General features: G+C 40.1%; 5 protein-coding genes across 12 annotated transcripts; 3 read left to right on the top strand and 2 right to left on the bottom strand.

Moving 5' to 3' along the window:
- The first annotated feature begins 1,842 nt into the window (after positions 1 to 1,842).
- LOC109985689 (uncharacterized) lies at positions 1,843 to 6,458 on the top strand. 2 transcript variants are annotated; one of them, XM_029277770.2, is made up of 3 exons: positions 1,843 to 1,975; positions 3,782 to 4,180; positions 5,545 to 6,458. In XM_029277770.2, exons 2-3 carry the CDS (start codon positions 3,882 to 3,884, stop codon positions 6,011 to 6,013), a joined length of 768 nt encoding a protein of 255 aa, XP_029133603.1. In that variant the 5' UTR covers positions 1,843 to 1,975; positions 3,782 to 3,881; the 3' UTR covers positions 6,014 to 6,458. The 2 variants fall into 2 exon arrangements, with proteins under 2 accessions (XP_029133603.1, XP_020491740.1); XM_020636084.3 differs by having other exon boundaries at positions 1,843 to 1,979.
- A 15,366-nt stretch (positions 6,459 to 21,824) lies between these two features.
- Positions 21,825 to 24,794, bottom strand: htr1ab (5-hydroxytryptamine (serotonin) receptor 1A b). Its single transcript, XM_020636089.2, has one exon. It carries the CDS (start codon positions 23,503 to 23,505, stop codon positions 22,258 to 22,260), a length of 1,248 nt encoding a protein of 415 aa, XP_020491745.1. The 5' UTR covers positions 23,506 to 24,794; the 3' UTR covers positions 21,825 to 22,257.
- A 659-nt stretch (positions 24,795 to 25,453) lies between these two features.
- On the top strand, positions 25,454 to 34,759 carry rnf180b (ring finger protein 180b). Of its 6 annotated transcripts, none has more exons than XM_065965980.1 (9): positions 25,454 to 25,559; positions 25,951 to 26,099; positions 27,076 to 27,162; positions 28,010 to 28,105; positions 28,931 to 29,677; positions 30,323 to 30,451; positions 30,640 to 30,859; positions 31,033 to 31,158; positions 32,087 to 34,759. In XM_065965980.1, the coding sequence occupies exons 3-9, from the start codon at positions 27,106 to 27,108 to the stop codon at positions 32,281 to 32,283; spliced, it is 1,572 nt and encodes a 523-aa protein (XP_065822052.1). In that variant the 5' UTR covers positions 25,454 to 25,559; positions 25,951 to 26,099; positions 27,076 to 27,105; the 3' UTR covers positions 32,284 to 34,759. The 6 variants fall into 6 exon arrangements, with proteins under 6 accessions (XP_065822052.1, XP_065822049.1, XP_065822050.1 ...); XM_065965977.1 differs by having other exon boundaries at positions 28,007 to 28,105; XM_065965978.1 differs by having other exon boundaries at positions 25,951 to 26,922.
- An 828-nt stretch (positions 34,760 to 35,587) lies between these two features.
- Positions 35,588 to 56,737, top strand: c6.2 (complement component 6, duplicate 2). Of its 2 annotated transcripts, XM_020636029.3 has the most exons (22): positions 35,588 to 36,219; positions 36,445 to 36,617; positions 37,872 to 38,002; positions 40,759 to 40,897; positions 41,352 to 41,365; positions 45,485 to 45,593; positions 46,676 to 46,832; positions 47,310 to 47,454; positions 47,663 to 47,804; positions 48,302 to 48,440; positions 48,800 to 48,994; positions 49,322 to 49,565; positions 49,938 to 50,060; positions 50,161 to 50,327; positions 50,427 to 50,652; positions 51,806 to 51,974; positions 52,279 to 52,390; positions 53,597 to 53,729; positions 53,864 to 54,058; positions 54,940 to 55,027; positions 55,487 to 55,731; positions 56,086 to 56,737. In XM_020636029.3, exons 1-22 carry the CDS (start codon positions 36,088 to 36,090, stop codon positions 56,265 to 56,267), a joined length of 3,360 nt encoding a protein of 1,119 aa, XP_020491685.2. In that variant the 5' UTR covers positions 35,588 to 36,087; the 3' UTR covers positions 56,268 to 56,737. The 2 variants fall into 2 exon arrangements, with proteins under 2 accessions (XP_020491685.2, XP_020491684.2); XM_020636028.3 differs by lacking the exons at positions 35,588 to 36,219; positions 36,445 to 36,617; positions 37,872 to 38,002; positions 40,759 to 40,897; positions 41,352 to 41,365 and adding an exon at positions 44,869 to 45,032 and having other exon boundaries at positions 45,415 to 45,593.
- On the bottom strand, positions 56,735 to 67,562 carry c7b (complement component 7b). The gene is made up of 18 exons (XM_020636031.3): positions 67,043 to 67,562; positions 65,312 to 65,373; positions 65,017 to 65,092; positions 63,684 to 63,825; positions 63,333 to 63,477; positions 63,101 to 63,239; positions 62,588 to 62,716; positions 62,192 to 62,435; positions 61,471 to 61,584; positions 61,209 to 61,375; positions 60,406 to 60,634; positions 59,639 to 59,810; positions 59,285 to 59,372; positions 58,977 to 59,109; positions 58,333 to 58,524; positions 57,916 to 58,012; positions 57,636 to 57,811; positions 56,735 to 57,179 (listed from the first exon to the last, which is right to left on the bottom strand). The coding sequence occupies exons 1-18, from the start codon at positions 67,046 to 67,048 to the stop codon at positions 57,001 to 57,003; spliced, it is 2,490 nt and encodes an 829-aa protein (XP_020491687.2). The 5' UTR covers positions 67,049 to 67,562; the 3' UTR covers positions 56,735 to 57,000.
- Positions 67,563 to 70,211: the final 2,649 nt, after the last annotated feature.

Genomic DNA, 70,211 nt, shown 5'->3' with positions numbered 1-70,211 from the left:
ATCTTCTTCATCATCGTCATCACTCTCATCACCATCATTTCTGTCATCCTCATCTTCATTATCTTCTTCCCTCTCATCATCATGATCACTCGCTTTGATTCTTTCATCATCTATCACACACCGTTGTTTTGTGGCTGTTTTGTTTCTCTGCTACTCAATTTCCCGCTCAGCTCTAGGTCTCAATCCTAGCTACCTTGCCTTAATCCTGCCTAGCAGATCCCACAGGAGGCCCTTGAGGCTACCTTAGCCCAACCTGGAGATTACTAAGGTGCATTAAATGCATCCTCACAGAAATGGTTAATAAATATAATCATCTTTTCTTTCCTACTTGCTCATAATTTCATGCTTGTAATTCAGAAGAGTGTTCATGCTGATAATGGAAATTCTTATGCAGCAGCTATTTGTTGAAAATGAATACATTCTTAAAGCTTTGGTGAGGAGTTTTTAACTAGTTATGAAATAGACTGAACTTAAAAAAGATGCCTCTGTATGAGCAACGAAATAAAACCAGACCAAAAGGAAGAAGAATGATTGTTTCTATCTTTCTAGTTATTTGAAATGCATGAATCTGCTGCCACGGGGCAGATGTCAGACGAGGAGATTAACAGAATGATGCCAAACATTTTACATAAAGGGTGAGATTTTCTGTCAGAGAATCACTTCTTACACATGAACATGGAAAAAAACACAGATTTAAGATGTGCACTTTGTCCACATGAGGCGCCACAAGAGACGGTATCTATAGTTACCACTTGGAGCTTTAATGCAAACATCAATGTAAAGATACATTCATTTTTATGTTCATTTAAAAGTGTTTACTCTGTACTTGTGATGCTCTTCAAGAAACTAAATATGCCTAATTTATCAAACATTAAAAGACAGAACAAAATAATATTAAAAGTGATTAAAGAGACCAGAATGAAGACTCTTGTCCCTGATATTGTCTTTGTGGTTTTAAGAGTTCAGCCCGAGTCATTTTCCAGCAGGTTGTCTGGGTGGATCACTTCCCTCCAGAACTATAATTGTCCCCCTGATAACAGATCTTTTAATATTACTCTCTTCTTCAATATCAGACGATTGTGACGGTGCCAGGCAGGGATATTGAGTGTAGTGCTAAGAGTTCCTCCCTCTGGCCTGGCATCAAAACTTATTAGACAGATAAATGAGAGCTGGACTTGCGTCGGAGTCTGGCCTCTTTCTCTGCTCGTGTGTCATTTATTCGTCCACTGAATCAGCTCAATCAGATATCAGGAAGCCTTTCACAGCAGCCACCATCTCTCTGCATCTGTTGACCCACACCAGCACCGCCAGGGCTAATGTGGGCTGCTTTGGTGGTGAAAAAGCTCAGTCTTTTTCACTTTGAAACTGCTTTTTGTTCAATTCTTTTTCCAAATAAAGCCTGGATCTAAAGGTCAGACTGTGTAGTCCTGTTTGGTGTTTTGTTCCCTTATTTATCAGAGCAGAAAAGCCTTTTAACACAAGATTTACGTTTGGGCCTAAAGTTTATGTTTTTTCCTCGACACCCCCGCTATGACATATAAAGGGTTTAATTATTAACTTTTTTGCCCTACATGGATTGATGACATGCAGACTTCTTTGTCCAAAGGCTAAAATAATGATTACTGTTCCTGTTTTCTTTTTCAGTTAGTTACTGTGTGATCACTTTGTTTGAGACGCACATTCAACTCAAAATGAAGTCCTTAAAAAGACATCCTTGACCAGTTTCCTGTAACCATAGTGATGGAAAGTGCTCCCCAATCATATCTCTGTACCGAGTGTTGAGGAAGTGCACGGTTTCCTGCTGGTTTCACTGGTTTCCTCCCATTGGTTTGCGCTCAGGAATCTGCGTCTGATCCTGGAAAGTCACAAAGTTCTCAACCAGCCCTTCGGTTCACTTCATCATTTTTCCTCGCATTACTTTCTTAATTTGATTAAATAATTAATGAACCATCTCAAAGCCATCGAATTAAAATGAGTAGGTAAGTTGAAATTTCTTTTCTTAAAGGTTCACAGCACATTAAGCCAGTTGTTCTTGTTGTTCAGTTCTTGGCTTCTTTTGTAACTGGGTTCAGTGATTTTACTTGTTTTTTAAAAAGGCAAAGGCGTTGTCTTTTAAAATAAAGGTTAAAAATGAATCATTTAATGGTTTTTATTAAATGCATGGTCATTTGTAAAATTGTAATAATCTGTGAGTAAAGTGGTGAGCTTTAATTACAAGTGCTTAATAAGATAAGTTATTGCACGTTTTCATACACAGAATTGGATCCAGAAGCACTTAATGAATAAAATGAATTAGACCAAAATGAATTAGTTTGTATACCAAAAGAAACAAGCGGCACCTTTAAGCTTAGGGAGTTCAGATTTTAGACTTCTTTTATTAATAATACTTAATAATAATTGGACTTTGTGGCATTAAATAGTTCCTGAAAACCTGCTAAAAGAAATCAGTCATGTCACTTCTCTCGTTATTTGCTCTGTTCTTCATGTTACCACAGTGATGTCACTGCGTATGACTCAGCTTGAAGTCACTTCTTCCATGCTGTAGCACTCTGAGCTTTAACATTAATATGTGTGTTCACACCAATCATGAAGCGAGTGAGATCAAATCAGAGACTAAAAAATATTCACATTTGTGTGAGATGATATTGAATTTTTTTGTTCTTCCAAAAGTCACCTGAGGCGGGTCATGAAGGCCAATCATCTCTGAGAGTCTTCTGACGACCTGATACTGAATCTGAAATGATCAATGGAGATAAAGTTAGAACAAGCATTTTAAAAAAGTTCTTGGGTTTGGACAGACCTTTAAAAGCAAGAGTATTACTTTCTTTTAATTCTGCTTCAGGAGTCCTTACACTTTCATTAAATTAAAATTACAGCCAAACTTTGTCTATTTTTGCTTGACACAGATGTACTACACCAAATAGTTTGTTTTGGCTCTAATGCATCACTCATAGTTGGTAGTTTGAGAAATCCTGGTGCACAGTCCAGCTGAGCCTGACTAAACTAACAGTAACTTCAAGCAGTAGAATAATTCAATCCGGATATCATTCTTAGAGTATGTGGTGAAATAAATCTCTGTGAGCCTCTGGCTGTCGTTGTAGACTCAGTTTTGGTTTTCAGAAATATCTTACAGAATCTTTTTACTGACTTGAATAACCAGTTCAAGTTATAAAAAAGGAATCTTTGTGCTCAAGCAAGCTGTTAAGATTGTGCTTTTCTTTTGGTATGACCACACCTTTACCCAAAAACCGAAACAGGAGAGAGAACGTGAAACAATAATAATTTGGGTTCCTATGACAAGACAGCGCCAAAGGGTCCTTCTGTTGGTATGGGGTCTTACGTATTTAACCTGCTTTACTGAGAGTTTAACAAATACATCTCTCTAGATACTAGACAAGGGCTGATTCTTTCCATGACATGACTATCATTTACTGTAGCCTTTTTCAGACTGCTACAGCAAAAGCCCTGTAACTTAGCCCAGCTGTCATCAGGTCTTTGTACATCATTATGATTCCAGGATGGCGTAATATTGGTCTCCTAGTCAGAGGGGGAGCTCCACATAGACACACAGTCGGATACACACACACAGAGTGCTGTATCCTGAGGGGTTCAGGAAGTAACTAATGTCTTGTAATTACTTTTTTACAAGCAGAAATCAAAATGAGAAACATTTATAATGTGGTAAATGACAAGATCCAGTCCATGCAGAGTTTGCTTTTTTATGTTTTGTGAAACTCAGAACTTTTTACAATTCAGTGATTGATAACTTTTAATGTTTCAGACGCCCGCTCGGGAAAACTGCTCTCGCTTGTCAGAGTGTGTCAAATATGGTGAAGTAACTTAGATCAAGCCTCCTCCCCTCCGGATCAAACGTGGCAGCAATGCGGGTTGTTTATCAGGTCACCAGCAGCACCTCTCTACAGATCCCTCCTCAGCCTCAGACTCCTGTGTTCAGACACCCAACCCTGCCGGACACCATCCAGCCTGCCGTGGCCCAGGCCATCATCAATCCCAAACGGGGTATGGAGGGACCCCTCCAGACTCCACAGACCCCCAGGGCCTGCAGCTCAGGTGGGAAATCGTGCTGGAGCCTGGATGTGAGGGTGGTGGTGCTTCTGGTGGCTGTGGCTGGAGTCGTGATCCTGCTGCTGCTCTACAGACTCCTACAGCTCAGACACAGGTGTGTACAAGTTACAAACCAACTTAATCCACATCCAAGTTTAACAAATCCATTCTTTTCTGCCTTTCTCACCTCTTTCACTGTTTATCTTAACTGCTTGTTAGATAGAAATTGTGATTGATTCTGCCACATTAAAAAGGACATTACAGAATAAACAGAAAGAAGCTTGGTCTGTTATTTTCACTGGCTAAGTTAAAGGAACATTCTAAGGGATATATCTCCAGCTATGATAGTTTACCAGCTAAGTACGAAGTATTTTGCAAAGATTTGTAGACTAATTTTCTCATGCAGCTTTCTTGTGTGACTTTGCCTCAATTCCGTGTGAACTTTGGGCAAAGCCAGTCTAACTGTCTCCAGTCTTTATGCTAAGCTAGGCTAACCATGTCCTAACTCTGCACTTGAAGTTGAATTAATTTATAGTTTTTGTTTGTTGTGTTTTACATGTTGTTTATATTTCTGGGGTCCTAACATCTTATTGATACACAAGGCTTTTGAATATCTTTAGCCAGCAGCTGTGAGACAGGCTGTTGTAGCGGCAAGAAAACCTTTCGAGGCAAATATGCCCAACCAAAGGTTACTCCTTTATTGCCATTGACAAGCTTCTATTATGTAAAAAATGTCAGACAAAACAACAAGAATTGTTTCAGAGCTGCTGTGTTGAGTTACGTCTAATGTAAACAGATGTGATGGCGCTCACTTTTAAGCCACAAGTCTCTGTTGACAAAGTAGTAGTGATACAGTAATGTTACCTTGCAGTATACAAATTTGTTGATATGACCATATTACTAGCATGAGCATTGCTCCTAAAAATGGTAGCTGCTTGTATCAATCCTTATCATAATGTTGTTAAGCACTTAAAAGCTCCTGTGAGGAATTTTTGGTTTGTGTTATTTACAGTGTGACTTCTGTAGAGAGAGCTGTACGTCTCATCTCTTTGCTTATCCCGTCCTGTACATGCTTCAGAAGTACAAAACACTCATCCTGATGTCTTTTTACAGTCAAAGATATAACTTACTGTTCATCTTTTTAATGGAAAATCTAAACAAAGGCAGTTTCAGCAGTGCGCTTTTTAGCTTCATCCGAAACCTATGACACCCATGATGAAGGTTTCCAACATTTAAAATAAAAATACAAAAACACTCAGTCTTCTTCCTGATGCTCTTGTTTGCTTTTAAAGGTTATATAGAGGCATCCGTATCGATTTCAGTCTGTTTAACAACCAGTCAATAACCCCTCACAGGAGCTTTAAAATCACAGTCCGAGACAGTAAGCGGCAAAAACAAGCACTTGTTGTTGTGAAACTCCTGAAGATTTTGCACCCATAATTCATTTTTCAGGTTTATTGACGGTGTTGTTTTCTGCAGGTTGAGGATGGCCCGGGCAATTCACGCTCTGGAGTACCACAGCTTCTTCCACAGCGCCACCTACACCCTCAAACACCCTGAGCCGTGTCTGGACCTACCAGCCAAGAACGGTTTGCTTCCTGAAACTATTCCACCCGTCCACACTGTAAGCCAGGTGATACCCACTGCTACCGTTACACCACTTCCACCTCCACCAATGTCTTCTCCACCCCCACTGCCACTCCCCCCACCTCCTGCCCTGCCTCCACCCCCACTCCACGCTCCACCTTCTCTCCCTCCAGCAGCTGCGGTTCTGCCCTTTCCTTTCCCCCTGCCTATGATCCACGCCACCCCACCCAGCCCCCACCTGTCGTGGGGCGCCTGCTCAGATGTGGATGTGTACTCTCGGATTGGAGCTTACAGGCCGTCGAGGCTCTCCAGCATCTCCAACCAATCAAAAGTCATCCTGTTTGAACACTCGTCTCTCTGACCTCTGACCTCAGACACAGAACAGGACCAGACACTTTAATATTTGAGAAGACTCTACATATTTCGCTATCCTGGGGTGATAAAGTGTCTGCAGTATTTCTTACCAAAGATGGGACCAAATCAAAATAATGCATATAGATTTACATACATCAGTTTTGCTTTTTCAAATTTGTGATAATTTCTACAAACTTCTTGTAACGAGTGCAAGTGAGCTACTGTTGGAACAATGCACCAACCACGAGGTGCAAACGATGGAAAAAAACAACCTCAAGTTGGACTTAAAGGTGAGAATGCTAAAGTTTGAGTTGATCTTAAATGAAAATGACTATCTTATGTCAGTATAATTAGGAGTGGGAGTTTCAGTGAAGAGTGTTATAAAGATAACAAGGTGTGCCCTCGTGATGTTGGTTTTCTTGCATTAGACGATTAAAGGAAACAAAATGACAGATTTGTATACTGTATATTTTTGATGCATAACACCCAAATAGAAAGAACTTTGTTGAGTTTAAAACACTGACATAAAGACAAAAGTTTAATTGTGTTATTTAATCTGGATATTTTATTTTCCTCACATACAATGTCTTGTTTTTTACAGTGTAGCCATTGTAGCAAAGCCCATTGTTCCTTCAGAGGAGGCATTTCCTGAGCTGGTTTTCCTCGGCAGTCCCTCCCTGTTTCACACCATTCCCTTCACTCAATGTGTTTCCTCTGACTCTCACTCTGTATTCGACTTGCCTTGCATTTTCTTCACTTATCTTAAAGTCTGAATTGAAATTGTAGAATTTCAAATGTTTCCATTTGTCTCTTGACAATATTTAAAAACACATTGCAGCAACAGCAAATATATAATAGGTGCAACTTCTGAATTATTTAATCCTTCATAACAGAACATTTAGGGATTAGTACTGATTGATCGTTCTCTTAAATAACCTTGTTGCCTGCGAATAAGCCAGTTCCTCTAAGTGGATCTTCACATAGGACTGGGATAGACAAACTATTGTCATGATAAAGAGGCATTTTCCTGCCTTGCTTACAACACTCACACTCCCCGCTCAGAAGGATTTGTAAGATGTCTATTTTTAATCCACAATATGTCTGATGACAGCGTGCAAATTGCTCTTGCACTGTCAGTCCCTTGTGTATTGCCTTTGGAAAAGACAGAAAAATTCCTTTTTGTGCTTCCCTCACTTTAGTTTCTCGACTCGTACATGATTTGCTTCTCTAAACAGCCAATCCAGCATAATATATTATAACCCGTTGGCAGGTGTCTAAGTAGATAATAAATAACAAAGACCACAAAGATAGTTTTTCATTATTACATTTGTGAAAAGTTTTTACAGTTTTTAATCTGAATATTTTTAACCTCCCATAAACGTAACAAATCCCTGTTACATTTGCAGGAAAATATGTATCCCATTTGTAGTAGGTAACTGCTATTATTGTATGTTTGCTGGATAATAACTTGGAAAAAAAGTGTTAAAACCTATCTGTAAAAATCTGGTCCATACCTTTTAAAGGTCACATATTCTCCTCCTTTTCAACCAGTTTAAATAAGTCTCAGAGCTCCTCAAAATATGTCTGTGAAGTTTCTTGTTTTGAATCCACTCTGATCCTGCCTATAAACCTCTCTATTTCAGCCCTGCTCAGAACAGGCTGTTTCTGTGTCTGTACCTTTATCACGCCCCTCTCTGGAAGGGCTTGGGTGGATTGGGTTTTCTTGCTCCATGCCCTATTTTTTATTTTTTTTATGGTAAGAAGGCAGACTCAGAGTGCAGAACAAACACCTAGCTGTGGGAGTGTCACCCACCTGGGGGAGGGGTTACTGCCCTTTGTGATGTCATGAAGGGAAAATCTCCAAACCTCCTGTTTGAGCACACATTTTCTGAAAAGTGGAGCAGGCAGAAGACGGAGAGGATGGACTTTTCTCATAATTGGGGGGTTTGTAGACAGACTCGGGACACATATTAGTGTTAGAGAAAGATGGTGAAGTGGATTTTGCATAATATGTGACCTTTAATACCAACCTAAATTCAACCTGGATATGCAAAAAACATGTCTGGGTTGGAAGCATAAACAATGATTCTCATCAACCTTGGCCAATGCCAGCTCTCATGAAGATGTTTTATTCCTATTTTATTAAGTTTTCCCCCAAAAGCCTTTCATGTATATTTCAACAATAGTTTTTAAATGCAGGACAACATGCTTTCTTGCTGTGGTAAAAAACATGCCGCTCCAGACTTCCAGATCTTTTTTCTGTCATGGTAATGACGCTGCTATCTCCATACTAAAAGCCTGTTAATTCAATCTGCACATACTGAAGCATGATCTCTTAATAGGTTGTAAGCTGAGCAGGAAAAACATTAGTATCTGCGTACTGCTGCAGCCGTTAAAGAGAGAGAGTGATGTGCATGGATGGATGCCAATGTCAGCAGTAATAGAGGATAACACAAACTACAGTTGTACCACACATTGCCTGCAGGTGGAAACAATGTTCAAATAATAGGAGCCATCACTTATTTGTCCAACACCAGCGTGTGTTAAATGTGTAAATTGTTGGATGCAAATGTGTTGTGTTGGCTGAGCTGTTTCTCAGTACTTCCCATTAACTGTGCTGTGTGTCCCTGTTTCTGAAATTAATATAAACTGTTAATTTCACAACAGACTTGACTGCTGGTTGTTGCTCTGCCGGATCATAAATCTGACCCTCAGTCCCTCTGAGTGACTTTCCGTCCCAGAGGTCCTTGACTCAGAGAGCACTTTGTTGGTAATTACAACCATCCTCCTCTCAGTTTCTAATCTGTGCAGCAGTCTGACTGAGAGGAAATGGTTATTGCTTGCATTGACCTCCGTGTTGTCACCTCTTAATGATTCCAATTATTTTACTTGTGACGGAATCTGTGGAATAAGGAAACTGATTATTTTTTAGTGAGAAATTTTAACACTTTCAAACTTTGGTTGGAGACAAAACTACTTAAGTACAATCCCTTAAAATCCAGAAGGAAATAGCAGCTATTTTAAATGTTTATTTTTTGGGCTTTTATGCCTTTTTTAGAGATAGGACAGTATGGCTGATGTAAGACAAGTCTGGGAGTGGAGATCTTACGTGAAGATTAATAAGAGAGATGGAAAGAAGAGTACTTATATAAAATGTATGTGAAAAATAGAAGTTGTTATGATCTTCTTCAAAATATTGAACCCAAGTTTGAAAACATGTAGACTGAAAAACATATAGGGATACCACACACACTGAAATGTTTAAACCCAGAGCTTTACTTGTATCATTTCCCCCCAAAATTGCACAAAAATAAAGAGCCAACCACCCGAACATCTCCTCCTCAAACTACCTTAGGAATAAACTAACCTAAGAGAAAACAAAAAGACAGAAAACAGGACTACCAGTGATCTACAGCCCAAAGTAAACCTGCATGGGGACATAAAGAAATCCCTAGATTGGGGAAAAAGAGAACAGAGATGGAGAAACAAAGCTCCTCACCACATGCTGCCCAGAGAGTGTGTCCCCCCCGTCTCCTCTACCTGCTCCTCTAAATCCCCCTCCTCATGGCACTCAGGGGTGCAGCAGGCAGAGAGGGAGAGAGACTAACAGATACTCACATATGAACACGCACACACAGTTCTATTAATGTTCTCATATCACAGCTCATAATTGTCTGTTGCAGATCATATAATACAATACATGTTATATATAACATAACAGATAACTGTGTTATTGAACCAAAGTTAAAATATCAAATTGGACTGAAGTTTGAAAATAAAACAAAACTTCAGATTGAGTCCGTGGAGGTCATGACAGCAGGATTCAGAGGAAGATGGAAAATGTCAAGAGCTGATCCGTCCTTAATAACTGAATGAGGACTTCTGGATATTGCTCTGCCAGGTGACACACACAACACAAACACAAACACACACATCACTGTTTTCAAATGCTGATTTGACTTTAAATGTTTAAATGATTTGACTTTAGAATTTTTAAATGTTGTGCTTTGATGGGATTTAACCTTTTAAATTTTCTGTTCGGGAATGTCTAAAACAAAAACAAAAAAAATCCACTGAGGCAGAAACTGCATGTTTGACATGCACACATTCGTCCCTCCTCAGCAATTAAACCAACAAATGCTCCTGGTGATATTGTAATTATTACAAGTAAGTACACAATAATGTTCATAATTAGGCAATTTAGAGCAGCATTCGAATTTTGAAGACCCACTAGAGCCCCCTAGAGGCTGAAATATTCAAAAACTCTTAATTGGTGATAGCGTGAGTCTGCTCTTTCATGAAAAAGTGCAACAGAGACACATTCAAACAGGATAACAATGTCCAACTTCTTTAGCTAAAATTAGTGCTCCCATGCTTGATCATTTAAATTGATGAAAAAATTGATGAATGACAAATCTGGGTTATTCCTCCCATTAATTTAATCTTGAATGTACAGAAACACACCTTGCTAAAATGAGCAACCTGACAGCAGCTTGCAGACTTACTTTTATAAGATTGGCAGTTTGGGACAAATAACGCTCCATGGTCCAGCCTGCATGTCTCTCATTCTCTCTGGACACACAAACAGAAGTGGAACTGATGGTCGCTCGTTAGAATTTAAAGTCCTTTATAAATAATTTTTTCAAAAGACCAAAAACTGATTAATGAAATCTGGAGAAAATCACATTCTTCTAATCTGAATAACTTTGCATATTTTAAGTCATTTTCATTTGCAGCTATCTGATTCCCACTTAATAAGATGACTTAATGAAGTTTTTGTCTTTTCTTCTTGATCTAAAATTAGCAAGACAAGAGGAGGAACACCTGCAGAAAATAAATAAAGAGAGCTATGTGTGAGCCTCTGTTTGATGGTTCACTTTAAATGACTGACTGTGAAACCAAATAAAGTAACGACACGCACACCTGCTGCTGGTTCAGGAGGGCGAGGTGGAGCCAAAAATAGAAAAGGCATTATTATTTAAAAAAAAAGAAGGAAAGAAAGGAGGAGGAACACATGCAGAAAATAAATAAAGAGAGCAATGAGTGGTATAAGGCATTATTATAATAAAAAAGGAAAGTGGAGGAGAGCAGAGTGTGAATGAATACTAACAGAGAAAACATCAGTCCAAAAAAAAGATATAATAATATATTCTTGTGCCATATGCAGTGTTTACATAACAAACTGTTTAAGATAGTGATTAAAAGTGCATGAAAGTTCATATTTGAACTTTTGACAGAACCAGACTAGCCTTTCCCCCTGCTTTGAGTCTGTATGCTAAGCTAGGTTAACCATAACCTTCACTCTATACTTCAACGCAAAGCAAAAAAAAGGAATAATCATTTTTTATTTCGACCACAGAGCAAAATTATAGAGGATAAATGAACAATCGCAAAATGTTTGAAAGTTCTAGTAGTTTATTTGTTCAGGTGGGGGTGTGCGAAGACTAGACCACCAGTGCCCTGAGTTTCCTGTTTTCATTTGTAGTTCTTTCCAATAAAGATGGCATATTTCTCCCCTTTAAGCTCCTCTGTGTGGTATTTTAATTTTCTGTGTAGCAGAGACTTATGGACTAGTTATCAACCAAGCTTTTACTGTCAGCATTATTTGAAAGATGCTCAGTGACAGAGACTCTGCAAGTAAAATGTTTGCTTTTATTTTCATATATTGCCTCATCGTTTTGACCTTAACCTTGGAACAGAATATGCACGGTTCCTCCTCGTGATGTTCATGAAATCAACATAAACACTGTTTGAAATGGGGTTTCCCTTTTTTAGAAGGATCATCTGCAGCCTCTTCTCAGCTGTTTTCTTCAACAACAGAAGTCCCATAAGAAAATCTAAAGAAGACGATGAGGGTTCAGTCTCTCTTTGGGCCCTGTGATGCTTTGAAAGGCCACATCACAATTCCTCTGACAGCAGAGCCCCCCGTGGCACCGCTGCAGGGGAAGCATGACTGAACTGTTCAAGAGCGTATGAATGAAATTGAATCCACACTCTTCACATCCTCCGGTGTGCAGACTGATTTACAGACAAGAGCACTCAGGAGCCGCCTCTGAGGAGGAACAGACGACGAACCATACACAAAGTGTTTTAGTATCAGGGGAACATTTTTAAGCGACTATGGGAGTTTTATTCCTGGCGAGAAAAACATTTAACATTTGAGTTAGCAGGTCAAGCTTTCTCTGAAGCTGTGGATCTATTTTGTTTTCAGGGAGGATTTTCTTTTGTGAAAAAAAAAATAAAAATCTGAGTAAGAAATCAAGAAGAAGGGAATACAGCATCATTCAGGATTTGGTCTTTGAGGAGATTTGGATGAATACATCAATATAGATAATGTTTCTTTATTAGTATGTTCCACGCTGCAGATAAATGTTGTTTGCATGGAAAATTGAAAACATTTTCAAGACCAACAATGATCGTTTTATCTTGATTGCTCTGATATATTTCGGGGTTAACTTGTCAGAGTCGTGAGGAGTCTCTTTCTTCAGTTGTGATACGTTATAGTTTACTCTGAAAAGCGCTGAGACCACTTGCCCCGGAGCGACTGGTGTGCTATAACTTAATATATCATAAGTTGGCTTTCGCATGGTAGCTTGGTTCAGGTTTTTAAATTCACATATTCTTTCCAGTAGTCTGTGAAAAAACAGTCTGATTGAATATCGACACCTGTCAAAGTTATGTAAACAGTGCAGCTTTTCAAAACTTAGTTAACGGGGAAAATGGCATCAGAAGATCCTGATGCACCTACTGAAAGATTTCTTTAAAGCACCACCTGTGGGATGCTGTGGGTCAGTGGTAGAGTCGGTCATCTTTCAACTGGAAGGTCGGGGTTCAATCCCCACCACTAACAAGTACAAGTTCATAGAGCAACAAGGAAACATTGTCTGAACTAGTGAAATCCTCTGAGACACATATTGATACATGACAAAAAAATATATATCTTGTGAATATTTGAACGAGTTGATAAATACCTCTTCTATCACTTTCAATAACTCATAAAATGATGCATCAAAAACTTAGTTTCTAAAATGAGTCCAAACACAGATTTCAGGATCTTTGTATCGAAACAATTTTATTTTGAAAATTCATTTTGTAAAACATTTTTATGAACTAACAAGCTTTCAAAATAAAGAGATGTAACAAGTTTGACATGAAGTGAACAAGAAGGTTTATTTAAGGTTTGAACAATTAGTGACCCACATTGAAGTCAAAAACTAGAAAAGCTTTACTGAAAAAAAAATCAAGTCTGATTAAGGTGAAATAATTTAAAGCTTTATATATCTCATAAAGCTCATCTCATCTCTATTTTATTTTAATAGGGCTGTATTATTTTTTAAAGATTCTTCTTCTTTATCACTTTATTGTTTCTATTTATCTCAGTAAATTATTAATAACCTGTCACTGATGACTTCTATACTTAGCAGGATGTCATTTAGAATAAAAACACATTTAGTCATTTGATTTATAGAGCCTTATTTTAAATTAGATGTTAAATTAAAAACATTTCCTACATTTTGAGTGAAAAAAATCACTTTATTTCATTCATCAGATAAAAGTATTTGTTTTAGTCTAGATGAAAAAACATCTACACAAGTGACATATTTAGTTATCTTTGCAGATGTTTGTGCTTGTTTAAAGTACCAATTGTCCAATGTTTTGTCTGTTTAGGAGCTGACTTGTGGAGGAGATCAGAGGAAGCTTTGTGGAGTTGAAGGGCCCATGTGAGCTTTCAGTTCAGGAGAGGAGCAGGAGTCGCTGGTGATCATGGAGGATGAGGAGGAGATGAAGACATCTCTGGTGCACAGATCTTGAAGCAGAAGGAACTGTCTGAATGGACCTTCATCAGCTCCTGTAGATCTGGATGTCTCTGAAGTGGAGCAGGACCTGAAGAAAAGCACAAAGAACATCTGTGATTCTAAAACACCGTACATCAACAAAGTCCATCAAGAAATCACTTCAATCAAGAGAGACTTAATTGAGAATGAACAATTATTTAGTTAACAATAAATGTGCAACAATTTAGATTTGAAGTCTTTGGGAGATTAGACTCCATCGTGACCACTTCATGTACTCGGAAGGGTAATGAGGCCGTCAGCAGGATAGGATACCCCCCTATGGAGTCTAAACACTGGTGGTGGTGAGAGGATGGAGGCTATCATGAGCCTGGATCTGGACTCTGCTGAGCTGGAACAGAGGTGACTGGGGCGGTGGTGGGTTGCAGCGGTTGTCCTGAAATGACAGAATGACTGTGGAAGACAGAGAACTGTTTAAGCATTTTGCTGCAGCAGGATGATTGGTTGAGAGAGGTTGTGCCCGAATCTGGTTGGTTAATTACTTAAAGAATAAACGCCCATTATCAGCTGATCACCAGAGCAGGTAGACAGAGGAAGTAGTTTAGGTTGAAGTGAAAGGATGAATGAATTTGTGAAAGAATATAACCAGTCTTCCTGTCTGAATTTACGCTGAGCTCCATATCAGAGTCAACTGTGGGATTATTATATAGCAGATGTCTGGTAGCAGGTGGAGGTTAACATGTTGTTTGTGTTTGCAACAGTTGGATGGTAAAAGCTGCTGACAGACGCTGGAGGAGGTACGTAGTTGTCAGGATGGAGGTAGAGTATTGATCCACAGCTGGGTGGTTTTAGGTGGAGGTTTGTTAAAGCTAAGTGGTTCTTTGTTAAGCAGGAGGAGGCTTAAGGTGGATGTTTAGTTTGTTGGTTGGAGATTGAAAACAAGGTATTAAAATGGTTTGCAGAGGATTTCTTATCATCAAAGGTGGAGGTTGAGGCTGGAGTTGGAGGCTGCAGTGTGTGACTCATAAAGAGTTCAAACTTAACACAACATATTTACATATTGGAGGTAGAGGTAGAGGTTTTTAAAGTTGCTAGCAGGTGGTGTTGACGGCTGCTGGTGTGTGACAGAGGCTGGAGTTCGTGGTTTGTGCGCTCTCTCAGAATCTGCAGGTGGAGGTCGCAGCAACAAATCACTGGCAGAGGTTGAAGATCAAGAATAAAGCTGCACCTTTCTGCCAGAATCTACTGGAGGTGTTGGAGGAGGAGGAGCAGATGTCTGGTAGAGGTAGCAGGTGGAGGTTAACATGTTTTTTGAGTTTACAGCAGTTGGATGGTAAAAGCTGCTGACAGACGCTGGAGGAGGTACGTAGTTGTCAGGATGGAGGTAGAGTATTGATCCACAGCTGGGTGGTTTTAGGTGGAGGTTGGTTGAAGTTGTTGGTTCTTTATCAGGCAGGAGGAGGCTTAAGGTGGATGTTCGGTAGAAGATTTATCAGAAAACAAAGTCTTTAAATGGTGTGAAGAGTCTTTTTTAGTCGTGGCAGGTGGTGCAGGTGGAGTTTAACTCTGCAGTGTGTTGACTCATCAAGAGTTCAAACTTTTCACTCCATATTTACAGATTTACAGTTTGGTGTTTTTGAACTCATATAAAGTCAATGAGTTCTATTTCCTGGCTCTCTTCACTGGAGGTCTCCCAGGCGCTGGTTCTCCTGATGTGTCCACATCATAGAGGGGAGGATAGACTCCGTCCCCACCCACTGACATGTCCACATGCATCCGTCCATCTTCATCCACTGTTTCGGTGAAGGTAGGACGGTCCAGTCGCTCCCAGAGCTTCTGTTTGAGACGACGTCCGAGCTCTATGCTGTAAGGACGAGGTCTGCCGCTCTTGAATCTGTGAGGATCAAAGAAACAGAAATTAAACTCAACGATACATGAGATGAAAAAGTGTGACAGATTGGTGATGAAGAAAGTGATCGATCTGTTTTTTCTAACACAAACATACTTCAGCATGTCGTCTACCACTGCATGGTAGATCAGCTGGAACTCCTCCACTGGACGGTTGTAGATGTTCAGATCTCCGTCAGGCTGCAGTGGAGGAGTGGAGGGTCGGGGGCCAGGGGCCTCGTCGGAGACCAGAGGCAGGTCAGCAGGTGGGATGGGGGACCGAGGCCTCTGGACCAGATGATCGGCAGAAGATGTGGAAGGACGGGCCGCAGAGGTCCGCTTCCTCTTCTGGGCCGGTCTGGGAGGATGAGCAGAGTGCTGCTGTTTGGGTTTAAAAGATGAGGAAGGTCAGTAACATAGAGAGGATGTCAGGCTACAGTAAACTTCTCAACAACTTTTACAATCTCACAAGAGAACAATCTGCAGCATAACACTTTGTTAGCTGTTTGACAAAACTTAACAAACTCTATTTTAAAGCATGAAACATTTCAGCGATACTAAAGATTTTCACTATCAGTTTGAGAAAGATAGATGATCCTGTTTCATGGAAGCATAGCAGAGCCTTTTGTGTCAACTTCCCCTTGACTATTTTGTTTGTAACATTAAGGTCATTTTATCATTTTACATCAAGACTCATCATTTAAAATCATTTCACATGCAGAGTTAACTTTTGCTCTTCATCACTAACTTTTTCTGTTAAACAATGAAACCTATTCAAATGAAAGTGTACCTGTTGGTCTCTGCAGGATGCTCTGGGCTTCCTGTCACTGTGTGCACGGCGTGCAGAGATTCTCCCTCTGTGACAGTAGCTGTGGTCTGTGAGGTGAACGGACACAACACACTGCAACAAAACACACACACAAACACACACGTTAGAATCAGACTTATATGTACAGACAATGCAATAGGAAAAAAGAACTGATTATCAGTTTCACATATTCTGTCTTAAAATTCAGCTTCTCATAATAAATGACATAAACAGCCTTGTAACCCTTTCAAGCCCTCTCTTAAATATTCTCTCAGTCACAGAATGAGCAGCTTGGCCCCCACTAAACACTCAGTGTGATCAGTCTTTCTATCCAGATCGTCTGAGGTGAACTGAATGAATGTCTGAGTTTATACGTTTGTAACATGTAGATATGATAAAGACATAATGAAGCTTTTAAAACGAGTGTTTGACACAGAGCTCTTCAGGACAGGACCTTGAGGTCTTTTTGAAATAAATTAATCCGGTGTAGTTCTGACAGTCTGCATGAAACACTGGAGACATTTTCCATCACTAAAGTTTCTTTATTTAATTTAAAATGTGTTTTATATTCATAAATGAGACTCCAGAGGAAATATCTTCTGAACAAACCTTATCCGGTTCAGTTCAGGTGAGACAAATGTAATCATGACGGTAAACACCGGAGTTTGACTAAATGGTGGTGAAATCTTACGTTTTCCATGACAGAAGTTTGTAGTTTGTCTGTGAAGACTTTAATTCTGCTCAGGATGTCACAAGTTCTCAGTTCAGTCGTTTATTTTGTACATACAGAGTTGAAGTTTAAGCCTTTTTGACCTTTGAACTCATGGCTTCAGTTATATTCAAAATATCTCAGCTGGGAGTTTAGTGTATTTATTTTAGATTAGCTATATAGAAATATAACGTAGCCTACATTTTGTATACAGCAGATCTTCTGATCTTTTGAAATAAAGGCTATTGATTAAAATAGATCCGGTAGGCCCAGTGCAGGATGTGATCAAATGTAGCCTAACATTTTCCCAAGATGGATCTTTGTAAATTTATATAAAACTCTGTATTCAATGGTTTATTTATTTATAATACTTCATTCGACAATCAATTTAACCTTTGAAGTGAATTGTATATCTATCTTCAAGAAATAGATCTGCTACAGTCCAGATCTGATCGTCTGTGTGAATCACTGTGCATACTGAATACAATTTCTAATTGGACTACTAAAGTTTCTGTATTTGTTTGAAATATGTTTTAAAATAATATATATAAGCAACAAATATATTATTCCTCATTTGAGTCTTTTTTGGTTAAATAAAACCATATCGTACAATTCAGGTCTGACAAACTTGAATCATGACCATAAATCCCGGAGATTGACCTAATGTTTGTCAAATCTTACGTTTTCCATGTCAGAAGTTTGTAGTTTCTCTTTATTGGTCTGTTGGAAACTGGTCCTCGTCAGGATGCAAAAAGTTCTCAGTTGAATCTTTAACTTTGTAGAAATCATGTCGATCATAAACTCGTGAAACACTTTTGTTTGCTTTTAGAGGTTTTGTTTGTGTTTAAATGATGAACTGATATAAATGATGCACTGCATTTTTCTGTTTTTTTCAAAAGTATCAAAAGTTTCAAATGCCATTAAATTGTTTTAATAGCATTCAGGTAGGAGTTAAATATTTGTAGTAACCTTACAGCAGCAGGATCGAGACGTGCGTCTTCAAATCCAGAGGTGCTGCGCGCATTTTACGCACGAGGCGCATGAGCAGTGTCCATACGTAATTAAATTTCCGCCTGACATGGCAACAGGATAGATCACTTTCTAACTTCATTAATCTTTAGTTTTTAACTAAATATGAGAGGCTGCTGTGAATACATCTGGAACACAGCCCTCTTAGTAAGGATGAGTCGAGATCAAGTTTTTTTATTTTCTTATTATCATAAGTAGAATAAAGTCAACGAGTGTGTATTTGTGTGTAACTGATTATAAAGAGGTTATCTAGCTCCTCTTTTTTTTGTCCTGGACGAAACCGGAACATTCCCCACATGTAGCCTATAACTCACTTTCTAAACCGAGGCCTACTTATACAGGGATATCTCAGGTTGATCATTTTAACACACATACATTTGTTAGACACATTTTTCCCACCTGAATCGAGCATGCTTCATTTTCACATCACCAGGTGCTGATTAAAAATGTATCAGTATACATGATCTTTTTATCTGTACTTACTACAGAACCACAAACCACACTGAAACCCATGACAGCTCCAATATAGCTACTACACTGTATAGTGAAATAAATCAGACTAAAATCTTTATTGTTTCCTACAAATATTTCATTCTCACTTACAAATCCTGATTCATTGGAAAATATTTGTGTGGTACACCATGTAGCCCCCACTTCAAGAGGCCATCTGTCAACACACTCAAGGATCACAGTCTCTATAAAACAAAAACAAACAACGATTTAGACGTTTATTGCTGAAGAAATGTAACATTACCTGACCTTTAAAACTAAAATAAGACAGTAGTTTGATCAGGCTCATAATGTAGTGGTTTATTTGTACAAGTTCCCTCTTGCTCCGTCTGACCCTCTTTGTCCTTTCTTTCTCAGAGCATGAAAGAAGGAATCAACGTCAGCTTTTAAAATGATCGGATGGACACACACAAAAAGCAAGGCAATGCATGGAATTTGTGGGTGAAGAGTTTACTGCAGGGACTTTTGTAACTTCAACATGTTCTGCTCACAGTCTGTAGTGGAAAGCTATCATGACATCACCCACTGGTTTGTCGGTTGCATTTTGGAAGCTGTAAGTTTGGCATGTTGGGGTTCTGGTGCCCGGAAGTGACCATATATTTGGACCAGACAGGGAAAGACTTTGAAATACTTTCATAAAGATGTGAAATTCAGTGACTGAATTTGCTGTGCTGTTGTTTAGAGAACAGATTATGATTGAAGGACTCCACCTTCTCATTATTCATCACTTTAAGCCTTTAAAGTTAAGATGTATAATACCTCACTCCCTTTACAATGGTTTTAAACAGAGGAAATGTAAAAAGGGGCAACAAAAAAGGCTTATAACATATTATTTCTGCTGTAAATTTGTGTGTTTAGAAACCGGCCCTAATGGGAATCGACTCACTTTCAGAGCAAGCCCCTAGAGGCCACTCGGTGAACTGCAGTTTTATCCTTGATGGCTTTTTTTTTTCAGCCCTGCAATTTGCGGCTTGTAATAAACTTAAAGCAGCATTTAAAGGGATCTAAATAGTAAGAACTTCTAAAATGAAAACGTTTGTGGCTCTGTAGTTGTCAGAGGATTATTAAATATATAAGCGGACACTGAGTAACACAGTGAGAGAGATAAAATAAAGAATAAAAAAGAATACACCTGCTTATTGTTCTGGTGGAGCTGCCAGCTGTGGGCCCCTCACACACACCTCTGTACTCCTCTGTCCCTGCAGGCCTTTGATCAGGTAATTGCCCCTTCGGCCCAGGAGTTTGCATGCCCCATATGTCGCTATGGCGACCCCCTCTCCAGCATCCATCTGTGTGCTCCCGTCACAGCCTTTTTAAGATGGACTTATATGTTATGAGGCTGCGAGTGATGGAGGAAAAGGGCAGAGAGAGGCACAAAAGAAGCACCCCCACCACTTCACAGCAACCTTTTTATGACGGCTTGTGGTGCCAATTTTCTTTTTTTCTGTCGAGTCTGTTCTCACTCAAACATCATTGAGCTCTCCATGCTCTCCATGTCAGTGTCAGCATCTGAAATGTTCAAATTGATTTTATCTTGCTGAATGCAGATTATCTTCCTTTGACTATCAGTCCCTTTATATACGCACATTATGAGAGGATCAGAGATGTAGCTCAGGGGAAAATACTTATCTTAGACAGTTTGAGTAAGTTAGCACCTATTATAATGTGACACATTTAATTTACTTACTTGACATTTATCAACCCATCACATTTTGTCCCTTTTAGTTCTGTTGAAGTCAGGCGAATACTCAAATGCTGTTCGATCCATGTGTCCATAGAGGCTTCAGGATGTTTATAAAAGGAGAAATATTCAAATCAAAGATCTTTCATATGGCTGCACAGTCCCTCATATCTAAATATGAAGGATTGAGCATCCATTTTTAGATTAATTTCCCAAAAATTCAGCTACAAATATTCAGTATATTTTTGCTCTGCCCTGAATGTTTATTCTGCAGGTTCCAAAATGCTAACATGCAATAAAGCAGTTTTTTTTATCACCCTACCCCATAACACCAAGAGGTCAATGTGGTTGTAGAGGTTATTTAGTCGAATAGAGTCAGCAGGGATTTATAATTTTCTGCTTCACATTCACACAGAAAAAAAAGCCCTCCACTTATGACAGCCTTCTTTGTGTATCGTCATGTGTCTTGCTTGAGGGCTCTGCAGTTGTGGAGCACAGATGTTTGATGCCATCATTTCCATGCAAATCCATAATAGGAAAGAAAGCCCTGAAGTACATACCAGAAGAAGTCCGTAACACTGAACACAAAACACATAGAACGAAGGATTTGAGATGAGAAATCAGTGTGGGTGTTTTCATTGTCAGAGCAGATGTTAAACGGCTCATTCCAGTCTCATAATGAGAACAGATAAGTAATGATGTGTTGATAAGAACTTGGATCATTACCTTTAGATTTTCTAATTGCCACTTAAACAGCTATAAAGAATTCTAACATGCATGGTGTGAAACAAAAGAGCTTTGTAGAGTTGTGCTGCAATTTATGGTACTTTTACAATCTGTAGATCTCTATTAGTTTAATGGGTTTGGTCACACAACATTAAAATTTATGGTGAAATACTCTACACGATGTCTAGTCTTTGATGAGATACAAATACAATTATAGGGCTCATATAGTATATAGGTTATGTTTACCTATGATGCTAAACACCTGATGCTGCATAAGTTAATGTGGGATGTATCAGGACTTCATAGGGACCATGACTTTATGGGACAGACTTTGGTGCATGATCAAGATAGCTGGAATTCAGCAAATAATCTTATTCTTATTTAATACATTTCTTCACATTTTATCGTTGCATAAAAAAAGTATATTTCTTTTGCAAACTTGATTTGTAGGGTAACTGTACCTTTAAATGATTATTGACTGTGAAATATTCACACATCACACCGACCTGATTATTTGTTAATGATGAGCTAAGTGAATCCATAATAGATCTCTCTGTAACCCGTCAAATCTTCATAACTCCTTCATCTGTTTGACATTGCTGAAGCCTTCAGCTCATTGTTGTTGTTCATGTTCACCAAATGTATATTATAGGAAAAATCAGGAGCTGCATCCAGCGTTTTATTTTTATCACTTCAGTCATTTTTTTCCCCTTTTATGATTATAATTTATGAAAACATCGTCTCCAGTAGCCACAGGAGAAATAATATTCACTTTCAAACACTGTTTTTAGTCACCAGGCTGAATTAGATACTGTATGTTTAAAACACGACTGATGTACATCGTGAAAAAGTATATCTTTATTGAACATTAAAGAACAATATGTGGAACATGGAGCGTAACGATCACAGCTTTATCTATGCATAGACTACAGACACATCTGGTAATACTTCAATACTGATACCGATGATTATGATCGACAGTTTTTCATCCCTCTTTATTTTTTTACTTTTAGCGTCATTCTGTATCAGGACCATCTTTAGTGCCACTTTAGGCACTAAAGGCTGTTTGGTTTCAGTGCTGCTCCTCTTTTCACCTGGATAACATCCGTCACGGTCTGCAGAAATGACACTTGAGAATTTTCTTAAAAGCGCTTTGGAAGTCTTTGTTGAAGTACGCGTAAATGATGGGGTTTAGTAAAGAGTTGGAGTAGCCCAGCCAGTTAATGACATCGTCCAGCGCGCGGGGAATGTAGCACGAGTTCTGGCAGAAGGGCCTGACCAGGGCGACGATGAAGAAGGGCAGCCAGCAGAGGATGAAGGTGCCCATGATGATACCGAGAGTCTTCACCGTTTTGCGCTCTCGAGCCATCGCAATCTTCCTCTTCGCCTCGGTCGCCTTCTCGTGCCTATTCTCGAAAAGCGGCACGGAGTTCGGGGTGTTGGGCAGCGGCAGGTTGCCTTTGGAGTTGCTGTGCACTTCGATGATCTCCAGAGACTCGCCGTCCTCCGCGTGTTTCACGGCGCCGTTGACGCTGGGCAGCGGTCGGGGTTCAACGCTCCTCTTCCAGGTCTTACCTTGTCCGTCTCCAGGAGTCTTTTTGTGGAACAAGGCGGGCGATAACGCCAAACAAGAGTCGGTAACTTTCTTTTTTTCCGTTTTACGCACAGTCCTCCTGATCCTGAACCTGGCCGCTTTGAATATCCGCCCGTATAAAACAAGCATCAAAGTCAGAGGGATGTAAAAAGCACCAAATGTGGAGTATATTGTGTACCAGGGGTCTTGTCTGATTTGACACTGTTTGGGGTTCGCTCTGTCCTCTGCTATGTTGCTTGGCTGGGAGCGCATTATCAACATGGGCGGCACTGAGATGGAGAATCCGACCAGCCAGGTGACACTGATGAGGACCGCGGCTCTCCGAGGCGTCCTCTTCTTCATGTAGTCTATGGGCTCAGTTATCGCCCAGTATCTGTCCAGCGCAATGGCACAAAGGTGCAGGATGGATGATGTGCAACACAACACATCCAAAGAGATGAAGATGTCGCACGGGATCGGCCCAAGAGTCCAGCGGTTTAAGACTTGATAAAGCGCCGCCATGGGCAGCACCAGCACCGACACCATGAGGTCTGTGACAGCCAGAGAACCGATCAGGTAGTTGGCCACATTCTGGAGAGAGCGCTCCAAGGCGATGGCTGCGACCACACAAGCGTTCCCAAAGATTGCGCACAGGATGAGCGCGCCGAGCAGGAAGGATGTGACCACCTGGTAACTCAGTTTCATCTCCTCTTCCTCCGTTTGTTTTTCGTTTGAAAAGTTCAGAAACTGAAACCAATCTGTTGTGTTGTTTGTGCTTTCCATTGTTGGTGTTTGTAGAGCTGTCGTTACTTTGTAGAGAGCCCGGTGCGCGTCACACCACCGCACCTCGAGGAGCGCATAATGGACTTGTTTGACTGTGTGCAGCACGGAGGGACTGAACTGCGAGTGTCGGCTGCTGAGGGAGAATGATGCTGCTTCTTTATACCCGTGATGGAAAATGCGTCACACGTCAGTGGGGATGTCACAGAGTCTGACTGTTTGAATGTGTTTAGACCGCAGATCAGTCGGTGAAGAAGTGCATGTGAGTTATTGAATAAACACCAACGAATTAATATTTTTCTGTAATTGCTCTCAGTCCTGCAAATTAAAGCGGAAATTGGCCAAGAGGTAGGCCTATATATATAATTTTATGAATCAAGTGGATTTCGCTTATCGGCTAAAAAAAAAGAAGTACATCGTGTTTTGGAGCAGGATTAGGAAAAGCACCTTGTGAGAAAATAACACTTTTTTGAGCGTAGTTTTATTTATGGTAGTGAACTGAGTGACCTGTTTTTTTTTTTTTTTAAACGAAAACCGCGGTTAAAACTAACTTTTATTTTATTCAATGAAAAATAAACAACAACACTAATGTCTCTATATTAAAACGGGCAATCTATCACAACTTTTCTTATAATAATTTTAAATGATTGGACCATCTTGGGTGTCCACAGTTTTTTTCCTGTGAGCAGATGGTGTATTTTTGGAAGTTGAAAACATAACACAGATTAAACAAATATTCTGTTCAGTGGTTATGCTTAGAACCTGAGTTATAGTAGAAAAGTGATCCTGTAAATCAGTAACATTGATCAAAACCTAATAATGAAATACATTTATACAGTTGTGGGCAATTGTCCTCCTCTTGTCAGCACCATGGTCAGCGCTCCGAGCCCGCTGGATGTGTGACTGCCACCTGGCGTTGGTCTGCTTAACTTCACTTAAATACAGACATCACCGAATGAAGACTTGTACCATCGGTATTGATTACAAATTTAAAAAAGGATACAATTTAAAATTTGAAGACAAAGCAGTCATAAATGTTACAAAACAGCTTCACTTTTCTCTGCAAACTGTCAGCTGAGCACCGTGTTTTCCCGTGTAGATAAATCTGTCTCATTTTTCTCCATGCATGTAAAACGTACATGGTATAACCTACTTTTACTTGTTTTAATATAATAAAAGAAAGAGTAAAAACGAGGGATTGTTTTTTTGTTTTGTTTTAAGAACATGAAGCTTTCACAATTTGTCAAACACATTTTCAATTGTTTCAATGTAATTTCATAAAATAATAATAAAATCCATCAATTTCACGTTTAGATTGTATGCAATAAATGTAGCCTACATGAAAAATGTCATAAATATGTCCGTGTGTTAAATTAAGATGAGGACAGGACGGGTGTCGCTAAAGTATGAAATGGACCAGTATTTCAGTATTTATTTCAATATTTATTTCAGTATTTATTTCAGTATTTATTTCAGTATTTATTTCAATATTTATTTCAGTATTTATTTCAGTATTCATTTCAGTATTTATTTCAATATTTATTTCAGTATTTATTTCACTATTTATTTCAGTATTCATTTCAGTATTTATTTCAATATTTATTTCAGTATTTATTTCACTATTTATTTCAGTATTTATTTCAGTATTTATTTCAGTATTTATTTCAGTATTTTTCCCCAGTATTAATTTGAAGGAAAATGATCCTCTCCAGAGACTTTTCTTCAGAGGCTGTAGAGGTCATCGCTATCAGAGCGATCAGAACACGTAGCTTCATGTGTAGTATTTTCATTTCTTTTCGTTTCTTCAGTTTCGTCCTCTTCGCTGGTCTCTTCTGGGCTAAACTGACCCAGTCCAGTTGCTGCTGTATTTGTTTTCGAGCGTGGTGCGAGCGAAACAACGAAAGACCTTTTTGGTCTACTAGACTTCCCGTAGTGTCCTAGTTTGTGACGTCACGGCTTTCGTAAAAAATAAAAAACGAAAAGGCAGCTGAACTTTCTGCTATTTGTGCTCTGGATTTATCCTCTATCACGACTCAAACAGCCTCCCCAGCTTACAGGTAGGAGGGCCCATACAATGAAACGTATTTTCTTTATGAATGTCATTATATTAAGAGCTTTATCTTATGGTGAAAACGCTTTAAGAGAGCCGGCTTGACATTTGTTTTTATTGTGTTAGCATGTGTTGTTGTTAGCTAACTTATGAAGTTAGCTGTGTACTGAACATGCCAACACGTGACAGAAGACACAAAACGAATACCGACCTGTTGTAGATCAACCACAATGACAGAGAACCGTCAACACAACAGCGACACATTGTTTACTTCTTTTATCAGATGGTATATAACAAGTCAATACAGACTGTGTGCAGTAAGCCTTCATGTGGGACAGACTTTTATTTATTCAACATTATGATAATGCTTTTAGGCAATAATCTCTTTCAACCTTTAGTAAGCAGTAACAACATGACAACGCACCCCGGGGTGTGGAAGAACCTGACCAGGACCCTGAACCTGACAGGACCCTGAACCTGACAGGACCCTGAACCTGACAGGACCCTGAACCTGACCAGGACCTCTGGGATCAACTTACCAACATCAGTTACCTCCACCACCCAGGCTCTTATTTTGAAAATATTTACAGTCTATGGGTTTGACCCTGCAGCCAGCATGCAAACTTCTTGTATAAAACGCCAGAATACTTTCCATAAACTTTATGTCTGATGTTGTGTGGCTGAAAAAGGGATGTAACTTAACACAAAATGGACTCAGCTTGATTTGGGCTTTTACTACAGCAGGGTAAACAAGAAACTTGCTAGTATTAGTTAAATACAATTTGCAATGCACCATGTAATGCACTTAAATGCTGTCATATTGATATTTATTTATATGACAAAAAAAACACAAACGTCAGTAATGCACCATCCCAGAATACTGACCTGATGATGAATCAATAATCTGAGTTACACCACAGACTTCATGCCTACCATGTGCTTAAATACTGTCCAGTGTTTACAAAGACGTGCAGTGATTAATTGCCAACATCATTACAATCATATAGACTATTCTATCAATAGTCTGCAGTGCAGGGCTGCTGAAGGCTGTGAGGAGAAAGCCATCCTGTCTGTTTGTCTCTTATTTGTCACTCATGTTCAGTTGAATAACACTGACACAGTTTGACACTCATCAGTGTGTGTGGCACTCAATAACCTGGGTCACACTGATCAGGACACTGTGTTCTTGCAGCCCTAGTATTTTATTCATTTCCATTCACTTACCAGAATCATTTTTTTGTGAACCCTAAAGATGTTCACTCTAAAAATACCTACATCAATATAATGTCCTCCCACAGGGAACAGCATTAAGTTACCTCATATATAAATAAGCACCGGCCTACCAAAGCGTCTCCTATACCTGACCTACTGTAAGTTGAACTGTTTGTTTTAGTGTTTGGTCGATTGTGCATTTAAACTACATCTGAACTGAACTTAGTAGAGAGAAGACAGCTTTGACCAGGTGTCATTAAGTGCAGGTGTGTTTCTTAGCTTCATCTCTTTACTGTCATTTTCTCCAACAGTTGTTTCAGCGCCGGAGGAGAAAGAGAGTCATGCTCCGCTGCAGGAGGTGCCGGAAGGGCATCATTGACTCGACATGTCTGTTAATGGTTAGTCAAATGTATTTGTGTTTTTGTAAAGCAATTCATATCTCAAGTTGTGTCCTGTGTGAACACTCAGTTTTTTCTTCTATCAAGCCTTTTCTTCACTGAGTAACGACCTTTATACTTTGCTTGTAAGGAGTTGTTGTCTCTGGTCTTTTTAAAGTCAGAGCTCGTCTTGAAACAAAAAGTTAACTGATCTGATCTCCAGTCCCGGAGTCATTGAGTACAACAACTTCTTAAATAGATAAAGAAATTCACATTTGGGTTTAAGTTTTTCATTTTGGGTGAATGTTCTGCTTTAGCTGTTTCATATCTGTGTGAACTGAATATCTGTTTGTTTATTTTGTAATTCCAACAAAACAAGGCATGTGAGAAACTGTGAATGTTGTGTTTCAGTTGTTTCACATAGACTCAATCATTGGTACCCAACCAGGGGTCCGGGCATCCCTAGGTGGGCTGCATGCGGCTTTGTCTGCTCTGAGGTTGTCAAAATGAGTTTTTCACATTATAACTAAAATAACAATAACACACACACATTTGTGTTGGCTTATTCCATTAGGATTTTAAACAATGTTCAGCTTCTGAAAGATAAGAGATATTTATCATTTGAAAACAATTACAATTCATGTTTACTTTTGGACTCAGTGTTTCTTAGATTTAATGGTTGGGAACCAGTGGACTAAACATGAATCAATGAGTCTATTTGATCATTAAAATCTGTCTTCGACAATCATTGCTTGTTTTCTAGAAACTTGTTTTAGGACATGTGAAATATAGAGAGATAAGAGATAACAGCTTGTGTCGTTCTGAAGTGAACTTTCTCGGTTGTTTGTGTGTCTTTACGTTGAAGCAGGTTGAGGACACGGATGAAAGCTCAGCAGCTGTTTGCAGTATCTGGCATGTGAATGTTGACACGCTGCCAGAGTGGATCCTGACCTCAGTGAACCAGGTAAATGTGTCGCCTCAGGAGCAAAGGGAGTTCACTGTGTAATGAGTGATTTCACTTTCTCACTGTTGAATTATTGTTCTCAGTTCGTCATTAATACAATTTGGAACAGTTTCCAATTTTTGATTATTTTAAAAACTTTAAAAACATATTTCTTTTTACAATAATTGCACTACAAACATTTCCCACTGTTTGAAACAATATCACCATTTACCATTGTGTTTTAACAACTTTCACTCAGGAGCAGAAATCAGCCTTACAATTAGAAAGAAAGAAAGATTTTACACTTATCGTTATAATTATCAATATCAAGTTTTATCGTGATAATATTTTTAGTCATATAGCCCTGGTGTGTGACAGTTTTCACAAACTTTAGTGAGAAATGTGTTATGTTATTTATCTTCCCCCACTCATTATAATGGAGATTTATCTTCAACATCTACAGTAGTAGCTGCATTCTCACTGGTGGCTTTTCAATTTCATCCGCCTTTGTTTTATATAATCTCAACAAACACAATCGCTCATGTTATTGCGAATAAAAATAAGATTCAGTGGCAAGATTGACCAAAATTGATCCAATAAAACTTTTGATTCAAATATTATAAATCAGCCAGATATTGCTCTGTTTATATTTTTTTCTTAATGTGAAGATTTGTTTTATTTTCTTTGGATTTTACATCATGTTTACTGGGAAATGTTTGGAAATTTGGCAAACATGGCAAGCATTTCACCTATTGACGGTTGCAGCTCTATATTTTATTTAAAAAAATAAAGGATTGGATTCAACATTTCGTTTTTAAAAGAACTATCACGTCTCTTTCTGTCCAGGCCCAGTGGACTGTAGGAAAACTGAACTGCTGGAACTGTTCAGCTCGTCTGGGCGGCTTCAACTTCATCAACCACATCGAGTGTCCCTGCGGCCTGGATGCAACCGTCCACCTCAACAAAAGCCGAGTGGACCGTGACAATAAAAACTGTGTTCTTATAGTCCAGCCGAGGAGGACGAGGCCTGAGAGGGGACACGCTGGTCTGCTGTCTGATGGCTCTCCTAACAGAGAGCAGAGGCCTGAGTCCAGCAGGACAGCACTGGACAGTTTACAGCTAAACTGTGCTGCCGTCGTTTCCCACGGCAACCCTACGGAGGTCTCTCACTCACTGTCAGGCAGTGGAAACGCCCAGTCGTTTTCTTTCAGTCCTCTAAACTGCATCTCTCACAGGCGACGGTGCAGTGTGGAGGAGGATGCCGCCATCAGGTCGTCATGTTTTTGCCCTGCCGGCCCTTTACACAAGTCAGCTGTGGAGATGACAAGTGGAAGGACGGACGAGTCTACGTGGTCACCTGTGTCGTATCCCGTGAGTCAGCAGTTTGACGGTGATGGAGAAGCCTCTGTCAGTGCTGTCGCCTGCCGTTGGTTCGTCTCTGAAAGGACACAGTCACCTCTGGATCAACAGCTGCTGCAGGCTGTGGAGGACGTGGAGTCTTCTCCAGAGACCACACGCGAGGATGACTCAGCTCTGTTCCTCAGAGGGAGATCCATCTCTGACAGTGTGGCAGAGCACGGCCACCAAGTGATGGTGAGTTACAGTTATTAACTGTGAATAATTATATATTTATTTTCTATTATCTGTCTCCAAATGTTTTATGATTTGATATAATTTCTATAGGGCTGCAACTAATGATTATATAATATATCATGATAGAATTTTATCGATTAATCGATGGATCTGATTTTTTTTTAATGTTTGTTATTTTCATCCCCGTATTCAAAAACGCATTATTACAAAAAGGCAGCCGTGCAAATAAAATAAAATAAATTATGCACAAGCAAAACCATCAGCACACACTGGAAAGCTTCCACACTCTCTCTTATCCAGTATGGGGTTTAACGTAATGTGACATTGTGTACCTAGAACTATCTTCAGCTCGAGTACATGAGGTCAAGGACACAACGATAGCCTCCTAGGTTGATCCTCTCTTGGGGTCTTGGCCTGGAGTTGGGGGTCTGGGTTTGGGGTTAGCCATTTTTGTTCCCTTTTATGATTTTTCTTCCTTTTTCTTGTTATAAGGTTCTCATTTTGACATGCATACGTATGGTAGTTGTGCTGGTTATCCCCCCCCTTCCCCCCAACCCCCTTTTTTGTGTAATTCATGCAATAAGACAATAACGCACAAAATAGTTTTTTAGGAGGAAAAACCAGATATTCTGAATGTCCTTTCAGTCCCAGGCTTTTCCGAGCTCTCTGGGGTCGAACAGACTGAGCAAGAGGGAGAAGAATCGACTGAAAAGTCTGCGGAGGAAACAGAGGAGGAGAGAGCGATGGCTGAACATTCAACTGGAGCAGGAGCAGGTGAGACACAGAGCATGGGGTTGGTAGAATCCAACCTGTGTGTTCGATTTGTTCACACAGGTCGGATGTGAAAACAGAAACTGGAAAGAAGAGAGGGAACAAATATTTTATAGCATACATGCATAAGACTTCTGGTCAGTGGTTGTATCAATGTTGTTGTTGTTGAAGGTGTGTGTGTGTGTCTCCAGGTGGAGAGTGTGAGCACTTCACTGTTGGACAGTGAGGAGGAGGACAGAGAGGGCCTCACCTGTGCAGTGTGTCTGGACGTCTACTTCAGTCCGTACAGCTGTCAGCCCTGCGGTCACATCTTCTGTGAGCCGTGTCTGCGCACCATCGCCAAGAACCGACCGGCAAACACACCCTGCCCTCTCTGTCGCACACTCATCTCACACACTAACTTCCATAAAGGTGAAAGTGATTTCATGTGGGGAAAGTAAATCTTTATTAAGACTCATGGGAAACGCTTTTACTCGTCATCAACTGATAGAATCGTAGAGTCAGTGAATTTGTTTTGAATAATAAGGTTTTAACAAACGGATGCAGGCTGTGACTTTAGAAAAAAACATCTTGTTTCTCTTCAGAGCTCAACCAAACAGCAAAGACCGTCTTCCCAAAAGTGTACTACCCCCGCAAGCAGAACTTCCAGGTCGCTCCGTGTGCAAAGTGGCCGCTGCCCTGCTGTCGCAAACGCTTCCGGTCCTTCTGGGGTGAGAACTGTTTTTATTTATTGTTATAAATGTCCACAGAACAGGTCCAGTGTGATGTCTTAAAAGAGAAGTCTCCGAATGATCTTAAGTCATTACCGAGATGCTGTTTCTGAAAAAAAAGAAAAGGGGTCCAATTAAAATAAGGGGCCTCCGCATCTGAAAGGCCCTTAAGACTGACCTCATTCAAGTCCTGAAGTCACCGAGTTCACTGTAAGAAAAAATGATTTTATCTTCTCCACACTTTATAATAGTCAATAATAAACTTTATCTTTACAGCAGCCGACAGTCCTACCAAGAGCTTTACCACTGAAACAACAGTGATTCAAACCCTGAGAGATAAAGACAATCACTAAGTGAACTCTCCTCATGTGGTATAGAAAATGGTGTTAAACATCTACAATGATAATGTAAATCAGTTTCAGCACTTATTACTAACAACTGCAACCGTCTTCAGTAATGAATGTTTTTCTGATGCGAAAAAAATTGAACACTTTAATTCAACTAATAAACTTAAATAAATAATTAATTCCAACATGAGTGTGATGAAAAGTTCAATTGCTTTAATCGTATGCAACCTAAACATGAAACTAAGTCTCTAACTTGACTTTTGAATAATGATTTGAATTAAAGCCTGATTCCAGATAAGTGTGAAAGTATCTAAAATAGAGATGGTCATCTTGGAGTTCTGTAAGATTCAGCCAAAAGGACAAGACATAGTTTTTAAAACATTCTCTTATTCCACATCACATTTGCTCCCAGCTCAGGATTCTTTAGAGGAATTTAATTATGAAAGAAAATCATAATGTTCACAATTTCAGAATCTGCCTTTTTGGGGGGGCAGGGTAAATATTTGCTTTGTTTTTGTCGGAAATGTTGCATCAATTGTGACAAAAAATGAAATATTGTTTGTACTTTTGTCTGACTTCAGGAGAGCGCAGGCATGCAGGGGCAGCGGGGAGACGCTGGCACTTTGTCCATGGAGGTTTCACTCTGGGTGCTTTTGACCTCACAGATATGCGCGGCTGGCTCTTCGACATCGGCCTGGTCATCGTCTACATCCACTCCGTCAACTGGATCCTGGTTTCTCTTCTCTTTGCTTTCCTCATGTACTACTTCTTCTTTTGAGACTGTGACGAGCAGAGTAGAGTTTGAAGTGCAGGTTTTTCCTTTAACAGAGTAAAGCTAGAGTTATTACTTACCATATGAGTGGTTGTGGTTTAACTAGTTGGATCTCTAGTTATAGGAACAAATTGCAAATTGCCAAAATGCTTGAAAGAGTTATTATGAGTGATTGTGTCAAGCTTATTTTTTGAAAAATTAGAAAATAATGATACAGGCCTGTTTGTTGTCTGTGTGAGGACTGTCCATCCTGGACTAGTGTCAAAGTATAACAGTGCAGTATGGCGACCTCTGTGGACGAGACCCACTCACTCTGATGATATAGACGACTCATTCTAAGTGATCAGACACAAAGATTGTTATTGTCAGGTTATAAGACACTATGAAAACCTGGAATATATACAGTTCACATGCAGGATGTTTTCATAGTGTTTTATACACTTAAAAAGAAAGTATTCACATTTTTTTTTTTAAACTCTACCAATATGGTATAAATGCAATAATGCACCCAGAGGTGTTCTGATATACAGAATTAATGGACAATACTGAAAACATGACACTGCCTGAAACAGAGCTGCCTTTCTTCCTTTAAGTCCCTGACACACCAAGCAGATGGCAAAGAACTAGTGGCGACAAAGGCCGCCTGTGGTGTCCCCTCACATCGCTTTGTCTTGGCCAAAAAAGTTGCACTGGAACACACCGCAAACACTACAGCCGACGGCCAACCCCCACGTACATTCTGCGCATGCATGAGAGGAAATAACTCTTCGTACCAGCAGGCGGCGGTAGGCCGTTGTTATGATACAAGAAGACCATTTACACCCCGCTGTCGGTCACCACTCGTATTATAGGTAACCTACTAATCGAGAATAATGTCTGATAAAAAGTTGAAAATGGTGCTGGCATTGTCGGCCCTTGTTCTTTTAGTGGAAAAGGGGGAAAAAAAAAAGGCGGAGGCGACAAATAAGGAGAAACCGCACTAATGGTTGAAGTTATGGATACAGTAACATGCTCAAGGGGCTTTACAGAACCTGTGTCGAGAGATGGAGATAAGTGAAACCTCCCAACACCCAATCAGAGAGATCCCTCTCAACAACCGCTGATGCCGATTCAATATGTCGAATTGGCCGAAAAAAAGCACTAGTGCGACGACTGCTCTCCGACAGTCCAACTAGGACCGACGGCCGACGATCTCCTTGGTGTGTCAGGGCCTTTACTCGTCTTACTTTGGCCATTTTGAAAAGTTGTCCAAGTGGCTGGTAGCTGTTTGGCTACAGTACAGCCCATCAATAGTGGTAATGTTCTTTTGACAGAAGAACAAACAGAAGGCCCATAATGAGTATGTAGTTTGTAAGTGCTGCTGCCAGGAAATGAAACTAGCCTAGCTTAGCACAGAGACCAGAAGCATAGGGAAGCAGCTAGCCTGGCCTCAGTCCAAAGTTTAATCAATCAGCCGACGACTGCCAGCAACCCTGAGACTCATTCATAAACGTCCTGTATCGCAGAATAAACGTGTACACTTACAGAAATGTGAAACCAGTATTTACAGAGAAGGTTACATTATCTCAGAACAGCAGTGTGTATTGGCAACAATCAGCCGGCTGCAGTAAATCTGGGCTACAACTTCCTGAACTGTGATGTCAACATGAGGTTGCCAGGTTTGGTATAAATCAAGTTTAAAACCAAAGTCTGTACTCAACTGATTGTGTGTTGCAACCTCTGCTGCAGGAGGTGAAAAATGAATAACCTGTTTTTTGCACACAAAAAAGATGATGGTTTCATGTATCTGATCCTAAAACAGAACGTTTGTATGTGCTCCATACTTGGTCAGGATGGAATAAGAAAGACATGATCCTACAGCTTTGTGCTTGATGGACACTGGATCTTTAAAGATGAACCTCATTTAACACTCTTCATGAAAGTAAACATGTTAGTCTAAACAAGTGCTGTGGTATTTCTTAAATGTAGAACAGGAGGCAAATTTGTTCTAGAGAAAAAAATGGAGAATGGACAGAAAACACATACAGGGCTTAAAAAAAGGTTTTTAATTGAGTGTAGTTTCAGGAGGTTTAGTCTTCAGCGTGATTTCTTTAGTGATGCTCGGTGAAATAATGATTTTAGTGAAACACTTTAAAGGAGAAGCACTGTGGAGTTAACATTTCCTGCTTACGTTTTTGTTTATTTCCAAAGCAGAGGACTGTTCATGACTAGACTGCTAACTGTCTTTTTTTTAAACTACAACTGACAGAAAATATGGATGAAATATCCAAGTCAGTGTGGTGCCTTTGCTTTGTCTGTGCCTTCTGTCCAGAAGCTGAACTAAACTGGAATCTAACAGATTTGGCTCTCAGGCAAAGAATACATGGATGGAACCAGAAAAAGCTGTAAGGATAATCAAAAAATCTTCAGTCAACACTTGTTAGATCTTTTATTTGGTGGAAAAGACGAATAAATGTTTGATTAAAGTAAAAAAAAAAAAAAACATATACTCTTGTGTCAAGTGTTCATTTGTCACTAAAAAATAACTATGACATCCATCAAGTGCCATTTGAGCGATGCTGATACGAACTTCTAAACCATACGGGGTCAGATTCGGTGAGGTCGCACCCCATGTATTGAGGCTGTGGTCCGCCAAGGGGGCGGCCTGGGTTCAAGTCCGACTTATGGCTCCTTTCCTGCATGTCATTCCCCACTCTCTACCAGTTTCATACTCTATCCACTGTCCTATCAAATAAAGGAAAATAGCCCCACAATAAATCAAAAATGATCAATGTCATGATTAGAGGAAACTGAACAGCAAGAACAATTTTCAAATCTGCTTCAGTTTATTTACATCTGGTTGTTTGGTCCCTCTATTGTTCAGTATTCATGAGATGTTTATTTCTGCTGTCAAAATGGACATTTTTAAATGGGGTGTGTGTGGGACTTCTGCGTCTTTTGGAGCAAGCCTCAAGTGGACAGTCGAGGAACTGCAGCTTTTTTGCAGTCTTCCGCATTGGCTTAATTTTTTGCAAACATCACATGTTTTTGTCTCTTTGATGAGAAAACAATCAAAGTTAACACCAACACATAATCCCTATCATTTTAACACTGCAGTGTAGCTCAGTCTATATCTGGAAAATATTTTAAATCTATCCAATATAGCTTGCTTTCTTGCGCTGGAAGAGCTGTGTGCAGATTTATTGTTGCAGGATGTTTGTCTAGCAGTTGTGCTGCCCCCTGGTGTCCCAAAGAATGAATGCAGCTTTAAGAGGTGCGAACAATTATTTATAATAATCAAACCATCACAAATCACGTAATCATTTTTGCTTAATTGGCACTCTTATAGAAAAATGATTTGAGTTCACAATAACATGTCAGGGCTGTATAATCCTCCTTTCGATGTCATTCAGCGGTCGGTGTTTGAGAAGGTTTTGTTACACTTTGTTACACTTCGTTACGCTGGACCACTGCTGCTCCTAAACAGTTAATCATCATCAGTCGGTGGGTGACGACTTGTTTTGCTGTTGGCTCCGTCTGAATCCTCCTCACACGTGAGCGCGCAGCGGAAGACGGAGGAGCCTCCCTCTCGGCCTTCAGGAGGGGCTGAAGGTGACTCTCCTCTCAGCTGGGATGCAGAGGGAGCTCCTGGGGGTCCATCCGACCCGCTACACCGTCCTCATCCAGGAGTAACGACACACTCCTGCATTTACCGAACCTTTGCGATCCCGTTACGGCTGAGCGTGATATTTTCAGATTTTTGGTGAAGGACAAAGCATTTCTTTCTACCCATCTGCGTCTTGTTGGGCTCCCGTGCTGGTGTTTGCATGCATGTGTTCTGCACCGTACGGGCGGAAAAAGCGCCCCAGATCGGCAGGGATCATTTTCCCCGTCAGTAAAGTGGCGCAGACGGAGCCGGAACGCAGGGAGAGCACGGAGGAGGTCGTGGACGGAAGCAGGATGGTGGGTAGCCTACTGAAAAAAAAAAAGTGAATATTAATGTGTTCATCATATGCAAGAGGTCCGATTCTGTCTGTAGCTCTGCACCAAATGACAGGTTCCTTTATTTACGCCGTACAGATGCACCAACCGCGTAATAGAGACAAAAGATAGATTTTCTTGGAACCCTTGTAAGATTATTTTTTTATTGAATTCATGCATTTCTGTTGTTGGTTGATTTTCCTCCAGACCGTGCAAGAATTCAACAACCTCGTAGCTCTGTACCGGGAGCAGGTCATTTCCGTGGGAGAGATCTCAGCAGACTGTCCCTCTCTGCGGGCTCTGATGCACCACACACGGACCAAAGGATGCTCCATGGCCCGGGCTGCACACCAGGACCTCGCCGTCATCTCTGTGTCAGGGTAAACACCAACAATCATCTGATAGTTTTTCAGGGGAACAGATTTTGGCTGCAGCAGACGGAACACCAGCTCTCATTCATTGTTTTCAAGACGTCAGTCACCTCGAGTAACCTGATTTCTCCTTGAGAGTTTAAACATTTATTCTCACAATAAAGCTCATGTTAAGGATTTTTAAAACTAAACGAGCTGAAAAAGAATAGACCTACTGATCTTTCTAGATGACCTACAAAAGCATTACAAACCATCAGGGACAAGATTTTCTATTTCTATGAGCTTTTTGTTATTATTAATGCCTGAAACTGATTGATAAAACAGTCTTTCTTATGGCAGAGATTCTCAATGAGTGATCAAATGAAGCCAATGCAGAAGTGCAAAAACCTGCAGTTCATTGATTTAATTTGAGGCTGGCTGCAGAAGTCCCGGAAGTCACATACACACCCATTCAAAAAGCAAAAACAAACATGTTTACAGCCTGGTTCAAAAAATTAAATCGGTCTAAAAAGCTCATGTCTTTATCGGTACACTTTACGGGGTGACATTGTTTTTATAGCTCATCATTTTTTTTATTTTAAAATAAGAGTTGTAATAAGGCTCGTGGCTGACCTTGACTGATGGTCGGCCGCGGTGTAGCAGTTTATGATGAGGGTTAAAATCCGCCTCAGCTCCAGGTCTTTGCCTGGTCTTAGGGTGACTCAAAGTTACGTTTCGAAAAGCTTATCAAGCATGCAGACCACCATCGATGGGCTTCAAAAGCCCCCTTCAGTAACAAATGGTGATGTCACAGAGGCTTAGTCCATGTTTATTTACAGTCAAGCTCAAACCATATCGGAGAAACCAACAAAGAACTATCAGTTGTAGATTTGTCCACAGGGGGCGCCAAAATCTACTTTAAGCATTTCTTATCTTCTGTTCCAGTTACTGATGATGGCAAGGATCTGTTTTCTTTTTTAAAGAATGGTGTTTTTTCTAGAAAAGTTTCTCTTTTGAAGGACATAGAAATAGGAGAAAAAGAAAGTTAGGAAAAATATTCTTTTATATGTTTATTTTTTGGGCTGAAATCTCAAAGGGTAAAACATTGATTATATAAAGCAGCTGAAATGTAGAATTTTTCAACATGTAGCCTGATGTTTCAAATGAACCATACACTGTAACAGAACTTTCTGTAAGCTTGAATGTGTGGTACATTTGTTTCAATGGATCTCTTTCTTTTGTTCTTCTTCTTCTGCTTCCCTCCTCCTCCTCTTTGTGCTTCAGTCCAGAGGACGGAGAGATCCACCCTGAGATCTGCCGGCTCTTCATCCAGCTGCAGTGCTGCCTGGAGATGTTCATCACAGAGATGCTCAAATCCGTGTGCCTGCTCGGGGTGCTGCAGCTGCACAGAAAAAGTACCATCACACAAAAACCTCACAATGATAATACCACAAAAATGTCCAGAAAGAATTATATCAGAGAAATTAATCTTATTCAAAAAGCATTGATCACATTGAACATATGTAAATTAATCTTTTTATTTTGCTTGTTTGGTTCAGATTGTTGTGGAAATAATCTTCCCCTCAGTTAGAAAAGGAAAATAAAGTCCATGGGCCTTTCTCAAATCACTCCCTAGACACCCTCCCCCTTCACATGTTCACTCTGTTTGCACACTCGTGAAGGGTCCCCAACATTGAATGCCATCCAAAAACCTCGGAGTGCAGGGTAAGAGTGGGTTGTTGAACCCTTTGAGAGCGAGTCTGCACCGATGCTGGCTTACTAAACTGGTGCAACACCTGACGCTCTGTAGGCCAAAATGAAAGATCTGCACGCTCACCCCCACAAATTTGAACACCTCTAAATAAGGTTGAAAAGTGCTTAGTATCATACAGATGTTATAATCAAAATGTTTACATTATTATCTGGATTTAAAGGTCACATATCATGCAAAATACACTTTATCATGTTTCTCTAACACTAACATGTGTCCTTAGTCTTTCTACAAACCCCTTAAAGATGAGAAAAGTCCATCCTCTCCGTCTTCTGCCTGCTCCACTTTTCAGAAAATGTGTGCTCAAACAGGCTATTTGGAGATTTTCCCTTCATGACATCACAAAGGGCAGTAGCCCCTCCCCCAGGTGGGTGACACTCCCACAGCTAGGTGTTTGTTCTGTCCTCTGAGTCTGCCTTCTCACCTTAAACAATTTGGCATGGTGCAAGAAAGACCGAGCCACCCAAGCCCTTCCAGAGAGCGGCGTAGTCAGACACAGCTCATTTACATATTTAAAGTTACAGACACAGAAACAGCCTGTTCTGAACAGGTCTGAAATAGAGGGGTTTATAGACATGATCAAATACAGGATCAGAGTGGATTTAGAAACTTCACAGACATGTTTTGGGGAGCTCTGAGACTTATTTAAACCTGTTGAAAAGAAGTACAATATGTGACCCTTAATGAACAACTTTTTACATTTTGATAACGTTATTTGTGTTTATTTGACTGTGAAGTGTCTGATGTGTACAGTGACTTACAAAACTAATCATTGTATAAACATCAGATAGACATCTCTCATATTGTGAAGGGAATTTAATGAGGCTACTAATCTTATTTAAGTGGACGACTTATTATTTGAGTGACATAAATTAATGGTTGTATAAAATAAAGTTCCTGTTTCTTGTGCAAGTGTGAGGAGTTAACCCATAAGCTTGCTGTTGTATTTTTCCCCTCCGCCTTAACGAAGGGTACTTCACTCAGCTGTGGGCTTGACGTCAGACGGACAAGTATGGCTGTGGAGGGAGCAGTTTGAGAAAGGCCCCTTGAAATGAGTCTTTTTCACATTTCTACAAGATCTTTTGATATGTCACAGTAGGAAAAGAACAGGTATTGATATGAATAACTGAACTTAGCAAAGTTGCTTCATTTTCAGGATCCATAGAGTGTGCCTGCTGTGGATCATTGTTCCACTGTCATAGTTTTCTGAGAGAGCGATCATTTATAACATTAGTGCTTTTCCTTCTATGACGAGTGTCTTCAGTAAAAAAGGAAACATGTTAATCCTTAAATCACAACACTTTAATTTATATTTTCAAAAGCTAAAACAACATTAGCAAAATAAGTAGTACAGGAATTTAGAAAAAGGATTTTACATCCTAAAACGTTGAAGACAAGAAATCCAATGATATTTTCTTGAAGTCTCTATAGAGTATTGTTTTTTAAATAAATTTATAAAAAGGTGGAGGAAAACTTTAGCTCAAAAAACATTTGCATAAATGATCCAGGTCCCAGCCCTTTAATTCATAGGGCTAGAAACATTTAGAATACACCGACATATATCTGCCTGCACCTTCTTTAGGGTCTCAAGAAGGTGAAGTTGTCCTTCTATGAGCACCAGTGGTCTGCGCTCCTGTTGTCTCTCTTTTTCTCTGTAGAGTATATTTAAAGTGTCTGGCTGTACACACTAAAGTAATCATTTATAAACTATCCTTTTCAGCTTCTGTGAAACCAATACATATTTAAATTGTAATGTTGCTATAAAAGTTCTTCATGATATCTGAGATCAGAGTTCAGTTCACTCACAGTTGAGACAGCAGAGAGCAGCAGAGAGCTGTTTGTGTAGTCCACAAATATAGAGGAGCTTTGATTCAACGTTGAGGTAGTTCTTCCTTAAATAGAGAAGAGAGACTTTTTGTGAAGTGTTTTGATACTCCGAGATCACCTTATCCCTGACAACTTGTTGTTTGTATTGCACAGTCAGATTAAACGAAGCAGACAAATAGAAAAATCATCACAAAGTACATGATTGTACTTTTTAAATACAGTGTAGTGAGCGCAGGGCTTTCCTTTTTATGGGATATATTCAACTTCAAATAACTTTATTTATCAGGCATCAGTGTGTGATCGACATAAAAGAAAGAACAGCACAAGAACAAACCACACACACACACACACACATCACATTCAACAGCCAAAGAGCAATCAGATGTACTGAGTGAGTGAAGCTTGTAAGCCTTAACAGATACTGCATGACAGATAAGCAATACAAATATAATTCTACAAATGCTAGTATGGGTTTAAAGTGAAGGGAAAACATGTTAAATGCAGAAAATGAAATACTGTGTTTAAGTTGTCTTTGTTGACATTAGTGTGCTGTGTCTCTGTTTTGACCTGAAGGAACGGACTCCGAGCCGAAGTTGGACTTCAGGGTGGATGAAAGCTCAGACGTCCCGATCCTGGAGGAGCGATCCTCCTCCCCCATAGACTTCCTGACGGAGCAGTGGCTGGTGGGAACTGATATTGAAAATATCGAGAGGTACAGCAGCTGCACCTGCCCCTAACAATTCATTCTTTCACTTTTCTTTTGTCAGTTTCTAAAGCGGAATTTCAACTGCTGTTGTTTTTCTAAATTATTCTTCTTATCGACTGATTTTCTTTTTGTCATCACAGAGACATGCGAGAGATGAGAAACCTACTCAGCAAACTCAGGGACACGATGCCTCTGCCGCTGAAAAACCAAGGTACCTGTTGGTGATAGAAAACATTCACAACGTCATTCATTAGCAATTCAAAGTCAACTCCCCATCTGCTACAACTTTTCATACTGACATGTAGGTCACTACAGGTCATCTTGGAACAACAATGAACCTTTTCTTTTCTTTGTGTCCAAAGTTTTTCACTGAAATTATTTTGTAAAGACACTTTAAGACATATTACTTAAAGGCACAATATGTAACTCCACCACCTGGTGTTTAAAATGGGTACTGCAGTCCAAATTCAAAACATTAAAGAGAGCTGTCTCCCCCCGCCCCCTCCTCTCTAGAGTAGATGCTCACGCAGGTCACCATGTGGTGGACACTGAAGCTTCAGTGTTTATCCAGCTCTGCATCGGTCTGTAAACCTTTCTGTGTTTTAACCTCTCTCCATTTTTCAAAAGCATCTCCAATATTGATCCTAGTTTGAGCACGTTTCTGCTCGTGGAGCTTATTAGAAACATGCAGAGGCTAATGTCATCATTAAATGCGATGACATAATGAGGTTTGATTTCAAAATGTTTGCTTGTGTGTTCCAGATGACAGCAGCTTGTTGAATCTGACTCCACACCCGCTGATCCGGCAGAGGAAGAGACGCTTCCCTGGACTCTGCTGCATGGTGTCCGGCTGAGGGTCTTAAGGTCAAAACACTGCAGTAAACACAAAGACGAAAAAAGGACATTCAATTGCTTATATTTTGTGATGTAAATGATATAAAAAGGGATTCATTAATCTTGCTTAATTACCGTATATTCTTTATTTAGTGGCAGTATTTTTTCCATCATATCGGAAATTGTAAGCCTCGAGAATCTGCAACCTAATTCAAGGCATCTTCTCACTTTCTTTCTTGGGCTCAACACCCTCTGAATCTTTCTGTTTTGTGACATTTAATATAAAGACGAGTATAAAACATGTAAATATTCAGGCTATGCACTGGCATCTTTCATTGAAAGCTCTCTCACTGTGCTCGTGTCACGCTTTCATGTTTGAATGTTTCATCATGTGAGATGTTTCAGTCGCAAAACAACCTCCACATGTGTTTCGTCTTTCATTCAGTAGAGACTCTTGCCAGGTGAGTCTCTGCTTCCCTGTGTGGTGTAACACCTCGTAGACAAAGCAATCCATCCACACTGTAACAATACTTACACGTATATAAAGAATAACTATTGTTAGGTCTGTTTCTAAAGAAATACATAAAGTGTAAAATGTCAATTCAATTCTATGCCACATAAGAAAAAAAACTGTCTGAAAGCTTTAGCTGAACTTTGCCTTTTGGACATCTTGAGATATTTTTTAGCATGTTCAGCTCTCACTAAGAGTAATGGACTTGGAAAATGGGGAGGGTCTTTTTATGCCTTTTGAGATAGGACAGTGGATAGAGTCTGAAATCGGGGAGAGAGAGAGAGAGTGAGGAATGACATGCTGGAAAGAAGGCCCCGTTTGGATTCACCCACGGGCCGCCAGCTTAGAAGGACTACAGCATGCAAACTTATAACTACATATTTTGTTCTAGAAATGTCGGTCTTTAATTTATTAATTTAGATATTTTTTTGGCCTTTTTGCTTTTATTGGATAGGACAGCTGAAGTGAGACAGGAAAGGTTGGGAGGAGAGAGAGGGGGAAGACATGTAGCAAACAGGCGAGGGCGAGTTACAGCCTCTGTGATGAGGACTAAAGCCTCCATGCATGATGGGACACATGACTTAACCACTAGGCTATCTGGCACCCTGAGGCGCTGGTTTCCGTGAGGCAAGAGAGGCATCTGCTTGGGGCTCCAGACTAGTAGGGGCCCCCAGAGGGCTGACAAACTCTAAAATGTGCAAATTGACAGCACTCACTCTCTCTCTTCTTAAAACCCACTTTTATAATAAGACTTGCTTTTACATGATGTCTTCTTCCTATTTTCTGGTTTCCTTCTTATTTCCTCTTTATCTCCTTATTTCATTGTATCTTCTCTTTATGTTTTAGCCTGTCATACTTCTTTTATTATTCTAATTAATTAATTCTACCCTAAATACTCACGTCATTTGTTTGCTCCTTTGGATGTATCTATTTTTGATTTATTGCTTTTATCTCTTTTTATTGAGTTCAGCTCCTTTTAACTGCTTCTTGTGATTTTATGTTCTCATCACCTTTAACCTATTTTATTCTTTAGCTGCTTTTATTGTTTATTTCAGAGACCTAAGACCGCCCCCTCTTATCATTTTGATCTATTTTTTTATCTTCTTAAGAAAACTCTTATTTCTTTTACAGCTTCTAGCCACTTATTTGTGTTTCTATCTCTTTAAATCACATAGCCTGCTTATCTTCTAAGAGCTTCAGTCCTCTTGGTATCAACCTGCGTTGCCTGGGTTACTGCGTTGCTTGGGTTATTATGAACTATTGTGTTGCTGATGATGTTTGGCTTCTGTTGTTGGTCGGGTTGTCGTCTGGGTTCTTTTACTGTTGGGGTTTGTTTGTTGTTGGTTGCTTGCTTGCTTCTATGCTCCATCTTGTGTCAAAGCACTTTGTAAAAAAAGTGCTATACTAATAAAAAGTTATTAAAAGTTATAAAGTTACCGCCCTGCTGAACGCTGGTTGGAGGGCCCCCAATTGATTTTTGCCTCTGGCCCCAAACAGACTCTAGAATCACCTCTGCTGCCACCCCACCATCTTTAACTTTGAGTTTCCATTACATCAGGTTTTCTTCTTGTGAAATCTAATTTTATATTATAATGCTTCTATACCACAACCTAAAGACAAAGCTAATAAAACAGTATTTATATTTGTGTCTGTTCTTTTATATTCTGGCTCATTGTGACATTTTCTGCCTGAAATAGAAACTAAAATCTGCACCAATCAGACGCATGCCAGCAGTCCTCATGAAGACAAAAGATTTTTATTTTTCATATTTTCTTTTCTTTCTAATGGCCTAACAGATGTCCAACATAAAGAAACAGCAGAATACAAAAAATGCAATCCACTCATCCACTAGAGCCATTTCCCCTTTGAATGTAAGTGCAATATTATTTGTAAGTTGATGTCTGTATAAGGTTTTATTTTATTGTTATGTGAAGTGGTGATGTCTGGTGCTACATTCTTTGTTTGGGCATGTTAATGACTCTGAGTGAGCCATGTTTGTGTCGTCAGTGTGTCCCACATTGTAGAGAAATCACAGCTAAACCTTTGTACAGATATAATAATAATAATAATCATATGACATTTTATAATGTGAATAAAGTTTTATACAAAAACATCATATTTCTTCTGAGTCTGACTGCAGAATTATCCAAAGACTGGGGGTCTTTGAGGGTCATTATGTATGAGCCGGCTGCTTCTGTGTGTGCATTATTTTATCTTTTGCATCTTTCAATCACAAAAACGATTTTCTGCAACTTAGTGAACAAGGCTTTATGAACTGGTGGGTTTAACACACATGGACCACTTTGTATTTTTGTGTTTATTGCTCGATTGTGCAAAACAAAATCTTGGATAACTGAAGAAAATGTGGAAAGAAAGAACATGTTTACCTCACTCAGTATCTCAAAGTGTCAAGTCTCAAACATGGAACATCTGGTTTACATCTCTGCAGCTGGGAAACTCCAGAGCTTCTTACTTCCCGTAATGAAACAGAGACAACAGGGTTATAAGAACATTACGTGCTGCCATGTTTTATCAGTGTTATTTATTATTAAGGGGGATTTGTTTCTGTTTTGAGATTTTGACACAGCTTGGGAAATGCAAGTATAAAAAAATCTCAACAAGACTCCCAGGAAAGAATGAAGGGGGAGTTCAAATACAGACAGCTTGGACACACACCTCCAGTCAGACTGCTGCTAAACTCAGAGAGAGAGAGAGAGAGCTCTTATCCTCCTTAATATACAGCAGCAGCTCCATAATCATAATCCTTCTCTCCTGAAGAGGACGACAGTATATGCGGTGAGTTGGAATTTCATTTTTTTTCTAGACATGGACTGTTCGAGACCCTCCCCTCAGGCCAGAGGCTGTGGTCCATCAGGACCAAAACTCCTCTCTACAAGATCAGTTTCAGCCCCACAAGTCAGAGAGTAGCTCAGTAATGTGAAGGCTGAAACTGAGTTTATGTGTTACATTAACGCTCACTGGACTTTGAATACTGCACCTTTTGTACATTTTGTGTTTTTACATTTCTTATACTCTATTATTTATATCTTGTTAGTAAATGCTTCTTACAGTTTTGCACTAAAACACCAAGTCAAATTATTTGTATGTGCAAATGTTCTTGGCAATAAAAATCGATTCTGATTCTGATTCTGATTTAAATCTGGCATGTTCTTGATAGTACTTTCAGAGGAGGTGATACCACTTTGAATACCTGATGGCTTCTTCCAGCTGGTTGGTTCTGCTGCTACAGCTCAGCTGGATTTCAGTTGGACTGAGCTGTTTCTGTGACCAGTACCCCTGGGGATCCTGGTCTGCCTGCTCCAGGACCTGTAACTACGGGATACAGCACAGGCACAGGTAAGACAATACAGATAGGTGGGCAGCAGCAAGACTGGAAAAAGCCTTTTTATGGTATTATTAATCGAAACCTTGTGAGCTGCATTTATCTTCTTTTATTCTTTGTTATGAGTTATTGTTGTGAAATACAAAATCATTTTTTATTGTATTAGTGAAATTACAAAATACAAACACTGACTATAATAATATATGGGTGATGTAGAGCAAGTGAGGGGATGGAGGTATGGAGATACTTAAAGAGAATAGTACTATAACTACTACTACTAATAATAATGTTAGCAATGACTGCAGAGAGAGAGAGAGATTAAATCAAAAGATTTGATTAAAGTGTCAAAAATTAATTAGTGCTCATAATGACGGAAAAGCAAAAACCTAAACATGCATACACACATTCACACGTCGCTGCAATGAAACTAAACTGATGTGCGACCATATAACACATTATAGTATTTGTATTCATATGCGGACTGCAGCATAACAAGGTGACAGACATGCGAATGGTAAATGGCTTTTCTAGTCTTTTCTAGTCTTCTGATACTCAAAGCGCTTTTACTCTGCAGGTCACATCTACACATTCACACACTGATGTCAGAGGTTGCTATGTCAGGTGACCATCAGAAGTAACTAATCCCATTCATACACAGTCATACACTCAGATGAAGCAGGGGGAGCAACTTGGGTTGAGTGTCTTGCCCAAGGACACATTGGACATGTGGCTGAAGGAGGAAGGGGATCAAACCCTCAAGTTTCCAGTTGAGAGACGACGACTCTAACAACTGAGCCACAGCCCCCCCCCAATGTGACATGAGTTACACTTTATTCAACATGATACAACAATGGAAATAACAATCCAGTCACATAGGATCAGCACGGCTAATACTAATAATCATAATAATGCCTATACTAAAAAATGAGGCATAGCAACATTCACTTTGTTAGTGTTTACACAGCAGTGAGGAGAGGGGCGGGACCAGACCATCAGAGTCGCTCACCTAGACATGAAATACAAATACCTCATGCAGATGGCGCCAATAGAATACTTCTGTATAAAGAAGTGATTTGATTTGATTTGATTTTGGCAGGACATTTCAGTATGATGATTACTTCTGGAAGGCCAGCTGCAATCAGCTGTGTGAGAGAAACGACAGGAGAGCTTGTAACGAGCAGGCCTGTCCAATCAACTGCCTGCTAACAGAGTTTGGACCTTGGTCTGACTGCTCGCCCTGCGCCAAGAAACAGGCAAGAAAAACACAAACCTCACTGCAGAACACCATGAATCATCTGTGTTTCTTCATCCAATGCTATAACTGATTTTCCCTGAGTGTGAATGTTCTTAAGGTTATACTGTGAGTACTCTGAAGAGCCTTCATTTTTCTTCACTTTTACTTCAGTGAAGAAGCTGAATCGCTTCTTCATTATGTTTGTCCTCACTTTGATAAATGTGTCTACATTTTTTTTGCAAAGAATGTGTGTCCTTCAACTCTTGCAGAACCCTTCAAGACACAGTAATGAGGACAAGAACATTCAAACACACACACACGTCAAGTGTGTCTGAAAACGACTTAAAAAAATATATCTATTAAAAGATTAATTACTGTTCTATTTCTAACCACTGATTTTTACAAAATTGACCCTGTAAAATCATGATCACTAACAATCTGTAAGAGTTTGGTTTACATTATAAAACAAGTCGTTCTCATGAATTGGTTACTACAGTTACGGACGCGGTCCGTTGCGAGGCCGTCACAGTTTGGAGGATCAGCCTGCAGCGAGGAGCTGACAGAGGAGAGGCCTTGTTTCCCCTCCACAGAGTGCAAGTTAGCACCCATCGACTGCAGAGACGACTTTAGGTGTGATAGTGGTAAGTTTAGCGTTTACATAACTGGAGTGTTATAAAATGAAGGGGAAAGAGCAAGCCTCTAAATCCAGTATTGTTTTTATCATAACCTTTGGAACAATTTAAATGTCCCAGGCTCCTTTATTTGACCTCTAATCTGCTGGTTTAACATACAAACATGAATATAATAAATATATATACTGTAGGACAAAGAACTTCCTTTCTGCTGCAGGTCGCTGCATCAACTCGACCCTGACGTGCAACAGGCAGAACGACTGTGGAGATAACTCGGATGAGAGAGATTGTGTCGACTTTAAAATTGTGTGTCCAGCAGAGAAGAGAGTGGCCCCCGGGGCGGACCTGGTGGGAAACGGGTAAGCTGGAGGTCAAGAGGTCACTGCTGAGTTTACAACTCCAGTTTTGACTTGAACCAGCGCACATTCCTCTCTGCTCCATGCATTACGTTCCTCTCTGCTCCATGCATCACATTCCTCTCTGCTCCATGCATCACATTCCTCTCTGCTCCATGCATCACATTCCTCTCTGCTCCATGCATTACGTTCTTCTCTGCTCCATGCATTACGTTCTTCTCTGCAAATGACTGCTTCTCCGCTTTAAAACACCGGGGTGGCTGGTGGCGCAGTGGTTGGTGCGCGTGCGCCTCATGTATGGAGGCCGTAGTCCTCCAAGCGGTCAGACCAGGTTCGAATCCAACCTGTGGCTTCTTTCATGCACTCTCTCTCTCTCTTTCCCTGATTTCCAACCCTATCCACTGTCCTAACTCTACAATAAAGGCAAACCACCATCGTTATTTCAAAAGATTGCACAAAAATGTTTGACTATTTTTAATTTTCCGTGATTTGTGTTGAAGGTTTGACGCCCTGGCAGAGGAGCCAAGGGGAGCGGTGCTGGACAACATGTTTATGGGAGGATCTTGCATCATCAGGAGGCCTGCGAGCACGCTGCTCTACCACCGAGTCCCGCACAACTTTGAGAGCCTGAACATCAAGGTATTGATATTGTATGTGGCCATTCATTTTACGCCTATCAGTAAATCTAGCCTGGTTCCAGATCTCTGAATAACCTCTAAAATGTCAGATATTTGATAAAGCTGGAGATGCAACCGACCAATCAGAGCTTTGATGGCAAATTTTAAATCTTTGTGGGCAAGGCACAGAAAACTAGTGATAGAAAATGACATTATATTGGACTCATGTTAGCCCTGTGCATACAATCTCAGTCACTTGATCACATAAAAGAGTTTCAATTCCTACCAACCTGCTGAACCAGGGCAGTCTTATCTATCAGACTTTCTTAGTACGTGATGTAGTCCTCGATTAACAAAAGGGGTTGTTGTTTTTTTGTACAGGCTGCAGTGGTGGAGGACTTCAGCACAGAGCCCCAGCCTCTGGTCACCGAGCCCATCGACATGAAGACGTCATCTTCATCTGAAAGCAGCCAACGAGGTCAAGGCTTGTTTTTCTTCCCCATCTTTTACATCAGCGGGAGTTCTTCGTCAAGTGAAAGCTCCAAGAAACAGGCTTTTGAAGCTTCAAAGAAAAAGGTGAGGGAGCTTGTAGTGACATGCTTGTGAGGAGCTTCATTTGCAAAATGCTATTGGTAACCTCCTGACCACAAGATGAAGAAGTGAGGGCGAGATTAAATGTCCGGATTTTACCCAAAGCTCCTCACTCTGTGGGCCAGAAACATAAACGCCATGTCAGTAATATACCTTCACTCACAATTTCCTGCATGCACAATAATTCTGCACCTGCGCACACATTGCATGATCAGCAATGCTTTCCTATTTTTCTTCTTTTCCCTTTCCTTCCTTCCTTTGTTTGTTTGTTCCATCTATCCATTAAGTCATATCTTGTCTCTTCCCCTCTAGGACTCAAAGTTCTTGAGGGTGCACCAGGTTCTGCCCGTGTCCACCTTCAAGGTGAGGGACCCGGGGGACCTCGTCCTGTCGCAGCCTTTCCTCCAGTTCCTCCACGCCCTTCCTCTTATGTACAACTACGCCCTCTACAGAGAGATCTTCCAGCGCTTTGGGACGCACTACTACAGCTCAGGGGTACTGGGAGGCGACTATGACCTGTTGTACCAGTACAGCCGTGAGGAGCTCAAGAGTTCAGGTACACCAACAGCTGCTGGTCAAAAATTCTGAATAACCCAACAGATGCTAAAGCCACGCGGGCAACCTGGGTTCAATTCTGACCTGTGTGGCTTCCTTCCCACATGTGATTCCCCTCTCTCTATCTCTCTTACCGATTTGTGACTCTGGGCCACCCACTGTCCTGTCTCTCAAATAAAGACGTAAAAAGGTCAAAAGAAACCTGAACAATAATAGAAACCTTTGTTGTACTAATGTACTTTTTTAAATGTTTGGATTAGAAATTGTTGAATTCATGAAACTTAAAAAACGAGTGCATTTTCATTGAGTCACAGATGTTTGCTGTCAGTTCCTTTCTTTCATCGTTTTGTGCTCCACTCTTCCACTGTGTCAGGTGAAACTGAAGAGAACATCAAAAGCTGCCTGGGTAAAGAGGTCGCCTGGACCGTCATCCTCTACACACAATACTCCAGTGTAACCCGATGCACCGACAACAGGATGACACAGAAATATCAAGGTTTCCTCTGGTTCTGTTTCTTCTGTGAAGATTTTATTATCATTCTGTCACTTGCCCTTTCACAGTTTTTATTCATTGGTCACACATTTCTTTGTTCCAGGCTCGTACGTTCAGTCAGCAGAAAAGTCTTTCTCCATGGTCAAAGGAGGTCGAACCAGAGAGGCGGCCGCTCTGGCCTGGGAAAGAGAGGGACCTACTCCTGACAAAACCTCATACAAAAACTGGGCCAAATCTGTGCTTGACAACCCTGCTGTGGTCGAATACAAGGTGTGATCAAACAACAAATACATTCAAAAGGAAAGAAGGAAAAAAACATTATGATCATGACAGCTGATCAGGTGTTTGAGAGTTTGTGTGTCTGTCCAGCTGCTTCCCATCATAGATCTGGTTCGGGGGATCCCGTGTGCTGTCACAAAGAGGAGACACTTGAGGAAGGCCCTGCTGCAGTACCTGGAGGAGTTCGATACCTGCAAGTGCGCCCCCTGTCCGAACAACGGCAGGCCGGTTCTCTTCGGCACAGAGTGCAAGTGTGTTTGCCAAACGGGCACTTTTGGCACAAACTGTGAGAGAAGAGCTCCCGACTACAGCTCAGGTACAGCAGGACTTTAATGAGTCATAAATCATGATCACGATTATTTTTGATTGATATTGAGATCATGATTTATAACACGATTAGTCCTTGATTTTTTAACTTTGAAAAACAAGCAATACATCACATTTATAATAATAAATATATAAATAGAACTAAATAACTACGTTTTTGAGATGGTGGTGATGTACTCTTGTGGCCAAAATACAACAAACACTTTGGAACATTCACCACACATCAAAACCTGATGTGACTTGATGTATTTTCCAGCCCTATGCGGACTGCAGTGTGCTTAATGTTCGTGTAAAGACATGAGGAAACTATTGATGTGTGATGGAAGGAATCAAAGTTAAAGCGTGGTTAAGTGGTCTCCTTAGGCTTCTCCAGAGTCCTCTGGTATTCAACAATGTTAAAACATTTTGCAGTGAGCTTAAATTGATCTCACTTCACTTTTTCTAAATTATTTTTCCATCTCTAGGGTTTGCACTGTATTACCAAAGCCTCAGCTATTGATGCTATGGAGACTTTCTAAAAGTCAAAAGAGTAGTAGCATATAAAAAACACTTTCAGAGTTAACAAAACTACTTGCTAACTTAAAGAAAACTGTGAATGTTTGACTCTTCTTGGCATGACGAGGGAAATGACTGCCTGAAAACTTAAAATGGAATCAATCTTACAGTTTTTCTTTTTACTTGACTGCACCTCTAGAGATGATCAAAGTCATCACTGTACATCCTCAGGGGATCATAAATGATGGCTGAAAACTTTAATGCACTCTAATCTAGACATTTCATTTTAAGATTTTTCACATTTGCAAAATATCCACATGACATGACTCCTTCAGACTTGATTTTTTTTTCAAGTGTATTTATCTCTTTCATTCTTTATACAGGGAGAACTCTTTGATTTTATTGACCCTAAAGGCATTTTCTTCCATTTTATACTCCAGTCACTGGTTACAAACACTTGAAATCAGAATAAGTTTTGTCCGTCAAACACATTTTGTCTGCAGCTTGTAGCCTGTAGAGGCTGCTAGCAGTACTTCATACTATAGTATACAGTAAGAAGATGTAAAACCACACTAGAGTACATCCTCATATTACGCAGGTTTGAATAGTTCATATTGGTTTTGAGGTTGTTTGTGTAATCTCCACAGAGGGAGTGGATGGTTACTGGAGCTGTTGGGGGCCGTGGAGTAACTGTGGAGCTACAATGAAGAGACGTCGAACAAGGAGGTGTGATAACCCCGCTCCCCTCGGAGGAGGGAAAGCCTGCACAGGTCCTGACAGACAGGAGGACCCGTGTCACATCTCCATATTTGAAAAGTACGACCTCTTCTTCAGTCATGAAAAATCACATTTTGGACAGATTTCATGCTTTTACAGAATAAATGTAGGAAATATATTTCACTAAACACTTCCTGTTCTTCAAATTCATTGTCTGTTTTCTCACCATTTAAATTAAATGTCTGTTTTTATAATTGATATGATGGGCTGCTGGTGCATTGCTGCTACTACAGATATTTTAACTTCACGTTATATGAAATCTATTGGTCTTAATTTGTCTTCATGCATTATTGTATAACGTTGCATTCACTGAATGTTCTAAAGGTTCATGTTTTGTGTCCAGACGGGAGACCTGTGACAATGACGACGACTTCACTGTGGGCTGGAGGGACGAGCTGCCTCCAGGCGTGCAGGGCTGTTTGAGGCCGCAGAGACCTGAGAACAGCTTCCTCAGGGTAAAAAGTCTCTGCTGACTGTAGCTAGTGACTCAACTGCACTGTTACATTACACTCATATACATTACATTTAGTTAGATTGCATATATAAGACATTAAAAACAAAAAGCAATAGCTTAAAAAGGATATGAACAGAAGTTATGTAACTAATTCACTGGAAGCCTGGCCTGTATTCACAAACAGAGAGAGCGCCTAATTTAGCTAAAAGAAAGTATAGCAAGGAGTCCAAGCTTAGGCGCGATTTACTGAAGGACCAATCTCCAGAGTGAGGAAGAAACTTTGATCTTAGTCTCACTAAGGAGAAAAATTGAATCAATTTTTAATCTAGAGTTAAAGTCTGAACTGAAATCACTACTTTAAATTAACAACAGAAAATATAACAAATGTATACATTATTATAAAACCTTTCCCCCTCTATTTAAATAATGATTTAACTATTTAAATGCGTCTTTATTGGTTTATTTTATATTCTGTATATTACTGTCTTTCATTTGTACTTTTCTTTATGTAGGCTACTGGATGTTATTTAGTTATTTAATCTGTCTTTTACTTGATTTACATTGTGATATTGTTTTTTGTTTACCTGACTGTATATGCGCATTACTCTTCTTGAATAAAGCTAAACAAAAAAAACAAAAAAAAACGGGTGGATGCGGCCGGTTCAGGTAACATAAATGACGTCACTTCCATACTGAATGAATCAGAAGAAGTAGGAACAAATATCTGCCTACTGTGTGTGCATACTGAATAGTAGGTACTAACAGTATACAGCACGGATAGTAGGTACTGTCTACTGACAGATTGAGTAGGTACTTGGCAATTCGGATACAGCCAGAGACTCACCATGCCAACTCACTTTGCACTGAAGAGAGTCCAAGATGGGCTTAAACGTCTTTATAAATAACCTTGGTCCGTTGTGCCCAACTATGAATCGATAAGAATATTCTCAATCGAGACTCCCGTCTGTTCTCCTTTTTTTCCCCTGTGTGAGAGTCCTTCCTTGCTGTTCCTTTTAGGCTATATTTATTTGCTCATGTTTATTTACAACAATAAAAGTAATTTTTGTTGCTTTAGAAACTCTAAAGCCTCTTAAAAGTTCTCCTCATCAATAAGTCGATTATAAATTGTAAAAATGGAGCACAAGGGTTACAGGTCAAATGAAATGTAACTGAAAGAAGTTTTCTATTCTTCCTTCTTCCTCCTCAGAAAGCGAAGCAGTATTATGCATTTGGAGAGGATGAGGAGTTTCAGTGCTTCACTGGATTTGAACTGGAGGGTTTTCAGTTCATCAACTGTCTTCCTGACGGGACGTGGAGTCAACCAATGGGAAGCTGCAGAAGTGAGTTTGTGTTATTTATTTTTACTAAGTGAACACTGAACGACTCAGTCATTCTCCACTACCACAGGTAACTGTCAGGATTTCTTTCTCCTGATATCTTCTTTATTAAAATGTTGTCCTTTTTGAATTTTTAGGGCAGCTGTGCCTGCCTCTTGAGATCCCTGATGACATGATGCTGTACCCCAGCAAGGACGAGTACAGAATCGGGGAAGTGGTGGGTTTGAACTGCAACGAGCCCGGCCTGTTGCCGGTGCCATCAGGCTCCTTCAAATGCAGCAGCAGTTTCACGTGGGAGCCTCCATTACCTGCAGAGCTACGCTGCGCTGACGGTACAGATGATTCATAGTTTTAAGTCTCACATCTCAGTTCAGTTCAGTTAGTTGCCGTTTGCAGCATAAAAACCACATTGGAAAACATGTGCAAGAGGTAGACAGTACAATTGGACGAAGACACAGGACAGTAAGTTTAAAAAAACAAGCAATATAAATAAAAAGAAGAAGAAAAACAGAGACAGGAAGGACACATGAGAAACATACCAGAGAATCATACAAGTTTCACAGGGAGAGACTATTTGCATGACGGGACAAAGTGCATTTAATAGAGTGATACCGTCTACCTGAGGGAAGAGGAACAAAAAGACTGGCAGCAGGATGTTCCACGGGGTCCCTGGTAATGCTGAGGGCCCGGGACATGAGTCTAGCACTATAAATCTCTTCTAGAGATGGCAGGGTGACACCAATCATCAGCCTGCAGGTCAAATTACACTTCAAAAACCTCAACCATGTTCTTCATTCAGACATACATTAGAGCACAAACTTAATACCTGCTGATGTTTATCATTTGTTATGTATTATGCATCTTTTGGAGCTAAATATAACAGCATTTAAAACGCAATGCGCACATTTGCTTTTTCAAGCTCCCAGGTTTGTTTGTGTCTCATTCAGAGGCTGCAACTGATTCAGAGAGTTTGCATGTTAAAGTTCCTGTGAGGAGATAATATTACATTTAGGCGGGGTTAGGCATCAGAGGATCAACAGTACACTCTCATCACAAACTTATTTTACATTCACAGCAGACTTTATCAGCCTGTCATACATTTGACTGTTTAAAGAAAGCAGAGAGAGAGTTAAACACTATTGACACATATACAGGACAAAATCCATTAACGAAAGTAGACAGTAAGATTCTGTTGTTTGTCTGTTTTCATTAGAGGAACCGTATGTTCCTGATGGTCAGTGTGGTCCAGGAGAGAAACATCAGGGCTCTCAATGTGTCTGTATCCAACGGGAAAGCTGCCTGTAAGTGTTTATTTAATATTTAATAAATGATTCTTTATTATGTAACTTCACTAAAAGGTAATTGTTACTAGAATTAATAATAATAAAAGTAGGCTACCAAAGTCCTGCACCTTCTCTCTGAAATGTAACAACTGTGTGTGTGTGTGTGTGTGTGTGTGTGTGTGTGTGTGTGTGTGTATTTGTGCGTGTGTGTGTGTGTATCTGTATCTGTGTGTGTGTGTGTGTGTGTGTGTGTGTGTGTGTGTGTGTGTGTGTGTGTGTGTGTGTGTGTGTGTGTGTGTGTGTGTGTGTATTTGTGCGTGTGTGTGTGTATCTGTATCTGTGTGTGTGTGTGTGTGTGTGTATTTGTGCATGTGTGTGTGTATCTGTGTGTGTGTGTGTGTGTGTGTGTGTGTGTGTGTGTGTGTGTGTGTGTGTGTGTGTGTGTGTGTGTGTGTGTGTGTGTGTGTGTGTGTGTAGTTCACAGCCCCCGAGTCTCTGTGTCCTGAATGAAGTTGTCGGTGTCCAGGTCTTGATGTCTCTCTGTTCCTACCACGCTGGTCGTTGCCACGGTGATCCGCTTTTCTACATAAGCGATGGCTCGTGTGATGCGGTCGACTCCACCAAACTGGAGTGGGTCAAGTTCAGAGCCAAAATGTCCGTCAAGAGCTCAGTGAAGGAGCCCTGCGGTCTGGACACCTGTTACGAATGGGAGACCTGCTCAGGTGTGTTCAGGGTCGCCTGCAGAAATGGCCGGGCCCCATGATATGATTTAAATCAACGTATGCAAGTTTGCAAACTGAATGAGAGCCCAGCTTTGAGTATCAAGTTAATCCATGGACATTTAAGGTCAACCAGTGCCAGGATAAGCTCCTGCTGTAGCCTTTTATTTTACCAACAGATATGTGGTAATTAACTAATTTCCCTAAAAGATTAATTCACCACTCTTATTCAAAATATAATATGTGTTAAAAACTTCATCAGGCAATGTGATGAAGACAAATAAGGTTTGATATTTGAAGACTTTACATATTTTTTCAGAGTATTTTCCAGTAACAGTAACTTTCTTCTTTCCTCAGCATCCAAGAAGTGTGAGTGCAGAGCGGCTCGGGACTGTCCCAGCAGTGAAGGGCCCATGTTCTGTGTGAAGCTGACTAGGACTCAGAGGACTCGCAGCCTGGATCTCTGTTCGATGGCCGCCCTCAAATGTGTCAGCTATCAGTTTGAGGTGCTTCAGGAGGGCAGTTGTGAGTCCATATGATCCCAGCAAAGCTTCCCTATTCTGTTACACTCAAGAACTGTAGCATAAAACTGAAAATAACCACATAGTTACAAATAACTTCACAGAATTACAGCTGTTTTTACATTTCACTGTAAACTAAAAGGGCCAATTTAGAAACGAAATGACATATTAGTAAAAACTACAAACAGGGGTCCATACAACTACAAGACAGTCCGTCACTGGGCTTAAACTGGTTTTGGATTTACTTGGAAACGCTCAGAGCCTCTAAAAACAGCCAGGTGGCAGCATGAGACCACAGATGAGAAGTAACCGAGACCGTCTCAAAACCTTTTCTGAATATTACAACATTTCTCTTGGAAGTGCTGCTCTTTTCAAAATAAAAAGCACCAGGGTTTGGCAGACACACTGCACACTGCCACTTAAGGGTACAGTAAAGTACAATTAAGATTCTGATGTGATACACATGTAATAAAAAAAGAAAAACATTGTCTCTTGGTTATATTTTATTCAATTAGTTCTTCTCATTTTGCTTACTGGTTAAAATTTAAGCTACAGCACGTTTACAATATATTAAATTCAAATGGCTTCAATCATCTATGATAAATAAAGAATAAACTAAAGAAGAGGAGAGAAACATAGTCACACAATTCAAGTGTCGGAAAAAATATTGTTTGTTATTTACAGTCTGGTTATTGAGAAGAGAAAAGTTCCAGCTTTATGTACAGTGTGAGGGAAGAAGAGAGAGGCTTCTTTATTCTGGACAAGCCTCAATACTGATGACATTGAGCTGCTCCCCAGAACACCTTCTGGCTCCCGCCTCGCATTCAGTTATCGTCATGGCAGCACTCCCATCACCTGAGCTGATGCACAGGGGGGCGGAGTCTTTGGGGCACTCTGAGGCGTTCAGGCACACACACTTTCCAGTTGATTCTAGGATTGAAAAAAAATATTATAGGAAGTGATGCAGTCGCACACATGCTCATATTTAAATACTAAAGGGGGGGTTTGTGTATTTACAATAATTAGGCCTTATTTTCTTGACAAATGTTTAGAAATATGACTCTACAAACTGTTTAAGGAATGACACTACAATAGTTGTTTGCATCAGCCTTCAGCCATAACACAGCTTGTAGCGGCTGCAACAAAATATTTTGTGCCAGTTTAGACAAAGTACACTCACTTTGTGTAACTGTTTGCCATTTATGGACCATGGGTTATTATTTTAGTGTTTTGACATCATTTTAGAAGGATCACAATATGGATGGACCTTTTTGTTAAGGAGAGATGTTTTTGAAAAACCAGAAACAACTGTGACATTGCACTCTGCAGCGATGATTTGTACAGAGTTGTTGTAGATTTATTTCTCAGGAGGCACATCAGACTCACCCTGACAGACTGTCCCTGGTTTGCAGTCCGTGCAGGACGTCTCCTCTGGCCAGTTACATTCGCTGTCACTGACCAACGTGAAGCTCCGCCCCATACACTGCAGAGCTCCCAGCTGACACACACCGAGCAGACGGGTTTGACTTGAGCTGAGTTTGGCACACAACAGCAGGGAAGTCCTAAATAAAGACAAATTATAAAGAAATACAATAATTTAACTTTTTTGTAATTGAAAACATTTTGTATTTCCCTGTGTGAAATAATGGACTACACTCCTACTCACGTGCACTGAAATGGCATTTTGCACACACACTCATTTTCTCCTACTGTCTCCCACAGTTTACACTTCAGGCCAGATGCAGCAGGTGGAGCTGTGGGGACTGAAATGACAATGTAGAAAGCAGGATAAGTGTTCGTATGCTTCACATAACACTGAAACCCGAATGGTCGTATTTCTTTATCAATATGTTTATGAAAGGGGTACCCTGGTAGTTGGTACCCCATTCATTTCCCACTAATTAATCATTAGCTACTCTAGATCATGTGATGAGGAAGTACTCACTATCTACCCATAACTTAGTGGCTACCTAGTGGTTTGTTTCCCATTCGTTTCCCTCTAACTATGCAAAATGTGTGTACCTTATTGTAAAGTGTCACCTCAATATGTGTATGACAGGGTAAAGGGATAACTGTACTGTACCAGCTTTACAAAGCACGTCAGCTGGAGAGGGAGACCACAGCAGACTGGGACTGCACATGATCTCTGACACCTCTCCTTCCAGCAGTGATCCTGCAGGACATGACAGGGACACTCTGTCTCCAATCTGATAGGCCGCTTTGGTGGGTGTGGTCAAAACTTCCCTGTTGAGTGTTGGAATCTCACATGTTGAACCTGGGACAAGAAAAAAAAGTGTTTTAAGTGGAAATGAGGAAAATTTGAATACTGTACATTGAAATTGATAGACAACAAAAACCTGAAGCTTGATGAATATAAAATCTGTGCCTGGAGCAACATCTGCATTAAAAAACATCAGAGGTGGCAGTCATTTGGAGTCAACAATTGTTCCTGATATAGCCTGCTTGGGAACAAAGTCCAAGGATTTCTAGCCAATACAAATGAAACCAGATGCCCCTTTAAGATAGGATTGTGTCCCACGGTCCCCCATATGAAATTATCTTTGCTTTTAGATGTCACTGGAAAGCAGGACAACTGGCTAGCTTTGTTTCTAAAGAAAGTTAATGAACAATAATGTGTTGGGGACCCTCAGGAACTCCCCAAATGACCCCAAGAGAGAATCACAATTTTAGAACCATCAACTTCACTTCAAGTCAAGTCAAACGTACTTTTACAAACCATCTCTCCTGTCCTCCATTTCTGGTTTTCAGTGCATTCAGCTACAGCGTCTCCACTGAGGTAATGATTGTCTATGCAGGAGTACTCCACTGTGTTCCCAATCAGGTAAAAATCTCTGGGATTCTAAAAAAACAAACAGCAGCTGGGCTAAAATAAAAACTAAAAACCATTCAAAACATCCAGAATTAATTACAGACTTTTAATTTAAAGAGCTCCAAGTTTACCACTGAATTTTAATCTGGTACTGTACTTTTTAGTTTACTGGAATGCAAATATAGCATTGACCGTGCAAACGCACCTGAATAAATCCATTCCTGAGGTTTGGAGGCGGCCCACATATTTTTGGTGGAGGCACCGAGAGACTAAAGCACTGGGGCTCCATCACCCTGCACACAAACAACAAAGACACACAAAAAAAAACAGACAACGAGACAACTTGAATATTGGTGTCTGATATTTCATATCTGTGACTCCCAAGATACAAATAATGATTAATAACATGTGTGGTTGATGGTTTTGATTAGACTTTCAGTCATAAAGCTTCCATACTAAACGATAACATTTTAAGTCTTGGTTTTTGATATGATAAGTCTTGGGTGGATCTCTGTCTCCACACCAAATGTTCAAAAAGTTTGTGTGTGTGCGTCTTTACTTTAAGTACTCGATTTCTCCGTCCTCACAAGGCTTCTGCTCCGCCTGCAGTCCGGAGCAGTAGTGACCTCCTCTGCTGGGGGCGGGGTTGTTGCAACTTCTGGTCCTTGATCTCTGACCTCCAGAGCAGGGTCCCCAGGAGGACCAGCAGCTCCAGCTGCCATGGATCACCCCTGAAGGAGAAAAGGGAGATATCCTATTTTCTATTTGGTCTTCGATGTGAGGTAATCTATCAATCAGGTCAGCTACGTGCCTTATTGTGATGAATGCTTATCCTTCATAAAATCAAAACAGACGAGGAAAACATTCATCCACTGACAGTGTGTGCCGATAAAAACATGAGCTAATCAGACCTACTGTATTTACTTTTTGAACCAGGCTGTAAACATGTTAATTTCTGCTTTAAAAACAACTTTTTTGAACGGGGTGTATATGTGACTTCCGGTGCTTCTGCAGCCAGCCTCAACTGCAGGATTTTGCAGGATTTCCACATTGGCTTAACTATTCAACACCGGAAGTTGCTGCTTGATTTAAACCTGACTGAATCTTGATTAATCATGCAATTTGAAAAACAAAATACCACACTATTTTTACCCCCTTTAAAAATGTTGTTGAATTTTGAAAGACGACTATCACTTGTACTCTAAAGTTCTAAATATAAACTATCTTTAAGGATGAACCTTTTGTTGACACATTTTAAATGGAAAATATTAAGGTAGAGATAGGAAGGAACATTCATGGTTCCCTCTGAGTGTTTGTTTTGCTGACCTGGTTGTTCTCCGATCACAGCTCCCCTCTCACACGCTTGTCCTGTCGTTTCCGGCCGGCAGACACAGCGACACTCTGTGCCGGTCAGCAGAGGCTGCCCGTTGTTCTGGCAGGGCCTGCAGTGACAGGGATGCTCCTCCGCCAGGTACTCCTCTGTGGCTCTTTTCAGGTGGAGCTTCTTTAAACCTGCACACTGCACCTCCTTCACCAGCTCGTACAGAGGGCGCAGCTGAAAAATACATTTATGTTGTTAAGTGTGAATATAGAGAAAAGCACAAAAGACATTTTTTATTTATGCCTTTTTATCATAAGCAACCAAACATAAGACTTTTGCTTTACATATTGACACGATAAGAAGAATCATTTTGTGGCCTAGGACAGGGTTCTCAATTGTTTCAGCTTGTGACCCCCAAAATATTGTTCCCGAAACTGGAGATCCCCACTGTCCCTGAAGTAGGATAATGTATATAACGTAGCGCACAGCCACACACACATTCACTAAAAGGCCTATCCAAACACTGGTAACATTAAAGAGCAAAATTAATTTCCATGTATAGAAATGACATGGTCCATTTACAAACAAAATAATTTAATTTAATTAGACGACCCCCCCCTTTGGGAACCACTGGCCTCGGACATCAGGAGAGCTTTTAGAAAGCTTTTTTAACTGGAGCTTAATGTTTCAATGAAAAAGTTATATTGCATTAAAATGTAATTCAGCTGTTTTAAGTAAGAGGAGCTGGTGTTAGCAAGGGGATAGTGAAACTTGACTGTAGAGGCAGTCATAACCTGGTCCCTCTCACCTTCTGGTCTACGACTCCAGGGAAGTCTTTGACAGACGACGCCCAGTTCTCGTAGATCTCTCCATTAGCTTCTGGGTTCTCCAGATCCAGAAGACTCAGAGCAGCAATGAAGGACGGGTCTCCTCCAAACACGTTGACCTTAATGGGCATTTTGTTGTTGCTGTGTCCTGTAGACACATGGCAGTGGTCAGGCTAGAGACAGACAAAAACGGACTATATTCATAGACCAGAGACACTCTGAAATAAGAACGTTTTGACCCACCGTGGCTGGATGCAAAGGCTTTGGTCAGTTTTTCACAGACAGTTTTTACTTTCTTCCTGAAGAAACGGCGTTTCACTTTTCTCCAACACCTCTGGTATTCTATATTTGTTGTACCTTTTAAATAAGACAGGAGCAAGTGATGAACAAAACTGCTCTGATTCTCAGCCCACAGGCGCCAAATACCAGCACATAAACCACCTTATTCAAACTCTTAGGAGATTATTCTAGCATTAAGCACACCATGTATGGTATGGCATGGCATGGCATGGCATGATATGGTATGGCATGGCATGGTATGGTATGGTATGGTATGGATTGGTATGGCATGGCATGGCATGGCATGGTATGGTATGGTATGGTATGGTATGGTATGGTATGGATTGGTATGGCATGGCATGGCATGGCATGGCATGGCATGGCATGGCATGGCATGGCATGGTATGGCATGGCATGGTATGGTATGGCATGGTATGGTATGGATTGGTATGGCATGGCATGGCATGGCATGGCATGGTATGGTATGGTATGGTATGGTATGGTATAGTATGGTATGGTATGGTTTGGTATGGTATGGATTGGTATGGCATGGCATGGCATGGCATGGCATGGCATGGCATGGCATGGCATGGTATGGTTTGGTATGGTATGGTATGGTTTGTGTGCTGTGTGCTGAATCATCTGTGTACTTAAAGGTAACATTTTTTACATCTACAGTTCTTACTGGATGATTCAAGTGCCTGACGGTCTAGCTCCAACAGAGCCTGATAGTCTCCTCCCAGCGAGCCCTCTGAAAGGTAATGTGTGCCGTACATTTGCAGCAGCTGGCGGTAGGCTGAGTAGTCGTATGTGTGAGGCAGCAAGGATACAGCCTTCCAGAAGCCTTCAGCCAGAGTGAGATACTCGGGGGCCGAGTTCTGAAACTGGGCCAGCTCCACTTTATTCTTCAGGATTAAAAGTCTGTGAGCCTGGAGGATAGGAATAAAAACACTAGGATGATGTTCCTCGTAGGCTGGTGAAAAGAGACCTTTAAAGCTGAGAAGTGTCAGATGCTTAGTACACCAACATCAGGCTGATCGGTCAGTGGTTCATCAAGCAGATCCAGGTATTTTGTTATTACCTTGTTGTCAGTGAGCTGCTTGTGGAAAGTGCGACGGTCGTGTCCAACCAAAGCGTTGGCTGTGATGTGCTGCATGTAGGACCAGGAGCTTTCATAGGACTCATCGCTCTCTTCATTTTCAACTGTCACCTGCAGAATAAGGAAATCAAATGTTTAAAATGTGGTTTCATTGGAGGAGCTGATAATAACATTTAAGCTTACACGCTGTAACTGGTTTCAAAGTGCACAATTTAAGATTTTATAATTTTTGCAATAATTTTATTTATAAGCACATTTTGTGTCAACTGTCTAAAGTGCCTCGAGATACAAACCAAAAATAGGATATACTGAGATGGAAGCCAAACAATAAACTCAGAAACTGAGGCCAAACAGAGCAGGAAATATATCAAGATTCAGTCAATGTAAAGACAAAGCAAGAGGGTAAAAGATAAAACGCAGTCAAGAGAAGACAGAAGGTTAAGAAAATATAAGTTATCTATCAAAAAAAACAACAACATTTGTTTAACGACTCACCTCAAAGTTGTACCTGAGGATGTTCTGAGGAAGTCTATAAAATACTTTATGGTCTCCACTGAAAACCTTCCTGCACTGCCCCCCGAAGCTCAGAGTGTTGATCACACCTGCTCTCAGTTTACCTGTCAGCACATCGTACCTGGAAAACATGACCCGAGATGTTGACACGTTCTCCACCACCAGAAGATATCAGGTATTTATTTTCTGGAGATTTTAAGTTGTACTTTCTCACCCTCTGCCAGTGAAGTCAGAGTTGGGAGGTGTTTTGTCGATGTCACATGAGTAGTGGCTTCTGTCCTCATCACAGTTTCTCTCATCCAAACCATCCTCACAGTCCTGATCTCCATTACACAACAGAGACCTGCTGATACACTGACCTGCATATACAGTAGATAATAATACAATTTTAAAAAACTGAGTTAAGATGACAATCAACACAAGTTCCTGAAACCCTGCAAAAAAAAACTAAAGCTAAAAAAATTAACCATAGGGGTTAAAAACTCAGCTGAAATCTACTATCAAATTAAATGAATAAATAAAACTGGATTGCACCGCTGTTAACCTCCATTTATGTTGAACTAACCAGAGGTACAGCGGAACCTGTCTCCACAGCCTGTTTCCAGGGGACATCCTTTCAGCGGGACACACGGATGTGTTTCTGTGGCTTCTCCTGGACATGGCACACCCCCAAACTGGGCGTACACCTCTACATGGCGAGTTCGCACCTAGAGACGAAACCAAAGTCACCATGACCTCTATTTAACACAAGACAAATACCACAACAAACAAAACAGATCCACAGAGGCTGGATTCATTTGCTGATTTTTTACTCTATTGGCTTCGAGTCAGAACTGCAACCTTTCAACAAAACAGCAGACTAGAACTTCTGAATTTTTTATTCTAGAGGCTCATCTTAAAATGTCAAACATTTTGTTACTTACTGATTCAAAATGTGATAAAACATTTAGTCTCAGCCTAGCCTTCTTTTAAAATATCAAGACAGTATCTGATGGACTATATATCGTGTGTATGGTGTTGTCCCACCTACACTTAAAATGTCGGAAGTTTGAAATAAACTGTCTATCATAGGGTGACCATATTTTCAAACCTCCAAATCAGGACACAGCAAACACCCACATGTATCGATCCACAGATGCACTTATCACACAAGGTGGTAGGCAAAGGCTGCCCTCCTGAGCAGACCCGTTTAAGTTGGTCACTAGCATTTGCGTCATTGAAGTAGGTTGCATCAGTGCTACTTCCAGCCTGTACCCTTCGTTTGTGCTTGTTTTAATATGGCTTTGTATGTTGGCATTTCCACATGTTCCAGTGTGCAAAAGGCAGTATATTCATTGCCTAGTACTTTTCGAAGGAAGCTGTAACTCTCCTGGACCTTTTTGGAAAACACTGACTTCCTTTTTGGCATGACTGCTCACCTACCGATCACTATGCAGCGAGTCCTGTTGGTATGATAAGCTAGGCTAGCTACAGCTGCATCCCTGAGATTGATTAACACATCTACAGACAAATCAGTATTGACCTTTGATTCGTGGTGCATTAGCGATGTTTTTCTAAACAGCAACAGCCTTGGCAACGACATTGACTGACTAATATATTTACAGACTAATCAGTGTCAAATCTTGAAAACAGAACGGTCTCGCTAAAATCTGGATTTATGGTCTTCCTAGAATGCTACAAACGTCTTAGCTAGCTATTAGCATGCAACCAGCTACTGAAGTTCATCATCTAGTTCTGGATGTAACCAATATAACATCAAGATTTAGTACCACATGTATTGAGAAGACAGACTAATTTCACTGTGACGATCAGTGGTGTGATCAGGCCTTTAGATGTTATTTATATGATTTAAAAAGTTCTTTATGAATGATCATAACAGGGTCAGTGCTCTGAAGTACCTTTGTTCTGGAGCAGCCGTCACACACAGACCAATCTCCATAAGGCCCCCATCTGCAGTTTACAGGCTGCTGACAGCTGAGAGGAATGATTAGTGACATTATTATTATCATTTAATATGAATCTGTTTTAAAATTACACCAGAAGAAAAAGATTACATAAACAAAGCACAGGCCTAAAGAAAGTTATTTGGCAACAATTTTAAAAAGATCACTTTCCAGCTCTTAAGTTTAGGTAACATGAAGCAGAGCAAATCACTGCAGATTAAGAAAGTTTGTGTGTGCTGTGTGCACCTACCTAGCTGAAGACAGAAGGACGGACAACAATGCCAAAGATGACAGTCTTGCAGCTAAATTCAGCTGTGCAAAAAAAAGAAAGACATCTGTAAAATAAACCTTAGTCTATAAGAAAAAATGAAAAAAGGGCTGCTGACTAGGATCTTTCTGTGTGAGGTGTGCATCCTTTCCATGTGCCTGCTTTGTGTTTCTCTTTGTATTCTCTGGCTTTCTCCAAAAGGGAATAGATTTATTGATAAAGGTGCATATGAGCATAAATGGTTGTTTTTCTTTCAGTCCTGTGATTTACTGTCCACATAACAAAGGCGTACCCCTCCCTCTTGGAGGTTGTGAACTAGAGTTGGTGTTACACTCAATTGATGGATCGATATGAAAGGATAATAAAAAATATTGTATCCTTGACAAAATGTATTATCAATAATTGTCATTATGACCTGAAAGAAGCTACTTTAATCTCCCCCTCATGGTTGTTTTTAATAATGTCCTAAAGATTCAGTTGCTCAAGCGACAACATCCCATGTTGAAAAATGTCAAAGCAGAAATCCAACAAACTGCAGTTCCTCGACTGTCCACTTGAGGCTGGCTGCAAGACTCCCAGAAGTCACATTAACACCCATGTTAAAATGCATTTTACAGCAGAATGATGTTCAGAGCCTAGTTTAGAAAAAACAACCTGAATAGCTCATGTCTTTTTTGGCACACATTTTACAGGGGGCGATTTTTTTTGTTCCTCCTCCGTTTTGATCAGATTATATTAAGGTTAAGATTTATGCATAATTAGGGGCGTGGCTGGTCTGACTGACAGGCGTAAATGCTGTAGCTGCTGCTAGGAGGCTAAAGGCCTGTCTCAGCTCCAACTCTTTGGCTTTTTCTTGGTTGACCAAAAGTTGGTTTGAGACAGCATTTCCAATATGGCGACCATCATCATCAGGCTTCAAAACTCTGCTTCAGAAACCAATGGGTGACATCACAATGCTTTTCATCACCATGTCTCAATCATTTATGGACTGTATTATACTCTACATAAAATCAGCCAATTCATTTTCTTTGGAAAAAAACCCAAAACAATTAATTTTAATAAAATTGTAATAGAACCTGAGTCATCGTCAACTGTGGAAGGTTGCATGCTGAGATTTGTTTTTAGATTTGAACATTGGCCACAGGGCTGTAGTACTACTCATAATGATCTATTTTAGGCTCCGGTGTCAAATATTATCCACTGGTTGTTAATGACGCTTGCTGGTATTAAATTTTGACGGAGGGAGTTTAGTTCCAGTTGCAAAGATCTACTGTTGGCAGAACCCTAACCTAACCCCTAACCATTTGGACCAAAAAGTCATATAAAAGAGTAAAAGTAAGACCTTAAGGGAAACTTCTCAGAGGGGGTGTTTAGTCCTGGTCACAGGTTTATTTTTGACTCCTCAGAGGTGAAAATAGCCAGGTTGGCTGTGGACACCTGTGTCCATATGTCTTTCTCTATACACCCAGGTGTTAATAGCCACATTGGCTTTTTACAGTGAGTGTAAATAACATTAACGGCTTCTTACACCTGGGTGTTAATAGCCATGCTTATAAAATAATCTATTACTATTACTTTGACCAACTTAACAGACGCAATTATTAAAATGATCGCTTATTATTTTTAAAAGTATGTTAAATAACAAGTCTATACAGAGCCAAAACAATTAATATTAAAACAGAATCCTAGCTTTGAAAATAGAGTTTGCAGTACCTTCATGATGCGCTCCTCAGAGGTCGGCCTTCTTGTTTGGTCCAGCTCTCAAACATTCAGGGTCATATAATCAGCAGGACGGGAGATTACTCAACAGATCCCACAGTTCAGGAATTCCCACACTTAAGAAACTCTCATCCATTAAACCTGGACCCCTGATTCACGGATTACACACAGTGGTCACTAAAAGGGAGATCCAGTGATTTTGTTCAGAGCTGCAGTCCCCAGCATGTCCAGTTTCCTTTTGCTCTTTTAGCTTCTCTCTTTTCTTTCCAACAACACGGTGATCTTATTTCCAGTAACAATGTGATTTTTGTGTTTGCTTTGAGAGCTGAGGTCTACAGGAGTGTGATGAAACTCGAAACATTCTCATTGGATTGCAACAGGAACAGTTGCGTAACAATTGGCTGTCCTGCCATCAGGAGCTGAGTCTGCATGGTTTGGACAAAGGGCAAAAAAATCCCTATTTGGCTCATATTATAAAGCATTCCTGTTGTTCTGTACACACAGAGTATACCTCTGGATAAAACACAAGAAAGATCAATTCTTTGTTCATGCCAACAGATGTTGTAATTAAATCCAAGATATCGTGATCCAAAACAGTTATTTATCACAAATAGTTAGAAATGTAAAATAATATATGGTCAGTTACAGAGAAAGCAGAATGGAGATAAAGAAAGAGAGTATTATGTAGATCAGTGGTTCTCAACTGGTGGGTCGGGACCCAGAGGTGGGTCACAACTGTGTGACTGGAAAAAAAGACGTCTGTTAAGCGCTTTTTAAACATGCTGATTTTGTTCAGTTTCTTGCTTCTGTCACATGATTTGTGCCAACTGAGGTCCAAACTGCACACATTTTCAGTAAATAAATCTGATTGGTCAAAAAATATCAAAAATTTGGGTCTCAATTTTCCATTGGAGGAGTTGGTGGTGGGTCCTGACGCTAGACGAGTTGAGAACCACTGCTGTAGATGATTAAGTATGGTGGTTAATCATAACCTGGAAACATCAAATAAAAGGCTGATATACAGTCATGAATCAGCCAATATCTGCACAACTCATAGTGATCAAGTTTATAAATATACATAAGTTGTATTTTATATCGTAATATAGGAGCATTCAGAGTCACACAACTGTAGAAAACACTGAATCCTCATGAAGATATCAGACAGGGAGAGGGACGGGAAAGAGATGAAATAAAGATTATTTTAAGAGTTTATTCTCTGTTATTTAGGACAAGGGATGTTATTATATATTTGTGAATGTATCTGGTTCCAGGTTTCATTAGAGGGGGAGTAAATGGAGTTTGGCTTATTTTCTAAACTTAATAATTCTTCAAAGGTTTGCTACAATGATTAAATAAAAACTCAAGGACATAATGTTTCATGCAGCTCTTTGCACACACAAAAGTAATCAACCCCCTGAACTTTCATACTTGTAAAGTGACACGACCTGAACATCATAAAGACTTATTTGAGCTTTTATGAGGGGCCATTCAAATCTGTTTACATTTTACAACATGAAAAAATGAAGAAAATTTAAAGAAAGTAGATACTGACACAGGACGATGTATTTAAAAAACAACAAACTGGAGAAAGTCAGTGATACTGAGCTCTGGCTGCACAGAAGTCACTGAGCAGCTATCGTCATTGTTCTACATAATCATGGTTAGTTGTGGTCGCCCTCTAGTGGTGACTTATTATCCTCTTCAGGTTTGAGCACCAGGACACAGATTTCAAACTTTAGCTCCATACTACGTCTACCTGTTTGATTGTTTTTAAAGTCCAGATGACACATCTGATTGTTTCCTCTCTGCTCCAGGAACATTCAGAAACATTTTCTGCTCGTGCAGCCAAGTTCTTGTCTCGGCTCGGCAGCTGCGGGGAATGTTGGCCAGAGGCCTGGTTTTGCATGTTGCAATCTCACAAGACACAGCTCGCTTACAGCTCCCATTAAAACTATGGCATGACATTTATTTTTTACTTAATATTTCTATCCTTTTTGTTATCTGTTTCTTTTGCTGTAAAGTTTCAAATAGCTCTGTCACATTGTTGTTCATACTCACTCTCTCCCAGCCTGTAGTAATGTCATTCTGCATTATTAATCATCACATTAAGTCATAAACATCTGACGTAATGCATTACATTAACACACTTTATTTGGATTAGTATTTCTGTACATTGCACAGAATTCCCTGCTTTGCAATCATCTCTGTCATTGTACATTGTTCACATGATGGCGTTAATACAAACAAAACAATCTAGCATCACTTTAAGGTGAATCAGGGAGCAATTTGGAGTAAACAAATAAGCAAGCAATACATAAATAAACAAATAAATGAGACAGTGCACACTGCTGTACCTGCTTGAGAAAGATCAGCAGTTAGACAAAGATAGCACATCTAGCTTCAAAACTTCAAAAAGGTATTAATAGCTATAGAGTCAGAGATTGCCAAAAGGAGATGTGGAGACCAAGAAAACAAAGGTGAAAGAAATTTGAACACTGCACGGTAATTCATTTGCTTGCCAGAAACATGACTACCCCCTACTTTACTATAAAATGAGTTGCAATTGTTTTTGTTTACTCTCAGCCCTGAAGTTGCCAAAAAGATCAGCTTTAAGTTTTAAAAAAGTTGGTTGTGTTTTGCTATTTATCCACGACAAATGATTTAGAGGTCTCTGTCAAATGTTCCGACTATGTGTCTGTGTTTCAGAGAGTTTATGTATGTCTGTGTGTGTGTGTGTGTGTGTATGTGTGTGTATGTGTGTGTCTCTGTGCTATGCAAAGTATGCAGAGTGTGTGTGTGGGTGGTACCCACTGACTCACACACACTGTCAAAAACAAGCTGCTGACATGTGAGTGTGTGAGACTCACATGTACCGCAGACTGAACTTGACCTGAAATGTGACTCTACAGGCAGTAAATACAGCTCTGAAAGATGAAGCAGCGGCTTCATGGCATGTAAACAAACTCATAGTGTTACCCTAAAGTATAAAGCAGCACTTTGACTGAGTTTAGCTCTTTGTAATTTTATACTCATGAATGATCTGTGCAATGAGTTCTAGTGTGCATACATGTCAGCACTACAAACAAGTGAAACTATCAAACTTATTGAACTAGTAGTAGAAATATTAAACATGTATAAGTACTTTGTAATTATGTAAATGTTG

This window comes from Labrus bergylta, chromosome 17 (genome assembly GCF_963930695.1).
Source record: "Labrus bergylta chromosome 17, fLabBer1.1, whole genome shotgun sequence".
NCBI lineage: Eukaryota > Metazoa > Chordata > Actinopteri > Labriformes > Labridae > Labrus > Labrus bergylta.
This window is presented reverse-complemented; position numbering and strand designations above follow the sequence as displayed.

What these genes read in the sequence shown, in the direction of transcription:
- LOC109985689 (XM_029277770.2), top strand. Translation starts at nt 3,882, where the DNA reads ATGCGGGTTGTTTATCAGGTCACCAGCAGCACCTCTCTACAGATCCCT. An exon ending in CTCCTACAGCTCAGACACAG is followed by an intron (nt 4,181 to 5,544) that starts GTGTGTACAAGT and finishes TGTTTTCTGCAG; the next exon opens with GTTGAGGATGGCCCGGGCAA.
- htr1ab (XM_020636089.2), bottom strand. Translation starts at nt 23,505, where the DNA reads ATGGAAAGCACAAACAACACAACAGATTGGTTTCAGTTTCTGAACTTT.
- rnf180b (XM_020636056.3), top strand. Translation starts at nt 27,106, where the DNA reads ATGCTCCGCTGCAGGAGGTGCCGGAAGGGCATCATTGACTCGACATGT. An exon ending in AGCACGGCCACCAAGTGATG is followed by an intron (nt 29,678 to 30,322) that starts GTGAGTTACAGT and finishes ATGTCCTTTCAG; the next exon opens with TCCCAGGCTTTTCCGAGCTC. An exon ending in ACGCTTCCGGTCCTTCTGGG is followed by an intron (nt 31,159 to 32,086) that starts GTGAGAACTGTT and finishes GTCTGACTTCAG; the next exon opens with GAGAGCGCAGGCATGCAGGG.
- c6.2 (XM_020636029.3), top strand. Translation starts at nt 36,088, where the DNA reads ATGTGTTCTGCACCGTACGGGCGGAAAAAGCGCCCCAGATCGGCAGGG. An exon ending in TCGTGGACGGAAGCAGGATG is followed by an intron (nt 36,220 to 36,444) that starts GTGGGTAGCCTA and finishes ATTTTCCTCCAG; the next exon opens with ACCGTGCAAGAATTCAACAA. An exon ending in ATCCAACGGGAAAGCTGCCT is followed by an intron (nt 55,028 to 55,486) that starts GTAAGTGTTTAT and finishes GTGTGTGTGTAG; the next exon opens with TTCACAGCCCCCGAGTCTCT.
- c7b (XM_020636031.3), bottom strand. An exon ending in GTCCTTCTGTCTTCAGCTAG is followed by an intron (nt 65,093 to 65,311) that starts GTAGGTGCACAC and finishes CATTCCTCTCAG; the next exon opens with CTGTCAGCAGCCTGTAAACT. An exon ending in AAAATGCCATTTCAGTGCAC is followed by an intron (nt 57,812 to 57,915) that starts GTGAGTAGGAGT and finishes GTCTTTATTTAG; the next exon opens with GACTTCCCTGCTGTTGTGTG.